General features: G+C 48.0%; 2 protein-coding genes, 1 long non-coding RNA gene and 1 pseudogene across 5 annotated transcripts in view; 2 read left to right on the top strand and 2 right to left on the bottom strand.

The window, feature by feature from the left end:
- Positions 1–7,705: 7,705 nt before the first annotated feature.
- LOC129043993 (uncharacterized) lies at positions 7,706–13,088 on the bottom strand. 3 transcript variants are annotated; one of them, XM_054501472.1, is made up of 3 exons: positions 12,979–13,088; positions 9,811–9,928; positions 7,706–8,114 (listed from the first exon to the last, which is right to left on the bottom strand). In XM_054501472.1, exons 2-3 carry the CDS (start codon positions 9,841–9,843, stop codon positions 7,908–7,910), a joined length of 240 nt encoding a protein of 79 aa, XP_054357447.1. In that variant the 5' UTR covers positions 9,844–9,928; positions 12,979–13,088; the 3' UTR covers positions 7,706–7,907. The 3 variants fall into 3 exon arrangements, with proteins under 3 accessions (XP_054357447.1, XP_054357446.1, XP_054357448.1); XM_054501471.1 differs by having other exon boundaries at positions 12,459–13,047; XM_054501473.2 differs by lacking the exons at positions 9,811–9,928; positions 12,979–13,088 and adding an exon at positions 8,357–8,641.
- Positions 13,089–13,218: 130 nt separating this feature from the next.
- LOC134737991 (tubulin alpha-3 chain) lies at positions 13,219–21,270 on the top strand. The gene is made up of 5 exons (XM_063650440.1): positions 13,219–13,326; positions 15,543–15,765; positions 16,697–16,845; positions 17,447–18,127; positions 20,888–21,270. Exons 1-5 carry the CDS (start codon positions 13,324–13,326, stop codon positions 21,182–21,184), a joined length of 1,353 nt encoding a protein of 450 aa, XP_063506510.1. The 5' UTR covers positions 13,219–13,323; the 3' UTR covers positions 21,185–21,270.
- A 7,720-nt stretch (positions 21,271–28,990) lies between these two features.
- Positions 28,991–40,213, top strand: LOC129044420 (sphingomyelin phosphodiesterase 4-like; annotated as a pseudogene).
- Positions 40,214–52,866: 12,653 nt separating this feature from the next.
- Positions 52,867–70,740, bottom strand: part of LOC134737992 (uncharacterized) — a 23,746-nt gene continuing 5,872 nt past the window's right edge. The window contains exons 2-12 of the long non-coding RNA XR_010123464.1: positions 70,393–70,521; positions 69,992–70,155; positions 69,119–69,278; positions 68,871–68,964; positions 67,756–67,847; positions 65,436–65,552; positions 65,287–65,352; positions 57,885–58,037; positions 54,807–54,947; positions 53,819–53,906; positions 52,867–53,366 (exon numbers count right to left, since the gene is read on the bottom strand). This is a non-coding gene — a long non-coding RNA (uncharacterized LOC134737992). The remainder of the gene's footprint in view (positions 53,367–53,818; positions 53,907–54,806; positions 54,948–57,884; positions 58,038–65,286; positions 65,353–65,435; positions 65,553–67,755; positions 67,848–68,870; positions 68,965–69,118; positions 69,279–69,991; positions 70,156–70,392; positions 70,522–70,740) is intronic.

A 70,740-nucleotide genomic window follows, 5' to 3' on the forward strand; every position in this document is an offset into this window, starting at 1 on the left:
TAATATTCATATCTATGGCGTGGGCATAAGCTTTTATTTTCTGTACTGAGGAACACGTGAAAACCTACTGCTCTCCTTTTGACATTTCTAATTTATCTTTTAACATCAAGATTTCTCTCTTCAGGACCAACTGGTGGCTTTCTGAATCATGCACCTCCTTCAGGTTTTTCACTGCTAGCACATGGGAGGCCTCATGTCTGACCAATTCCTCTTCATAAAATAAGGTGTTCATCTCAAGCTTGCATTTTATTTTCGAAATCTACTGCAGATGCTCTAAAGAGGCACCTGGTCCCGGGCCTCCTTGCTTCACCTGCAGAGGAAGGTTAACATAAAGTGATCAATCTGTGTGTCGTTGGGGTTCACACTTTCCTTTTATCCCTGGCAAGTACAGACACCTTTCCAAGGACTATTTGCATGCCGGACTACCCCGAATGATGTTGCTGACCTGGATAATGAGATCCAAACTCTAGGGGCTGCCTTGCAGGGAGATATGCCCAGATCTTCCGGGGACCCCAGAAGCTTTGTCCCACCCTCTGTTCATTCATCCATGCAACACTCTTTTGAGGGCTGACTCTGTGCCCAGCCCTCTTCTGGTGACTGGGGTGTCTGCTCTCATGGGTGGGGGTACTGACAGCTAACCAATAAAGGAGCAGATGAGACACAAACACAGGCTGAGTCATAAGGAATGGAGAGCATGCCTGATGGTTATGGACAGCATCTATGAGGTGGTCACCTATTAAGTGAGGTATCAGGCCAGGGGCAAAGAACAAGGCCTGGGTGAGGGGGTGAGGTGGGAATGTACTGAAGGTGCTCATGGCACAGAGAGAGGCCAGTGTGTCTGGAGTGGTGGTGAGGAAGGTGTGGGAGAGGTGCTTCCAGGCTGCTGGAGAGCTGTGGAGTGATGAGGGCCCTGGCTGTGAAAGTGACATGTTCTGACTTCAGCCTGCCAAGCTCACTCTGGCTGCCATGTGGAGAGGAGACTCAAGGGCCAAGAAAGGGGCATGGAGGCCCAGGCACCTGCATGTTGAGGTCCAGCCAAGCTGAGCTGCTGGTGGCTGGACCAGGCAGCAGCAAAGACAACAGAGAGGAACAGATATGTTGGGCACATGTGCTAGAGGAAGAGCTGACAGGTCACTGAGGCAGGAGGAAGAGGTGAGACCCATCACACCCTCCTCACACAGGAGGAGACACAGGCCACATTACACTGCCAGGAGACCCGTCCACTGATCCAGGCCATGCTACACTGCCAGAGACCCATCCACTGACCCAGGCCACGCTACAACTGCCAGGAGACCCATCCACTGACCCAGGCCACGCTACACTGCCAGAGACCCATCCACTGACCCAGGCCACGCTACAACTGCCAGGAGACCCATCCACTGACCCAGGCCACGCTACAACTGCCAGGAGACCCATCCACTGACCCAGGCCACGCTATACTGCCAGGAGACCCATCCACTGACCCAGGCCATGCTACACTGCCAGAGACCCATCCACTGACGCAGGCAATGCTACAACTGCCAGGAGACCCGTCCACTGATCCAGGCCACGCTACAACTGCCAGGAGACCCGTCCACCGACCCAGGCCACGCTACACTGCCAGGAGACCCGTCCACTGACCCAGGCCACGCTACACTGCCAGGAGACCCGTCCACTGACCCAGGCCACGCTACAACTGCCAGGAGACCCGTCCACTGATCCAGGCCATGCTACAACTGCCAGGAGACCCCTCCACTGACCCAGGCCACGCTACACTGCCAGAGACCCGTCCACTGACCCAGGCCACGCTACACTGCCAGAGACCCGTCCACCGACCCAGGCCACGCTACACTGCCAGTAGACCCGTCCACTGACCCAGGCCACGCTACACTGCCAGGAGACCCGTCCACTGACCCAGGCCACGCTATACTGCCAGGAGACCCGTCCACTGACCCAGGCCATGCTTACACTGCCAGAGACCCGTCCACTGACCCAGGCCACGCTACACTGCCAGGAGACCCGTCCACTGACCCAGGCCACGCTACAACTGCCAGGAGACCTGTCCACTGACCCAGGCCATGCTACACTGCCAGAGACCCGTCCATTGACCCAGGCCATGCCACACTGCCAGGAGACCCGTCCACTGACCCAGGCCATGCTTACACTGCCAGAGACCCGTCCACTGACCCAGGCCATGCTACACTGCCAGGAGACCCGTCCACTGACCCAGGCCATGCTTACACTGCCAGGAGACCCGTCCACTGACCCAGACCACGCTACACTGCCAGGAGACCTGCCCACTGACCCAGGTCACGCTATACTGCCAGAGACTTTTCCACTGACCCAGGCCACGCTACACTGCCAGAGACTTTTCCACTGACCCAGGCCACGCTACACTGCCAGAGACCTGTCCACTGACCCAGGACATGCTACACTGCCAGGAGACCCGTCCACTGACCCAGGCCAAGTTTACACTGCCAGAGACCCGTCCACTGACCCAGGCCATGCTTACACTGCCAGTAGACCCGTCCACTGACCCAGGCCACGCTACACTGCCAGAGACCCGTCCACTGACCCAGGCCACGCTACACTGCCAGGAGACCCGTCCACTGACCCAGGCCATGCTACAACTGCCAGGAGACCCGTCCACTGACCCAGGCCATGCTTACACTGCCAGAGACCCGTCCACTGACCCAGGCCACGCTACACTGCCAGGAGACCCGTCCACTGACCCAGGCCATGCTTACACTGCCAGTAGACCCGTCCACTGACCCAGGCCACGCTACACTGCCAGGAGACCTGCCCACTGACCCAGGCCACGCTACACTGCCAGAGACTTTTCCACTGACCCAGGCCACGCTACACTGCCAGAGACTTTTCCACTGACCCAGGCCACGCTACACTGCCAGAGACCTGTCCACTGACCCAGGCCACGCTACACTGCCAGGAGACCCGTCCACTGACCCAGGCCATGTTTACACTGCCAGAGACCCGTCCACTGACCCAGGCCATGCTTACACTGCCAGTAGACCCGTCCACCGACCCAGGCCACGCTACACTGCCAGAGACCTGTCCACCGACCCAGGCCACGCTACACTGCCAGGAGACCCGTCCACCGACCCAGGCCACGCTACACTGCCAGAGACCCGTCCACCGACCCAGGCCACGCTACACTGCCAGTAGACCCGTCCACTGACCCAGGCCACGCTACACTGCCAGGAGACCCGTCCACTGACCCAGGCCACGCTACACTGCCAGGAGACCCGTCCACTGACCCAGGCCATGCTACAACTGCCAGGAGACCCGTCCACTGACCCAGGCCACGCTACACTGCCAGAGACTTGTCCACTGACCCAGGCCACGCTACACTGCCAGGAGACCCGTCCACTGACCCAGGCCATGCTACACTGCCAGGAGACCCATCCACTGACCCAGGCCATGCTTACACTGCCAGAGACCCGTCCACTGACCCAGGCCACGCTACACTGCCAGTAGACTCATCCACTGACCCAGGCCACGCTACACTGACAGGAGACCCGTCTGCTGACCCAGGCCATGCTACACTGCCAGGAGACTCGTCCACTGACCTCTTGCCTAGGCTTAGCCACTGTGGCCTTCTGTGCTCAGTCCCTCCTTGGCCTCCACCGCACCCTCTGGTCCCAGCAGGGGCCCCAACGGATGGCCAGCCTGCCTTTTTTTTTGGTCAGCGGCAAGTCATGGGCTTTAAGGAGCTTTTCTAAAACTGAACTGCACTGAATTTAGGAAACCAGGATATGAAGAAGGATACGGATTGATTGGACTGAACCAGGATAGGAGTTGATTAGTTGTTGGTTTACTAGGACTTACCGTGAACTGCCTGAAACTTTTATATAGAAAAAAAAAAAAAAAACTTGGTGATATAATTTCAAATCTCATGTGAAACTGTTATCCCCAATGTGGGAGGAGGGACCTCGTGGGAGATGACTGGATTATGGGAGATTTACCGCTTGCTGTGTTTGTGATAGTGAGTGAGTTCACATGAGATCTGGTTGTTTGAAGGTGTGTAGCATCTCCCTGCTCTCTTCCTCCTGTTCTGTCTACGTAAGATGTGGCTGCATCCCCTTCCACCAGATTGCAAGTTTCTTGAGGCCTCCCCAGAAGCAGAAGCCTGTATAGCCTGCAAAAACTGTGAGCCAATTAAACCTCTTTTCTTTATAAATTACCCAGTCTCAGGTAATTCTTTTTTTTTTTCTTTTGTTTTTTGGGACGGAGTCTCACCCTGTCACCCAGGCTGGAGTTCAATGGCGCGATCTTGGCTTACTGCAACCTCCGCCTTCCAGGTTCAAGTGGTTCCCCTGCCTCAGCCTCCCGAGTAGCTGAGATTACAGGTGCCCACCACCATGCCCAGCTAATTTTTGATACTTTTAGTAGAGATGGGGTTTCACCATGTTGGTCACGCTGGTCTTGATCTCCTGACGTCAGGTGATCCACCTGCCTCAGCCTCCCAAAGTGCTGGGATTACAGCCATGAGCCACCACACCCGGCCTCAGGTAATTCTTTGTTTTTTTTTTTGAGATGGAGTCTTGCTCTGTCACCCAGGCTGGAGTGCAGTGTTGTGACTTTGCCTCACTGCAACCTTCACCTCCCGGGTTCAAGTAACTCTCCTGCCTCAGCCTCTTGAGTAGCTGGGATTACAGGCATGTGCCATCATGCCCGGCTAAGGTAAATCTTTATAACTGGGAGAGAATGGATTAATATACTTGGCTTTCAAACATGAAAGCAATCAAAAGGCAGAATCCCACCCCACCTCTCCACATCCCTGTCTTGTCTGGAACTGCCTTGGGTAATGCTCAGCCGGGACGAGCACATTACACAAGGTGATGTCCACATGATGGCATCAGCAAGGATGAGCTTTCTGTCTCGGTTAAGAGTAAAGACCCTAACCCAGAACCACCTCGAGGGCTTTGGGCTCACTTTCTGCTTGCTTGGTCCACACCGTGCTCACGAAGTTTGCACTCCTTTGAGGCCTCGGCAACAGGGTTCTAGAGCTGAGCTTCCAGCTACAAAAGGAAGATGCGCTTTTCATTAACACAAAGCAAGCATAGCCTCACCAGTTAGATCTTTACCCAACGGACCTCTAAGAGAACAAGACCTTTGTATATTTTTGCCTTCATCAAATCTTATCACAAATTAAAGTTTCAGAAATACACTTCAGGGCTCAGCTGAAATGGTCAGTTAGTAATAAAGCAAGTTCAAATTTTAATTTAAGTTGATACTTGAGATTAGATTTCAAGAAAGGAGACTGACTTGTGAAAACAAGTACTTCTGATATCTGCAAAACACTGATTCATTTTTTTAAATGCACAATTTCAAACACACACAGAAGAGAGAGTAATGAACCCCATGTGCCTGGCAGCCAGCTTTGACAGTGAGCAACTCAGCCAAGCCTGCTTCACCTCTGCCTACACCCAAACCATTAGAGATCAAATCGCAGGCAATGTTCATTGCATCCATATGTGGAATGGTAATCCTTAGTTAGGGGTTTCATTAACTCAAGTTGTAACTGGCTACAACAACAAATATATTTGTGTTCTAAAATAAACTGTCTAAAAAGAAAACAAATAGGTATTCTGTGGCTAAAAAGCAAAAAGCCCTGAACTTGAAAGGAACATGAGCATGTGCTTCCAGGCCTTCTCGTTCGTGGAATTCATTAAGTAGGTTTTAATAGAATTTTTTTGAGACAGAGTCTAACTCTGTCACCTAGGCTGGAGTACAGTGGTGTGATCTTGGCTCACTGCAACCTCCACCTCCCAGGCTCAAGTGATCCTCCCACTACAGACTCCTGAGTATCTTGTACCACAGGTGCACGCCACAACCCCAGCTATATATTTTTTCTTTCTTTCTTTCTTTTTTGAGACAGAGTCTCCCTCTGTGGCCCAAGCTAGAATGCTGTGGTGTGTCCTCGGCTCACTGAAACCTCTGCCTCTTGAGTTCAAGAGATTCTTTTGCCTCAGCTTCCTAAGTAGCTGGGACTACAGGCATGCACCACCGCAGGCTGGCTAAATTTGTTTTTAGTAGAGACAGGGTTTCACCATATTAGTCAGGCTGATCTCAATCTTCCAACCTCAGGTGATCCATCCACCTCAGGCTCCCAAAGTGCTGGAATTACAGGCATGAGCCCCCGCACCTGGCCACAGCCAGCTAGTTTTTTGTACTTTTAGTACAGATGGGGTTTCATTATGTTGCCCAGCCTGGTCTCAAACTCCTGATCTCAAGCGACCTGCCCACCTTGGCCTCCCAAAGTGCTGAGATTAGAGGTGTGAGCCACGGCTCCTGGCCTTTAATCAAATTTTAAACTGAGCATTGCTTAAAACATGTCATTCATCAACAGCAGAACATTCAGAATACCCAGGGCAGCAGTTCTCAAAGTGGGGGCTGACAACACTGGGATCCTGAGATGTCATTAGAGCATAAATACCCTCTACTTACTTAAAAGGGAGTTTTAAAAACTTAGTACCACAGGAACATCTTTGAATAATTAGCTTCTGTAGGAGCCAGGAATTCTTTATGTACTTCATCCAGAACAGTGTATCAAAACAGATTGAATGCAGAAACAGACATGAGGACCCAAGTGTTTTCTATTAAGCCAGATATTAAAGAAACATTAAAAATGGCTGGGCACAGTGGCTCACACCTATAATCCCAGGACTTTGGGAGGCTGAGGCGGGTGGATCATGAGGTCAGGAGGTCGAGACCATCCTGGCTAACACAGTGAAACCCCATCTCTACTAAAAATACAAAAAAAAAAAATTAGCCAGGCGTGGTGGTGGGCGCCTATAGTCCCAGCTACTCGGGAGGCTGAGGCAAGAGAATGGCATGAACCCGGGAGGTGGAGCTTGCAGTGAGCTGAGATTGCACCACTGCACTCCAGCCTGGGCAACAGAGTGAGACTCTGTCTCAAAAAAAAGAAACACTAAAAATATAAAAATGTCATTCATCTCACTAAATTTTTAAATAAATAGTTACTTTTCAGTACAAATGTTAAAATGTAATGGGTTTTCATTGTATTGAAAGAATTATCAGTTTTGATTTCTGCCATGGTGCATATTGAGAGCTGCAATCTATGTAAGTAAAAGCTCTTTGGGGTCCTTAATAATTTGTAAGAGTGTAAAGCAGTACTGAGGTCAAGATGCTTCAGAAGCACTGGTCTAAAGCAAGTGGGTTGAAATGTCCTAGGCAGATTTGCCTTTTTGCTGCCACCAGCCTTGTATGGACTGCAGGTGCTCTTACTCACTTAAGCCAGGCCACAGCACAGCAGAGCATAAATACCCTCTACTTACTTAAAAGGGAATTTTTTTCTTTTTGAGATGGAGTCTCGCTCTGTCGCCCAGGCTGGAGTGCAGTAGTGCGATCTCGGCTCACTGCAACCTTCACCTCCTGGGTTCAAGCAATTCTCCTGCCTCAGCCTCCCAAGTAGCTGGGACTACAGGTGCCCGCCACCACACTTGGCTAATTTTTTTGTGTGTTTTTTAGTAGAGATGATGTTTCACCGTTTTGCCCAGGCTGGTTTCGAACTCCTGAGTTCAGGCAATCCGCCCGCCTCAGCCTCCCAAAGTGCTAGGATTACAGGCGTGAGCCACTGCACCTGGCCAAAAGGGAATTTTTAAAACTTAGTACCACAGGAACCTCTTTTAATAATTTCACAGATAGCTATTGAAGGATAAGAACAAAATAAATGCTCAGCATATCAACTTACTTGGTTTCACAAAAACTTAAGATCCATTTTAAAGTAATTTACATAATGCAGCTCAAGTTTTCAAAGATGTTGTATTAAGGTCATACAATGTACCCCAAAACTTAAAGTATCATAATAAAAATTTTTAAAAAGTCCAATCAATACCATCGCTGAACCATCTAAACAGCTTCCTCTTTCTGAGCTTCTTGGATCTTCAGATCTCCTGCCACATCGTGTTGACTTTCTGCATGGCCACCTCCGTCTCCCCCTCCTTGTCCCACACCTTCTGCTTCTGGGAGCAGAGCTCTGCTACCAGCTCACTGAGCTCCAAGAAGTCCTGCAGGGCCAGCTTTTGCTGCTGATGGGCATCTTTGAGTTCTTTGGCCTGGGATTTCAATAACTCTGAGGCTTCAACCAATTGCTGAAAAAAAAATCACAATTATAGATGTTTTATGTTTGCTTAACAAAGGCCTGGAAGGTTTAGTCCCTTCACCATATTGCTTAAAAAAAATCACAATTATAGATGTTTTATGTTTGCTTAAAAAGGCCTGGAAGGTTTAGTCTTACACCATATTAAAGAGTTACAAGTGACAGCCAGTGCTGGTTACAGATTAAAGCCAAAGATCGGAGAAATCCCCTGTTTGGAAAAAGCCTTGTGCTCACCTCACCCCAGCCAAACATTCAATGAGAAGACCACCTGGGCTCAGGTGCTGAGCACCAACTCCACACCAAGCAAGACCCTGCAACTGCATTGAATAGCTTACAGCAGGACAGCTGGCTCTGTAACATCAACCTCTGCCTGATGTCATCTACACAACTGCAAAGGTGAATAAAGCATTTGGGCACTCAATCTAGTTACTTAAACATAAGCAGAAACAGGAATACACACACACACACACTTAAACATAAGCGGAAACAGAAATACACACACACACACACACACACACACACACAGAGTACTTAAGATTTAAATCAGGCCAGGCACGGTGGGTCATGCTTGTAATTCCAGCATTTTGGGAGGCTGAGGTGGGAGGCTCACTTGAGCCCAGGAGTTCAAGATCAATTTCTCGGCAAAATGGTGAGACTTCATCTCTTAAAAAAAATAAAAAAGAAAGAAAGAAAAGAAAATTAAGAAGAAAAATATTTAAATCAAAATCTCCCTGGGTGGAGAGCCACAGTGGGACTTGCCGTGAGGTCAGCTGCACTGACATCAACCTTACCACTTGCTACACTGATGACTCGGGCCTCCCTGCAGCCAATCTGCTCAATAATCTGGTTGTTTAGTCACTGTCACATCTGCTGGTCTAAGACTGGAAGTGAGTGAGGAAAGGCCTCCCCAGGCCTCTCTGCCTAGCTCAGAGTTATTGTGACTACATTAAGCAATGAGACGCCACCCAGCCCACGCAGCAGTCCCAGACGAGTCATGCAGGGGAATGACACCACAGATGATCTTAAGAAGCAATTTGGGTTTACAATCTGGCACATTTTAGAGGACAGATCACAAACTATAGGTCCAAGGACTTAAGTGTATAAATGAATGTATTTTTGAAAACAGAACCTAATTGTGCTATTACTATACTGGCATTTGAACATAAAGTTTCACATATCTTACTAAAAACCAAATTTATGAAGGAGTTATGGGGGAATTACCCACATTTTAACAAGTCTCTTTTGCAGCTCCCTGTCATCACAAAGATGCCCCTTCTAAGAGCAGGGGGTATGGTGGAGAGAGAAGGGAGTGTCACTGGTGTCAGGCGCAGCATGTCACTGCAGATAACACAGACATAGTTTCTCATTCAAAATTGGCAGGGGTGGGGGAGTTGCTGCTTATTTTGTGGGGTTGAACTGGAGATGACAGATGACTGTGAAGTGGGTGCCTGCTGCAGGCAGGGCTCTAACAGGCACCCATGACTGGGAGCCAAGCTTAGCCCACTGACACGAGCTATGCAGCAACTGGCTGGTCCCTAGAACCAGGCTTGGCCCTGGTGTCCTGCATGCAGCAGGGACAGTCCATGAGTGGGAGTCCCAGGGAGGTCTTTAGACATCTGTATGAACTCAACCTTACAAAACTTTGCAAAGTCTCGTAAGCTTTTCTCACCCAGAACTGAGCCACCTACCTTGCGCAGTTCCTCATTCTCCTGCCACACCATGCTGCCTCTCTGGCCCTGCCAGCTGCTGCGTAAAATCTTGGCAAAGTGTCCTTGTCCTCAAGTTGTCACTCAAGCCTGTTTGAATCTGAGCAAAAGAGGAAATAATTTGTGCTCCTTTCTGTGTAGTGACTATATGTAAACTTTGTTAGCTGACTTACTGCAAGTATTTAATAATTGAGAACACTTATTTTTAGTACTGTATACTAAATAAAATACACAAGGCAGCAATACTTAGAGGCCAGAAATACTGTTTACTACAAGTCAGTTATGGAATCATAACTTACAGTAAAAATGGGCACGTCCAAGACTCAATTTTTCTTTTGTCATTTACGGTAGAATATTTTGTTGCTAATTTTCTACACTATCTACTGGGAATATGTGTTACTTTTATAATCAGAAAAATAAACATTGCAGTCATGTGGCATATAATGATGTTTCAGACAACAGCAGACAGCATATACAACAGTGGTCCCATAAGATTATAATATCATATTTTTCATGTAGCTTTTCTGTGTTTAGATACAGAAATACTTACTGTATAGGTCTGCAGCCAAGGGGCAATATGCTGTACCATGTGGCCTAGGTGTGCAGTAGGCTGCTCCATGTAGGTTGGGCTAAGTACACTCTATGATGTTCTCACGTCAACGAAATTGCCTGATGATGGCTTTCTGAGAGCGTATCCCAGCCTCTGAGGGACACATGACTGTACTGAAGAGCACCGGGTGATACAGGCTACAGCTAAGTTCTCTGCATGATGTGGTTGGAGCCCTGAGGGAGGGGAGGGCTGTGGACTGAACTGTGTCCCCCCCCCCATTATTAGACACTGAAGCTCCGATCCCCAGTGTGACTGTATTTGGGGACGGGGCCTATAAGGAAATGATGAAGATTATGTGAGGTCATAAGGGTGGGCCCTGATCCGGTAGGATTCGTGTCCTTATAAGAGACCAGGGAGCTTGAGTGCTGCCTTCCCCCACCCTGTGGGAGGACATGGTGAGAAGGTGGCTGTGTGCAAGCCAGGACAAGACGCCTCTGGGACTTTTAGCCTCCAGAACTGTGAGAAAATAAAACTCTACTGTTTAAGCTACTCAGCCCATGGTATTTTTTTAGGGCACCTGGAGCCGACTAAGATGGAAGGATTCACCCTTCTGGGGAGAAGAGGCAGGGGGCCAGAGGCCTCCTCTGGTTTCCCTGGCTCTCCACAGAACTCCCTCCCTGCCCCTCCCCTTTGTGCCAAAACATCCTTCCAAGGGCAGACCTGATCGCACTGTTCAGAGGTCCCCAAAGCCCACAGAAAAGTCTCAGCTCCTGGACCTCATGAGTCCCATCCCACTGGGGGAGCTCCCTCTCTCTTCTGTGCTCTCCTCTCAGGAGGCAAAGTTAAGAGCCTGCTTGGCCACCCTCTAGGGAGATGCCACGATGGGGTGCTGCATCCTGGTGATGAGCTGGGGGTAAGCCAGCACGTCTCCTCCAGGCCTTTTGTCAGAACTGAATACACATTGTTAAGATGATCTTTAGAAATGGAAGAATCAAACTGGGAAGAATTACACGCCTGTAGTCCCAGCCTACAAGGAAGCCTGAGGCATGAGGATCACTTGGGCCCAGGGGTTTTGAGTCCAGCCTGGTTAACATGGTGAGAACCAGTGTCCAAAAAATAAATAAACAAACAATAAATACATAAGGAAGAATCAGGTGACTGTTCCAGACTCCTCCAAAATGGGCATTGTGTCCCTACTCCGCTCTTCCCAGGACAGGGCTGTGCCTTCCCCTTTCCTGGTGCCTGTAAACCCGGTCCTTCTCACTAAAGAAGAGAGAAAAAAAGTGTTCAAAGCACTTTGAGTTATGCGAGGTGTGCAGAATGTATCAGGCCCAGAGAGAGGAATATGGGACTTCAGTCACACACCTCATACCCATGCCCCAGCGACTATTTAAAGGCATTTTGTTCCTGATTAGCTTTATCTTCCTGTTACTGGAATTTGTGATACAAAAGATAATACAGAGCCAATAAATAGCTTATGTTATTTTAATATACATTCCTTTGGCCAGGCCAGCCAAGGTGGGAGGCCCCCTTCAGGCCAGGAGTTCAAGACCAGGCTGGGCAACACAGCAAAACTCTGTCTCTATTTTTAAAATTCTTGGTAAACAATTTAGAAACTGCCTCTTCTTTTCCTTTAAAAACCCATTTGTAATTGCTGCTAATTAGAGTGTATATCAAGGCAACTTGCATCTCCAGGGTTGCAGTTCTCAAACTTGGCCCAAATAACTGTATTTTTTTTTTTTTTTTTTGAGACGGAGTCTCCCTCTGTCACCCAGGCTGGAGTGCAGTGTGGCACAATCTCGGCTCACTGCAACCTCCACCTCCTGGATTCAAGGGATTCTTGTGCCTCAGCCTCCCAAGTAGCTGGGATTACAGGCACCCACCACCATGCCCGGCTAATTTTATTTTTATTTTTTGTAGAAACGGGGGCAGGGCGGGTCTCACCACGTTGCCCAGGCTGGTTGCAAACTCCTGACCTCAAGCAATCCTCCCGCGGAGGCCTCCCAAAGCACTGGAATTACAGGCCTGAGCCACTGCGCCCGGCCCAACCTCTCCGCCTCTCCACTTATATTAATTTTACCTCTGCTTCTTCTTTTCTTTTCTTTCTTTTTTTCTTTTTTTTGAGACGGAGTCTTGCCCAGGCTGCAGTGCGATCTTGGCTCACTGCAACCTCTGCCTCCCGGATTCAAGCAATTCCCCTGCCTCAGCCTCCTGAGTAGCTGGGATTACAGGCGCGCCCACCATGCCCGGCTAGTTTTTGTATTTTTAGTAGAGACGGGTTCACCATGTTGGCCAGGTTGGTCTTGAACTCCTGACCGCAGGTGATCTGCCCGCCTCTGCCTCCAAAGTGATGGGATTTCAGATCCTTTTTAGATCACAAAAGTGATCGAATCCCGCCACTTCCCGGGTGCTGGGTGGGAAGGTGGGGTGATTGCGGTGCTGCTGTGACTTAGGTAGATGCCCGGAAGGCCTCTCAAAGGCGGCCCCGTTTGCAAAGATCTGAATAAGGCACCTCCAGAGGAGCCGGCCTGGGGCAACCGGGGAGAAGGCAGCCGCACAAATTCGTGGTCAAGCCACTGCCAGGCTGGGAGCTTACTTACAAAGCAATGTTCCTCGACCCACAAGGGCGCAGTAGCTGCTCCAACACGGGTCAGAGGCCCCTCGGAATCGTCTCAGCCCACGCGCTGCCCTCTGACCCCACTGCCTTCCCGCCAATCCTGCATCCAGTCAGAGGGCGTCCCCACTACGTGTGTTGAGCAACGGCCAATTGAAACTGGGATCCGAGCCTTGGCCCACCTCCCAGGAGCTCCGGACCAATGGTGGCCTAGCACCAGCGGGCCAATCCCAGACAGCGCGTGGGGGGAGGTTGCAGTTGGACGTGCGCAGCTGCAGCGGCGGTTGAGGTCAAGTAGTAGCGTTAGGCTGCAGCAGCGGCGGAGTTCAACATGGTAAGGCCAGGTCACTCCCGCCCCGCAGACGCCCAGGCTGGGGGGTGGACGAAGTTGGCCTCTTGAGGTGGCTGGACGGAGGGATGCTGTTGCGGGCCAGGGAGCAGAGAGGAGGCCAGAGAAGGACGCAGGGCCCAGGGCGGGACACGAGGACACGGGATCGTCTACTGGGTCTGCGGGCTCCAGGGCAGGGATGGCAGCTTTTGTTTTAGACGAAGCTGCCGGCCTTGAGTCAGTGGACGGGGAGCATTGACCGTGTCCCATCCCCCAGGGAGCAAACAGTGGTGTCGCCTCATGAAGACAGGAGGGTGCTGCTCCCGCTTTCCGGTCTCCAAACGTCTCTGTGCTACTGGAAACCACTGAGAACCCCCAAGGAGCCTTGCTGATGGAGGCTGGGGCTGTGGACATTGCTCAGATCAGGAATTAAAGCTCAGACAGGAGGTAGAGGCGGGGGATCCCCTGAGGTCAGGGGCTCCGCACCAGCCTGGCCAATATGGCGAAAGCCCTTCTCTACTAAAAATAGAAAAATTCCCGGGGTGGAGGCGTGGATCTGTGGTTCCAGCTACTCGGGAGGCTGAGGTGAGAGGGTCAGCTGAACCCAGGACTTCGAGGCCGCAGTGAGTCATGATGGTGCCACTGCACTGCAGCTTGTGCGACAGAGACCTGGCCTCAAAAAAGAAAGAAAGAAAAAGCAACCATCGCATTCACGTAAAGAATAGATTTCCAAGTCCCAAGTCTGAATAGCTGTGGCCATGTGGTTTGTCAAGTATCTTTTTTTTTTTTTTGAGACAGCTCAACAACAGCTCTGTTGCCCAGGCTGGAGCACAGTTGCATGATCACGGCTCCCTGCAGCCTTGAACCCCTGGGCTCCAGCAATCCTCCTGCCTCAGCCTCCTGAGTAGCTGGGACTACAGGTATGCACCGCCACACCTGGCTAGTGTTTAAATTTTTTGGCCGGGCGCTGTGGCTCACGCCAGTAATCCCAGCACTTTGGGAGGCCGAGGTGGGCATATCACAAGGTCAGGAGATCAAGACCACCCTGGCTAACACGGTGAAACCCCGTCTCTACTAAAAATACAAAAAATTAGCTGGGCGTAGTGGCCTGTAGTCCCAGCTACCTTGGGAGGCTGAGGCAAGAGCATCGCTTGAACCTGGGAAACAGGGGCTGCAGTGAGCTGAGATTGTGCCACTGCACTCCAGCCTGGGCGACAGAGTGAGACTCTGTTTCAAAAGAAAAAAAAACAAACAAAAAATTTTTCATAGTTGCCCAGGCTTGTCTCAAACTGGTCCCAAACAATCTCTGCTCAGCCTCCCAAACTGCTGTAATTACATGCATGAGCCACCACATCCGGCTTGGCAGCGCTTGAAGAAACCACCAAAGGACAGTGCAGTGTCCCAGCACTGATGACATCTGGGAGCCATTATACTCCTAGGCTTCAAGGGGTGGAGGGGAGGGAGTGCTTACAAAAAATTGAGAGGGTAACTTTATGAAGAGGGCCACCTGCCAAAACTGTGGCCCTGATGGAGGGATTTGGATCACCCATGAAAGTTGAGCAGGAAGGGGCCAAGGGAAGAGTACCCTGACGCCATTCTCCTCCAGCCTTTTGGTCTCCTGCTGCTGCCTGTCACTGACCAAACCATCACGAAGCCAGAGGACAAGGAAGGCCTCTGGTGCCGTCCTCATGGGTCAGCCTCTGGGAGCACAGAGCAGGTGGTGAATGATGGAGGGTAGATCTCGGCGGGGGGGCGGGGGGGCGCGGGCAGAGAGAGGACACATACTGAACATCTGGGTTTGGACCACAGTGACCTGGGACCTACTGTCTTATTTCCTTACCCAACCCAATTACCTTATCCTTTGATCAGGACATAATCAAAAACTGCTGTGTATTCTTCAGAGCATTACTGTGACTGGCTATAATGTGGGGTTGATTACTGACCTTACATGGCTTCCACATTTTAAAATAATCAAATTTTTGTATAGTGGCAAACATTAGGTTCTAGGCCTACCTCTGGAACTTAGTAGCTAGGATGGTTTAGAGCAAGTAAGTTTTAATGGGGATAAACGGGTCAGTCACCTAACCCTCCTAGGAATTATCAATTGTGAAAGCACCAGATACTGAAGCACTATACAAATATTAAATTAGAATATCTTGCATGTCATATAGCTTCAAGTTGCCTTGAAATGAATGGGTCTACATTTATGTTGTGGTTCACAGCGCGAGTGTATCTCTATCCACGTGGGGCAGGCAGGTGTCCAGATCGGCAATGCCTGCTGGGAACTGTACTGCCTTGAACATGGAATTCAGCCCGATGGTCAGATGCCAAGTGATAAAACCATTGGTGGTGGGGATGACTCCTTCAACACGTTCTTCAGTGAGACTGGGGCTGGCAAGCACGTGCCCAGAGCAGTGTTTGTGGACCTGGAGCCCACTGTGGTCGGTAGGTGCTAGGGCCCTGGATGGCAGCTTTTCTAGGAGGGTGGGAGAGCATCGTTGGTAAGGCCCCATGTGGGCTCCTTTGAATCCTTCTGCAGAAGGTATGAGATAGAGAAGCATGTTCCCATGATGTTGTTAAGAGATAAACTGAAAGGTTCATGATTAAAGTGTCTGTGAGACTCCGCTCCTAATTTAGGAAAACCTGACCTACAGGGAAAAGCTGCTTTGCCGGCAGTAAGATGGGCTGTGGAGAGATTCCGTCGTGGCTGCCTCAGCCCTGTTCAGGTGGCCCTGCCTGCGGGGCACGACGGCATTGGTTCCATCCTGAATGCTGTGCACTCTCTTATACTGGTGCACGAGAGTCCTGACCTGCATCTTAGGCATAGAAGGTTAAGTACAGAACATGCATTTGCTTCTTCCAGATTAGAAGCCCAGGATAGTTTCCAAGAAGAGCTGCAAAGAGACAGCTCCTTTCAGTGGCCCCACATGAGATGACAGTGTCACCTGAAAGCCCGTGGGGCCCCAGCCACACAGGGTGCCCTGATGGGACTGCCCTGCAGAAGTCACATTGACCTGGCGACTTCCCAGTTTGTAAGAGTTTTTAACTTACAGCCTTTGATGTAGCTACATGTAGGAAAGAATTATGTACCTTTAGAATTACCTGTGTGGGGTTGCTAGAGCTTATTTCCCTTCCCTGGGAACTGGTCATGCTAACATTTATACTGCAAGCTGAGTTGGACTTCCCAGAGTCATAAATCGCAGTTTGGTTATCACACAGAGACATTTTCTACCAGACACTGCCACTGTTGACCTGCAACATGCAGGTCATGTACTTTGAACTGCATGTACTTTGTAGAAGTGAACAGTCCTGGAATGTGTCCATCTTGGTGAGTACAGGCCTTAAAGATTCACAGTACACACGGTCTCTTTTGTAGATGAAGTGCGGACAGGAACCTACAGGCAGCTCTTCCACCCAGAGCAGCTGATCACCGGGAAGGAAGATGCGGCCAATAATTACGCCAGAGGCCATTACACCATCGGCAAGGAGATCGTCGACCTGGTCCTGGACCGCATCCGCAAACTGGTAAGAAGAGAAGGCTTCATGTGACCATTGTCCTGCACAGGAGGGTAGATCTTGGGTTGTGATGGGGAGGTCATTTTGTCAAAACTTAGACCGGCACTTTGGCCGGGTCTGGTGGCTCACGCCTGTAATCCCAGCACTTTGGGAGGCCAAGGTGGGCAGTCACCTGAAGTCAAGAGTTTGAGACCAGCCTGGCCAACGTGGTGAAACCCTGTCTCTACTAAAAATACACAAATTAGTGAGGCGTGGTGGTGCCTGCCTGTAGTCCCAGCTACTCAGGAAGCTGAGGCAGGAGAATGGTTTGAGCCCAGGAGGCAGAGGCTGCACTGAGCGGAGCTCATGCCACTGCACTCCAGCCTGGGCAACAGAGTGAGACTCTATCTCAAAAAAAAAAAAAAAAAAAATGGTCTTAGTCTGAAGTATGCATGGGGATTTGTCTGTAGATCTTTGTCTGCTTTTCTTTGCTTCAGAGTGTACTGCGTGTTTATTATGGATGATTTGAATCCATATCAAGTCTTCAGAGGCAGAGAAGTGGCCCTGGCTTGGTGGAGGTTGGTGGTGTGGCATCCACGGGCATTGGCTCATGTTGTTTGGTTTCTTTCAGGCGGATCTGTGCACGGGGCTGCAGGGCTTCCTCATCTTCCACAGCTTTGGGGGCGGCACTGGCTCTGGGTTCGCATCTCTGCTCATGGAGCGGCTCTCAGTGGATTACGGCAAGAAGTCCAAGCTAGAGTTTGCCATTTACCCAGCCCCCCAGGTCTCCACAGCCGTGGTGGAGCCCTACAACTCCATCCTGACCACCCACACGACCCTGGAACATTCTGACTGTGCCTTCATGGTCGACAATGAAGCCATCTATGACATATGTCGGCGCAACCTGGACATCGAGCGTCCCACGTACACCAACCTCAATCGTCTGATTGGGCAGATCGTGTCCTCCATCACGGCCTCCCTGCGATTCGACGGGGCCCTGAATGTGGACTTGACGGAATTCCAGACCAACCTAGTGCCGTACCCCCGCATCCACTTCCCCCTGGCCACCTACGCCCCGGTCATCTCAGCCGAGAAGGCCTACCACGAGCAGCTGTCCGTGGCCGAGATCACCAATGCCTGCTTCGAGCCAGCCAATCAGATGGTCAAGTGTGACCCTCGCCACGGCAAGTACATGGCCTGCTGCATGTTGTACAGGGGGGATGTGGTCCCGAAAGATGTCAACGCGGCCATTGCCACCATCAAGACCAAGCGCACCATCCAGTTTGTGGATTGGTGCCCAACTGGATTTAAGGTATGACTGGGTGATGTGGAGGCCTTGTACCTTTCAGCAAGCAACAGACACACAGAGTAATGCTGCCCCTGAAGGCTCGCATCCTTTGAGGAGACTACCCTTGTTCCATGGGCTAGGCGCGTGGGCATCAATTAGTGAACCAGAGTGATCATTAATTCAGTGATGTCTTTTTTTTTTTTTTTTTTTTTGAGAAAGAGTCTAGCTTTGTCGCCCAGGCTGGAGTGCAGTGGTGTGATCTCAGCTCACTTCAATCTCCATCAGCTTCCCAAGCAGCTGGAACAACAGGCACCCACCACCATGCCTGGTTAATTTTTATGTTTTTAGTAGAAACAGGGTTTTGCCATGTTGGCCAGACTGGTCTTGAACTCCTGACCTGAGGTGATCCACCCACCTCGGCCATCCAAAGTGCTGGGGTTAGAGGCGTGAGCCACGGCACCTGGCCCAGTGATGTCTTTTGAACTGTCTTTCTGAGTCATTACACTATATATCTGTGATGAACTTTACTTACTTACTTTTTTGTTGTTATTGTTGAGAAGGCTGGAGTGCAGTGGTGTGATCTCGGCTCACTGCAACCTTTGCCTCCCAGGCTCAAGTGATTCTCTCACCTCAGCCTCCCGAGTAGCTGGGACCACAGACATGCACCACCACACCCCAGCTAATTTTTGTGTATTTAGTAAAGGGATTTCACCATGTTGGCCAGGCTGGTCTCAAATTCCTGGCCTTAAGTGATCTGCTCGCCTTAGCCTCCCAAAATGCTGGGATTACGGGCATGAGCCACTGTGCTCGACCCCATTTATTTACTTTTTTGAGACAGAATCCCACTCTGTCACCCAGGCTGGAGTGCAGTGTGGTGATCACAGCTCTCCACTAAAAATACAAAAATTTACCCATGCCTGTAATCCAGCACTTTGGGAGGCCAAGGCAGGCGGATCACCTGAGGTCAGGAGTTTGACACCAGCCTGGCCAACAGGCAAAACCCCGTCTCTACTAAAAATACAAAAATTAGCCGGGTGGTGGCAGGCACCTGTAATCCCAGCTACTCAGGAGGCTGAGGCAGGATAATCACTGGGATCCAGGAGGTGGAGGTTGCAGTGAGAAGATATCACCCCACTACACTGCAGCCTGGGTGACAGCACAAGACTCTGTCTCAAAAAAAAAAAAAAAAAAAAAGACAAGATCATACAAATTCTAGGCATTAGAGGTCACAAGACCTCTGTCACACCTACCCCACTCTGCTGTTGGATAGCAAAATCAATCTGCAAATGAAGGGGTGTGGTGGCTATGTTCGGACAAGAACTTACAAAATTAAGTGGCTAGTCCAGCAGCTGTGCTAACCCTTGAAGGAGAGGAAGAGACACCCACAGTAGGAAATCCCAGTCAGAGCTGACTGCAGTGGTCTCTCCCCACAGAGGCGGTGGGGATCTGAGTCAGAGGCAGCAGGGAAAGCACAGCACAAGGACGCACAGGCCCAACAGAGAAATGCCACAAGATTTAGTAACCAACTATTGATAAAGCTGAAAGAGGACAGCAAGGTTTCTTTTGTGTCAGTGGAAAGTGGGGACAGATTTTGTGTCTTGAGGCAAACCCAGGCCAAAATTACTAGGCTTCCCAGAAGAGAAATAAAGACGTTGCTGGTTTTTTGTGTATTTTTTTGTTGTTTGAGATGGAGTCTCGCTCTGTCACCCAGGCTGGAGTGCAGTGGCACAATCTCGGTTCACTGCAAGCTCCGCCTCCTGGGTTCACGCCATTCTCCCGCCTCAGCCTCCCAAGTAGCTGGGACTACAGGTGCCCGCCACCACGCCTAGCTAATTTTGTTTTTGTATTTTTAGTAGAGATGGGGTTTCACCATGTTAGCCAGGATGGTCTCGATCTCCTGACCTTGTGATCCGCCCACCTCAGCCTCCCAAAGGGTTGGGATTACAGTCGTGAGCCACCGCGCCCGGCCTTTTTTTTTTTTTGAGACAGGGTCTTGCGCTGTCACCCAGGCAGTGGTAGTGGTCAGATCTCAGCTCATTGGAACCTCTGCCCTCCAGGCTCAAGCGATCCCCCCACCTCAGCCTCCTGAGTAGCTGGGACCACAGGTGCACAACACCGTGCCCAGCTAATTTTTCGTATTTTTGGTAGAGACAGGGTCTTGCCATGTTGTCCAGGCTGGTCTTGAACTCTTGAGTTCAAGCAATCCACCTTGGCCTCCCAAAGAGCTGGGATAACAAGTGTGAGCCACTGTAACTGTTGCTGTTTTCATTCTTTTCATTCTTTTTTTAAATCAAACCCTTCATGAGACAGTGGAGAGAAGGATGTAGTGAAACAGTTTATAGTAATGCCCAAGTTAAAATAAAATATATACACCACCTACAAGATTCCCCAAAATGCCCATACAATTCCTACTAAGTTCAACCTACCTTTTCCACATGAATTCTACCACCCAGGAAAGGGGCACAAAAATCCTTTAGAAAATACCTTATTCTAAAATTAAAAAAAATAAACGCTGGGCATGCTGCCTCATGCCTGTAATCCTAGCACTTTGGGAGCCTGGGGTGGGTGGATCGATTGAGCCCAGGAGTTTGAGGTCAGCCTGGGAAACATATGTTGTCTGGAACTGTCACCCTGCCTGGCACAGAGAAGGGCTTAGTGACATTTGTGGGGTGAACTGAGAATTCTCCTGTTCACCTACAGGGTGTCTTCTGTTCGAGGAAAAGTAACCACCATTTCTAGGTTTGATATAAGCTTCACGGACTGTTTCTTCCTCTTCTCGGGCAGGTGGGCATTAACTACCAGCCCCCCACGGTGGTCCCCGGGGGAGACCTGGCCAAGGTGCAGCGGGCTGTGTGCATGCTGAGCAACACCACGGCCATCGCGGAGGCCTGGGCTCGCCTGGACCATAAGTTCGATCTCATGTATGCCAAGCGGGCCTTTGTGCACTGGTACGTGGGAGAAGGCATGGAGGAGGGGGAGTTCTCCGAGGCCCGCGAGGACCTGGCAGCTCTGGAGAAGGATTATGAAGAGGTGGGCGTGGATTCCGTGGAAGCTGAGGCTGAAGAAGGTGAAGAATACTGAGGGGCGGGTGTGGTGGGTTCTCCACTGCCACCCCCAGCATGGCTGCTTTCAAGTTCTTTGCAATTAAAGGTTCTGTATAAAACCAAGACCTCTGTATGTTGTGCTGCTTAGCTCTGCCTGCAGGAGCAAGTGGGACCCCCAGAGCCGGCATAGACAGTGGTGGGGTGCCAGCCTGCCCTGCTGGTGTGGGGTTGGGTGCAGCGGGACAGTACATACTTAAGGAGCTGCTACAGAAATAACTTGACATGGAGAAAACTGTTTCTTCAAAGCCAAGTGTTCAGTGTATAGATTTCGTAAATTCTAGGAAAGCAGAGTCAGGGTTTTCAATTGAATTTGCAATTTTGAGGGCTTCTCTATTGATGGGTGATGCTGGCTAAAAAGAAGAGTCTAGAAGTGGAGTGTTTAAATCTGAGGTCTGTGGATGGGGCTTGTCCATGAAATCCCTAAAGCTGCGGGTCAAATGTGTAAGGTCAGGACATTTTAGAAGGGGGAAAGAGTGTTACTGTGTTCTGCACAGCATTCGTGCCCACAGAAGGTCACAACACAGCCAGCCTTCCACAGTAACCTGGAAGACAGTGTTTGCCCTCTGTGCACACACACGGCCACTCTGCCTCAGCACTGTCAATCAATGGGCTTGGTAGAAAACCTCCCACCTTTCAGTTCAAGTGAAGCTTGCTGACGTCTTTATAAAAGACCTGGCAATCCAGATGCCTTTTCTCAGAACCCAAATCAGGTCCAGGAAGTTGCCCCATGGTGAAGGGACCTGGTTAGTTCAGCTGTGGCACAACGAGGAATGGCACAAAAATGTCATTCTAAGTCTGTGCCTTAATATAATAAAAACAAAAAGGTAGAGAACGTCTGATCTGGATGCTCTGCATCTCAGAAAGGTTTATCATCAACTGAAGGAGACAACACGTAGCCTTTGCTGGGGACAGTGATGTGACAAGTCTGTGCCCTATCCTAGGTGCTTCTGAGTGTAGGGCTCTTCCCACGCCCACCCACGTTGGGCAGCCTGGTAGTGCTGGGCAGGTGGGGCATCCTCTGGCTGGATCCTTTGTGGCCGCTGCGTTCCACCAGGGCCGATGTTCCCCTGAGGGCAGTGCTGCCTTTGTTTCTGTCTTTGTGAGGAGACACAAAGCACAATGATTAGGAATGGGCGAGCCCCGTAACTGCAGCATCTACTGCACTCATGCTCCTTGAGCAACATTGGTGTCTACACATTTCCATCAAAGCTGCTTCAGCTAGAGGCCCTGCATCAGCCCTGAGTCCTGAGGCCCAGAACCGCTAAAGACAGGTCATGTCCCAGAAGCCCTTGGCAGTGTGTGCAGGGGACCTTTTAGGATGTGTCCCAGGAGCAAAGCCATGCAGAGAGCACACTGCCAAGGGAACGTTTTGAAAGGACACACACCACAAGTCCATTTAGGGAAAGGTAGGCACGGCCTGTCCACACCTGGCCTGGACAGCAAACCTGGTCTGCCCTGATGGTGCCAGCAGTGGCAGCAGCAGCAGGGGCTCGCCGCCTCATCCTCTAGGTGTGTTCATGCTGGACTGTACATTTGAGCTGCTCCAGACAGTGACAGGCAGGAAGTACTGCAGTCACCAAGTCCTGGAATCGGGTTTCTGATTTTGATTTTGGAAGCTCTTGCATTGTTTCCTACTTACCCAAGTGTTCTGCAAACAGTGGCCAAGCCTCTTCCTCTTGAGTTTAGCTGCTGATTCCACAACTGGGTTCCTGTCACAGTCTGAATGCTTGAGACTTTCCTTCTGACCACCAGAGTCTCACTCAGATGAAGACCACGGGTTCAGAGTTTCTTTGATTTGTAATTTGCTTACTTTTCTCTTTTTTGTGAAGATAGCCAAGAAAGATCTGCAAGGACACTTGGGCCAGAGCTTTACTTTAATGGATTTCCCTGGGCTCAGGCTGTTGACAGCATTAGCAAGACTGACTGAGAGGACAGTCTTGCTCTCTTTCCCAGGCTAGAGTGCAGTGGCAAAATCTCAGCTCGCTGCAACCGCTGCCTTGGGTTCAAGTGATTCTCCTGGCTCAGCCTCCTGAGTAGCTGGGACTACAGGCACCTGTCACCACCCCCAGCTAATTTTTGTATTTTTAATAGAGACGGGGTTCCACCATGTTGGCCAGGCTGGTTTTGAACTCCTGACTTCAAGTGATCTGCCCACCTCAGCCTCCCAAAGTGCTGGAATTACAGGCTTGAGCCACTGCGCCTGGCCTAGCCATTATTTTTTTTTAAAGACAGGATCTTACTCTATCACACAGACTGGAGTGCAGTGGCACAATCATCACTGAAGCCATTCTCTCACCTCAGTGAGTACGGGCATGCATCACCACAGCCAGCTAACTTAAAAAAAACATTTTTTTTTTTTTTTCCGTAGAGATATAGGAGGGGGCCTCGCTGTGTTTTGCCTAGGCTGGTCTTGAACTCCTGGCCTCAGCAATCCTCCTGCCTCAGCTTCCCAAGTAGCTGGGATTACAGGTGCAAGCCACCACACCTAGCTAACTTTTTATTTTGAAATAATTTCAGGCTTACAGAAAAGTTTCCACAGATAATAAAAAGAACTTTCAGACCAAGCATGATGGCTCATGCCTGTAATCTCAACACTTGGGGAGGCCAAGGCAGGAAGATTTCTTGAGACCAGGAATTCGAGATCAGCGTGGGCAACATAGGGAGACCTTGTTCCTACGAAAAATAAAATTAGCCAAGCGTGGTGATGCACAATTATGCTCCCAGCTACTCAGGAGACTGAGGTGGGAGGATCACTTGTGCCCAGGAGTTCAAGGTTACAGTGAGCTATGATTGTGCCACTGCACTCTAGCCTGGGGTAACAGGATAAGATCTTGTCTCAACCAAAAAAAGAAAAAAAACAAAACAAAACACTTTCATAGATGCTTCACCCAGATTTCCAAATTGCTAACACTTTGCTGCATCTGTTTTATCCCATCTCTATTGTGTGTGTTTTTTTTCCCTAAGCCAATATGAGTAAGCTACAGGATACGACACCCCTTGACCTGTTAATATTTCAGTATATTTACTAGAAATGAATGCATTATCCTATATATTCACAGTGCTTATAACCACACCAGAAATTTAGTATTGCTACTAGGCCACACCTACTCATCAGAGCCCACTTGGGGTTCATTACTAGGTACTCCACTCATGCCCGTTACCCAGTTGGGGTCCGGCACAGCCTCACCGACTGTGTGCAGTGATGTTTCTAGTCCCCTTCAGTCAGAATCGTCCCTCGGCCTTTCTGTCTTCCCTGATCCTGACCCCTCCAAAGCATGTGGCCACCCTTTGGGCTGTCTGATATTTGCTGGGGCTTGCCTGGGGCCGCCCCTTGGGCTGTCTATCAGCTTGGGCTTTGTTGGCAATAGCACTGCAGCGGGACATCTGGTCCTTGCCAAGTGTCTCATCAGGAGGCCTGCAGTGCCCCTTTGCCCCATTGCTGGTGATGTTAGCTTTATCACTGGGCAAAAGAGTGTCGGCCTGGTTTGTCTCTGTAAAATAAATACTTTGTGCCCAGATTAAATAGTAATGAAGCCAGGCGTGGTGGCTCATGCCTGTAACGCCAGCATTTTGGGAGGCCAAGGCAGGGGAAGTCACTGGAGTTCAGGAGTGCAAGACCAGCCCGGACAACATAGCAAAACCTCATCTCTACCCAAAATTTACATCAGGCATGGTGGCATGCACTTGTAATTCCAGTTGCTTCGAAGGCTGAGGTGGGAGGATCACTTTCACCCTAGAGGTAGAGGTGGCAGTGAGCCAAGATCATGCCACTGTACTCCAGTCTGGGCTACAGAGCGAGATCTTATCTCAAAAAAAAATTAGTAATCAGTGCCTGGACAACACAACATGACTTTGTTTCTACTAAAAAGGAAAACGTTAGTCAGGCATGGCAGTGTGCACCTGTGGTCCCAGCCACTTGGGAGGCCTAAGTCTAGGAGGTTGAGGTTGCAGTGAGCTGTGATTGCATCATTGCATTCCAGCATGGGCAACAGAATAAGACCCTGTCAAAAAAAATGGTAATGACGATTTACCAGGAAGATGTATGGAGACTTTGTAATTATCACTACTATTAGCATCTACTGTTGATTCTCTCCTTTTTTCAAATTAATTTTATTTTGAGACAGGGTGTTGTTTTCTCACCCCAGGCTGGAGTGAGGTGGTGTGATCTTGGCTCACGGCAGTCTTAACCTCCTGGGCTCAAGTGATCCTCCCGCCTCAGCCCCCTAAGTATCTGGGACTACTAGCAGGCACCACCACACCTGGCTAATTTTTGTATTTTTGTAGAGACAGTGTTTTGCCATGTTGCCCAGGCTGGAAATTTCGTATTTAGAAACAGGGTCTTGCTCTGTCACCCCAGGCTGGAGTGAAGTTGGCATGATTATATGTCACTGTAGCCTCAACTCCTGGGCCCAAGCCATTCTCCCTCCTCAGCCTTCTAAGTACCTAGGACTACAGGCATACACCACCATGCCCAGTTATTTTATGTTTTAATGGTTTTCTAGAGACAGGGTCTCACTTTGTTGCCCAGGCTGGTCTCAAATACCTGGTCTGAAGAAATCCTCCTGCCTTGGTCTCCCAAAGTGCTGAGATTACAGGTATGCGCCCCCATGCGTGACCTCAGTGTTGATTCTGGACCAAATCAGCTCTTAATAGGGCAGTTGCCAAATGGTGGCTCTCTAACTTCATCCCTCCTACATTGATTAGTGTGTCTGTGGTCACTCTGTGGTAAGGAACACTCCTCTTTGCTATTTATTTATTCAGGGATATCAGTGTGGATCACGGGGCAAGGGGGAGCATTGTGCTATTGAACAAGTTGCAGTCAGTCCCTACTGCCATTGATTTTGATGTCCAGATTGCCCCTGGCTAGGCCAGCAGCAGCCTGTAACTTGGACTTGTTTCTGTGTCTCCCTCAGGACACCAGCCATGCCCTTTGCTTCCTACAGCCTCCACCACACTAGCCTCCTGAAGCGAAATATCTCTCATCAGACGTCTGTGAATGCAGACCCCACCTCCCATGAGATCTGGAGGTCAGAAACTCTGTCCCAGTGAGAGCTGGGCTGGTCTTAACTTCTGTTTCAAAAGAAACTGTTCAGCCAGTGGGCACGGTGGCTCACACCTGTAATCCCAGCACTTTGGGAGGCTGAGGTGGGTGGATCACCTGAGGTCAGGAGTTGGAGACCAGCCTGGTGAACATGGTAAAACCCTGTCTCTAGTAAAAATACAAAAACTAGCCAGGCATGCTGGCAGCCACCTGTAGTCCCAGCTACTCAGGAGGCTGAGGCAGGAGAATCACTTGAACTGGGAGGCAGAGGCTGCAGTGAGCTGAGATTGTGCCACTGCAAAAGAAAAGAAAAGAAAGAAGTGTTCAGCCACCTTCCACTATGTGCAGGAGAGTCCCAGAGACGGCCCCTCAGCCAGGGGCTAATTCTAAATTGTTGATATTTTCCTGCTATGACATTTAGAAAGCATAAAATAAATCATATGTCATTGACAGTGTTTTTCATCCCAGGATCCCCTGTCCATGGGAGTTGTTTCATTTTGCCCATGGTGATATAATTGTTGCAGAGTCTTTTAGTGTCCATCTCCTGTGTTGCTGGAGATGTTTCCTGTGATTACCACCATGTGGATATACAGCCCTGCCCCAGTAGCATTTTTATGACTGAGTGGTGAGGGGTCTGTGCAGCCTCCACAGGCCTTCAATTGATTCAGAGGATGTGAGTAGTAGATGACAGAGTCCCCTGTCTGCCCAGAGGGGCTGCAGCCTCTCAGGATGGTGTGGGCTGGCTCGCTTCCTGAGTGCTGGCCGTCTCTCAGGTCCTGGCTGTGTCTTCTAGGCACACCTTAGAAAGATTTGGCAGGTGCTTCTTCTTACACTGGACCCTAGGGCTGACCTGGTAGCCACAGCCTCACTGTTGACAGCCTGGCATGTAGATAAGATAGGATTATTTCTCCCACCTTGTACAGAACTCCTAGTATGTGGGGTGCTGTGCTTTTTGAAGCCTCCATGTCATTTCACAGCTTCCTCCAGGGGTGGAATGGTAGGAACCATCACTCTTGTTCAGAGGGGGCCATGGTGCCCAGATGGCTCTCGGGTGTGTGGACTGTGGGCTGTGCTGGCTGTGAAGTGGGCAGGAGACCATGACACAGGCTTACAGGGCAGAACTGGAAGGTTCTGTTGTTTTCCAGACCAAAGCATTAATTTTTTTTTTTTTTAGATGGAGTCTCTGTCACCCAGGCTGGAGTGCAATGGTGAGATCTCAGCTCACTGCAACCTCCACCTGGGTCAAGTAATTCTCCTGCCTCAGTCTCTCGAGTAGCTGGGATTACAGGCATCCACTGCCATGCCCAGCTAATTTTTGCATTTTTAGTAGAGATTGGGTTTCACCATGTTGGTTCAGGCTGATCTCGAACTCCTAACCTCAGGCAATCCGCCTGCCTCGGCCTCCCAAAGTGCTGGGATTACAGGTGTGAGCCATCACACCCGGCCCTTTTTGTTTAATTAAGAAAGAAATTTTAATTTTAAAATATACATACCATAAAATGTACTGTCTTAACCATTTCCAAGTGTACAGTCAGTAGTGTTAAGTACGTTCACGCTGCTGCGCATCCCATCTCCAGAATGCTTTTCACCTTGCAAAACTTGAAACTGAATCAGCTCTGGCATGGAGGCCTCACACCTGTAATCCCAGTACTTTGGGAGGCCAAGAAGGGAGGGATTGCTCAAGGCCAGAAGTTTGAGACCAGCCTGGCCAACATAATGAGACCCCATATCTTTTAACAACAACCAAAAAAGAAACCGAACCATTAAACAATTCCCCACCCAGCCCCGGGCAATCACTATTCTGCTTTCTGTTTCTACAGATTTGACTCCTAGATCTGCAGAAACACAGTACTGATTTGTGTGACTAGCATGCTTCACTTAGCAAAATGGACTCAAGATTAATCCATGTTACCAACTGTGTCAGAATGTCCTTCCTTTTTAAGACTGAATAGTGTTCCACTGTGTGGATGTACCACATTATGTGTATCCATTCATCTCCCAGTGGACACTTGAGTTGCTTCTGTTTTTCTTTTTTGTTTGAGACAGGGTCTCACTCTGTTGCCGAGGCTGGAGTGCAGTGGCACAATCTCAGCTCACTGCAGCCTCAAACTACTGGGAACAAGCGATCCTCCCACCTCAGACTCCCAAGTAGCTGAGACTACAGGTGTGTCCTACCACACCCAGCTAATTTTTGTATTTTTTGTAGAGACAGATTTCCACTATGTTGGCCAGGCTGATCTTGAACTCCTGGCCTCAAGTGATCCACCTGTCTCAGCCTCTCAAGGTGCTGGGACGACAGGCATGAGCCACGACATCCGCTGGTTGCTTTTTTATTCTATCAGTAGTATCTTTTGATACCTGAGTGATTTTGATGAAGTCTGCTTGTCTTTTTTTTTTCTTTTGTTGCCTGTGCTTTGGGTGTCATATTTAATTAATCACCACCAAATCCAGTGTTATGAAGCTATCTCCTGTGTTTTCTTCTGAGAGTTTATGGTTTTAGTTCTTGTCCTTGGGCTGCTTACCGACTTTCAGTTTTTGGTGATGGTGTGAAGGAAGGACCCAGCTTTACTGTTCTGCACGTGGCTATTCTGTGCTCCCAGTTCTCTTGTTGGGGGCACTGTCCTTTCCCCACTGAACGGTCGTGGCACCATTGTTGAGAATAATTTGACTAGCTAATGCTTTTTTGCAGGCTTTTGTTGAATAATTTGACTAGCTAATGCCTTTTTGCAGGCTTTTGTTGAAATGTGGCTTCACCAGTATTCCTTGGAGATGTGCCAAAAAATGCAGTCCCCGCATGCCAAGGTATGTTTCCACAGTTTTTGTTCCCACCTCCTGCTTCTGACCCTGCTCACCCTGCTGCTTCTTATCCTGAGTGAGATTGCACAGGCTGGATGGTGGGAATAGAGACTCACCACCCACCCCTCACTCAGAAGCCAAACAAGAGGTGGGCATAGTTCTCTAGTTCCCGGTGGAGGGCAGGGGGCGTGGCACCCTGATGTGTAGACACTTGAGGCCTGGTCTCTCTGGAGCCCCCTCCCTGGCAGGGGAACACATGAGGCTGTGGTGCTCTTGCTCTGGGTGTGGGGGAGCCGTGACATCTCTGGGAGCCCATTCTCGTCTGTCTCCTTGACCATCAGCAGCAACTTTGTGTTTTCCCATGAAGTGGTTGCCTGGGGCAGACGCCTGCCCACTATGGTGACCTGGAGCCTCCTTTGCCTGTCTCCCCTATTCCCCCACCTCCTCCAGAGCATGAACAAGCAGCCTTTCTCATGGTGGATGGGGCCTGGTGCCCTCCTGCATGTGGCCTGGCCTGCTTTTTCTCCCTCTGCCTCACCTCTCCCTGTTCGCTCTCTGGGAAGCATGCGACTCACAGATGCATGGAGGTGGCGGAGGCCCTGGGTCGCTCCTGTTGTTGCTGTCCATGGGGCTAACATCCCTCTGGACTGGTCAGAGTGAGAATGTGGTAGATCCCCAGTCGGTCACCCTCCATGGAGCAGCTTGACTCACGCACATCCAGGACTCTGGCTGAAGCAGCATCAGCCACGCAGTCTGGTGCCCACAGTGTCTGTGCATCATTGTGCTTTGGGGACTTTGGCTTTGTCACTAACAAAATTCTTGAGGGCTTCCTCCAGAATAAAGGCTCTGTGGTTGATGGAATTGAACTTCAGAAGAGCATCCTGTCACTTTTCCTCTGATTTTGGGGAAGAGCTGTGGGTCTGCTTCTGCCACGGTCTCTGCAGCCAGTTCTACGGAGCCAGGCTTTGCAGTGTGGAGGCTGTCTCAGAGCACAGGGTCCCCCAAATCCTCACCCTCAGTATCACATGGGAGAATGGGGAAAAGCTGAGGGCCCCATCTTCGTCCTCCTGAGTCACAAAGAGCCTGCAGTGCCCTTTCTGCTTCCAGAGCAGACTAGCTGCGTGTGCCTGGCCAGTGCCTGGGGGCCTGGTTGTTCCCAGGGCCCATTCCTCCCGCGGGGCTCCGGGACACTCAGTGTGCCTGCATGTGGTTCTGCCTGGCAGGGGCGGGGACTGCTACATTGTAGCAGTGTGTTCCTGTTGCTTCTTCTGTCTTCTGAGTGAGTGGAAACACATCTTTCAAAGGCTAGCCAGAAAGGCTCTTCTGGGCTGTCACCTGTGAAGATTGTGTCCTCACGGGCCAGAGGGAAGAACAGGTGGCTGTCCCTGTAGAGGGTAGGAGGTGCCTTTCCTTTCTTCCCCATATTCACTTACTCTTGAAAACTAGGTGGGTGGCAGTCAGAGAAAGGCAACTATGAATGTCTGTGTCCCCTAAGGACCCTTTCCCGGGTCTGTGCTGCACCTGCCATACAGAAATCCCTGCCCATTCCTGCTAGCCCTTATTTCTGGATGCACGGACTGAGATTCCTGGGGTCATCCTCCTCGCCCTGGTTGAGTCCAGGGTGTGTGCTTGCTCCCTGATGGCCCTGTGGGCAGGAAGGATGGCCACAGTGCTGCAGGCCGCTGTGTTTCTGCAAGTGTGGACGCACCACACAGGGGGAACTGTATGTCTGATTCCTGCCCGAGCCCCAGGTATGGCAGAGGAAGGCTGTGGAGAACACCTCCCTGCCCTGCTCTTTCCCACCCTACTCTGCTTGTCTTGATGTCTAATAGGTGTGTTCTGATCTCTCCTGATATGGACCCCAGTGGATGCACTGCTTGGACAGAAGGCATGGTGCTGTCAGGGCAGGATGTGTGCCAGGCTGGCTCTGGCTGTGCTAGACTGAAGAGGTGCTTTGGCAGGCCACAGTGCTGTGGGGCGTGTAGGTTGGAGGGTCCTGGATGGGAGCCAGCTGAGCGTCAGGCTCCTGCTACCTGTGGGTGTGTGTGGTTCTGGCCAGATCCTTGGGGGCTCCTGCCCTTGGAAGCCTGCCATATCTGGAGGATGAAGTTTCTGGTGCTGTAGGAGAGGATGCCTCCTAGAGTCAGAACTGATGTGCACACCTCAGCTGACCTCCAGACTGTAGCAGTGGAGGGCAGGGCCTTGTGTCCTAAGGAGACCTGTGCTCATCCTTACTTCTCAGACAGCCACTCATGGAGGGAACATTGATTGGGTTTTAGACACATAGGAACTGATCATGTCCTAAATTTCTCAAGACAACCCAGGGAAATCCAGTCTTTTCTGGGTGGAGTCCACCTCCTGGAATATGCCCCACTGGTTTTCTTTTCTGAGCCCCAGGATCTTGAGGTCTTGGTGGCTGGCAGCATGTGCCAGTGAGGGCCCAAGGCCCTTGACGACCTCTGATGTGCATGTGTGACATAGTGTGGCCTGAGTCACTGGGGAGAGTGGGTCCCATCTGGAAGGGCAGTGAGTTGGGCCCTTCTAATGAACTGGAGAGGCCTTTAGGCCCCAGCAACATTGAGTGGCCACCCAGGTGACCTGGAGGGTCTCTCTGCCCGGGCCTCCAAGGCTGATGAGTGTGTGGCCACAGCCCTGGCCTGGCTGTGGCGGGGGGGTCCTGCACTGACCCATGGCTGCTGGGACTGTGTTTGGATTGTCACTGACTGTAGTGTTTTTTTCTCCTCACTTCCAGCCTCATTCTCATTGCTTTCTCTCTCCACTTTGCCCTCCCATGTCTGGTCCCATCTCTCCCCTTCCCCACCCCAACCTCTTGTCCTTGCTCTTCTGTGTCTTCCTGCTTCTCTGTTGGTTCTCTCAGCTGGAGATTCTGCACTACTGTCTCCAGCACCCTTCACAGCCCCGCCCAACTTAGCCTCCAGGTTCTTCACAGCCTACCACGTACTGGCTGTGGTCCTCTGTTCCCTTACCCTTGCCCGGATTGCATGTCCGTGCCTGGCAAAGCAAGGGTCCAGCCACAGGTGACTCGAGAGTCTAGATCGAGGCAGAATGAAACTCCTGTATTGGGAAGAGGCGGGGGTCAGCGTCCAGCTTGGCCTGGCCCCTGGCTTTGCAGAGTAGCCTGGTGTGGGCAGGAGTGTGACTATGAGGCAGAATGAGGTGTATGGCCCTGGCTGGCCAGGCTCCCAGCCAGTGGAGGTGTCACAAGCTCTCTGGTGTTGGGGGCCCCGTGCTTGGCCCAGGTTTGAAGAGCTGGAGTCGTCAGGCCTCTGCAGTGGCCAGATTCACCCCAACTCTGCAGGGTTTGGCACTTGGGAAGATACAGAGGCCTGGGACTTCCGGGTGGTGTGGTTTCTGCCTTCTTCAGAAGTGTCTGTCTGGAGGTGCTGTGACCCAGAGCCTATGTGTGAGGCAGGGGGATGGGAAGAATCTGGGGCTTGACCCTATAGCCCACAGAGGCTGTCAGTCCTTGACAGCCCAGCCAGGGCCCAGCCTTCACCTGGGGAGCTCTGGCCACTCATACACACCTTCAGAAATGGATGAGTTTAAGTGGTGACCTCATAGAGGTTGTGGCTGTCTAGGCAGGAATGACAAGTGTGTGGATGGATTTGGGGTCAGTGAAGCAAAGTTCAGACCGTAGGGGACTTCAGGGATGGCAGAGTTAACAGATCCGTGAGAGCAGGGAGAGACAAGTGGTGCTCGCAGCCAGCCAGTAAGGAGCACACATGAATGGGAATTTGAGCACAAGATTAGAGAACGTGTTGGGCCCCGAGTGCTGGTGGGCTGGGATGGCAGTTGCAGCACATGGGGACACCCTATTCTGCAGGAGCCACGCAGACGAGGGACCAGGGGGCTAGGGCCAGGTGGGGAAGGCAGTGTCCAGGAAGTATCTGGCAAACCCTATGGTGGGAGGGGTGACTAGTGAGGCCCATGCGGGGTGAGCTGAGGTACTATAAGGCTGGGCCAAGTAGGAAACGTGGGGCTTTGCGGACACATCCTTAAGAAGCAAACAGGTGCAACTGTAACCGGGGACTCCATGTGGGAATGTGGCCCAGGATGGGTGCAAAGCTTGGGGAGAAGTTTGGCTCAGCAAACCTGTGGAAAAATAGCGTGAGAGGGTTCCATGTGACTGCTGGGGGCAGGGGCAGTGAGCCCTCCATACTCTTCTGAAGGACCAGGTGAGATGGGGTGAGTGCACCAGTCGGGGAAGGCGGGTTTCCAGTTCCCATGTGGAGGTCATCTGCTCCCCTGACTGTAAGGAGGATGTCATGACTCAGGATCCCAGGTCAGGATCAGAAGGATGGCCAGGGCTGAGACTGGAGAAGGACGCTGGACCCACCCTGCTGGTGCTCTTCTAGTCAGGCAGTATAGGTACAAGTATTACATCTCATACTTCTCTCCTTTCTTCTTTTTATTTTCCTTTCTTTTTTGAGATGGAGTCACCCTCTGTTGCCCAGGCTGGAGTGCAGTGACATGATCTCGGCTTACTGCAGCCTCCAACTCCTGGGTTCAAGCGATTCTCCTGCCTCGGCCTCCTTAGCAGCTGGGATTACAGGTGCATGCCACCATGCCCGGCTAATTTGTGTATTTTTAGTAGAGATAGGGTTTCACCATGTTGGCCAGGCTGGTCTCAAACTCCTAACCTCAAGTGATCTGCCTGCCTCAGCCTCCCAAAAGTGCTGGGATTACAGGCATGAGCCACCATGCCTAGTCCATCCTTCCAAAACAGCGCAAATTTATTGCCCAAAGACCTAACAGTATAGATAAATAGAAGTAAATAGCAGGGCATGGTGGCCCATGCCTGTAATCCCAGCATTCTGAGAGGGTGAGGCAGGCAGATTGCTTGAGCTCAGGAGTTTGAGACCAGCCTGGGCAACATGGCAAGACCCCTGTGTCTACAAAAAAAAAAAAAAAATACAAAAATTAACCAGGTGTGGTGGTATGTACCTGTGGTCCCAGGTACTCAGAAGGCTGAGGTGGAAGAATCCCTTGAGCCCAGGAGGCAGAGGCTATGGTGAGCCGAGATCACGCCACTGCATTCCAGCCTGGGTGACAGAGTGAGACCTTGTCTCAAGAAAGAAGAAAATACCCCTCACCCCATAGCTCGATCTTCAGACTCAGCCACTATCTGCGGGGTGTCACCTGGACCTGTGGGACATTTTTCTGACAGAGACTTGAGTGGATTGTGATGTGGGCAGTGACCCCTGCAAGATCTGCAGCATCCCAGGATATACCTGGAGGCCATGCCCTACACCAGCCTCAGCAGCACAGATGTGTTGAGGCCCAAAGGGCTGGGGGGCAAGCGTGGAGAGGCGAGCATGTCCACTCAGACTCACATCCCACCCTCAGTGCCCCCATTCCCCTGCCCTCATCCAGTGGATGCTCCCACCTGCCCTCCTAATGCTGAGCAACCAGAGGAAGCCCACAGCCAGCAAAAAGGCTTTCCTCTCTGGCTAGGTCTCCAGGATCCTGCTTGTGTGTTGCAGATCAAAAGTTTGGCTTATACACTTGACAGTGCTCTTGTCTTGGGGCTTTCCTGACCACAGGTCCATGGGCAACAGAGGAAGTGATGCCTGGAGCTTCTCCTGGGCTGAGCCCTAGTCAGGCTATGTCTGGGATGAGGAGCAGGTGGAAGGAATTGGGGAAGAAAGTGAAGCCATGGGGTTTTATTTTTTCAACAGGGCCTTACTATGTCACCCAGGCTGGAGTGCAGTGGCATGATCCTAGCTTACTGCACCCTCGAACTCCTGGGCTCAAGTGATCCTCCCACCCCTGCCTCCTGAGTCACTAAGACTATAGGTATGCACCACCACACCCAGCTAACTTTTAAAAATCTTTTGTGGAGACAGGGTCTCCCTGTGTTGCCCAGGCTAATCTCAAACTCCCGGCATTAGCGATCTTCCTGTCTTGGCCTCCCGAAGTGCTGGAATTCCAGGTCTGAGGCACCGCGCCTGGGTTCCGTGTGCTTTCTGCACACACTTGGGAGGCAGGTGGGAGACCCTGGGTCTAGAGCTTGGGGGTGACACTGGCCTTCTCCTGCCCTGAGGGTCAAGCAGTGCCCAAGGGCACAGCCTGGTGAGGTCTATCCTGTGCCACCCACTGCAGGTGCACAGCAGTGGGGAGGGGGAGGGGTCAGGGCTGGGAGACCCCCTGCAGATGTGTCTGCTTAGCGAGCCCTCCCCAGGGTGGGCTCTGTGGGTGTTAGGCCAAGTGCTTCCCTACCACGAGCTGGTTGCAGTTTAGACCAAGCAGTGCAAGGTACATCTGCTGGGTGCCAGGCACAGTGGTGTCCCAGGGCACGGTGGCCCCACTGCCGGCCTGGCTCATCTCATGCCTCCTGTGGGGAAGCAGAGCAAATGGCCCAGGGCAGGATGTGGTCAGACCTGGAGGCTGAGTGCCGTGGGCACCGCAGTCCTTCCCATCCCTGACCCTCTCTTCCTCCACCTAGCAGTGGTTCGGGCCCACTGAGGAGCATGTGCTGGTGGTGCACCTGCTGCTGAAGCATCTGCATGTCTTTGCCAAAAGCCTGAAGTCAGAGCAGGCCTCGCTCTCCTCCCACTCCCACTCCACCAGCCCCCTGGAGGAGTTGAAATAGTGGGTGGCCCTTGCGGCTTCTTGCAGCTGCTGTCTCCTCCTCTTACCCCTCTTCAGGCGTCACCCATAGCGACCTCACCCCAGGGCATGGTGGGGGACAGGGTGAGGGGAGTCCCTTCCTGCTCACATAGGATGTGAGGCCTCTGGAGGGCTAGGCAGCTGCTTTTTCACCCTGTCCAGATGGCCCGGCAGGGCTGCCAGCTGATCTCTGGCTCCCAGAGCCTCTCTCCAGACTGGCCAGAGAGGCCCTACCGTGCTGCCATCTCTTGTTCCTCCCCATCCCTGTCTGGAGAAGGGCTGGGGTGGCCCCGACTCCCACCCACCAGGGCCAGCAGAGTGGGCTATTTGTGTGAGACTGAGGTGGTGTGTGCATAAGTTGCACTGGCTTGGCCACCTGTGCTGTGTTTCTGGGATGTTCCCTGACCTCTCTGAACCTTGGTTTCTTCCTCTGAGGAATGGTGCTAAGGTCATCTCTTACCTCTCAGAGGTGCATGGTGCTCTCCCCCAGCAGATCCAACCCTTGTTGCTGAGCCCTGGGCTCATCTATGAGCAAGGCCTCCTTACCAGGCAAGCAGCAGGTGACCCTCCCTATTCTCTGCAGGGCCACCATCCTGAGGTTCATCCGGCAGAAACTCCTTCTTGCAGCGTTGCTTTGGCCACTGACCCCTGGACGCATTGTTCAGAGCTGTGAGTATCAGCCCTGTCACACGTGTGCCTGTGTCCGCTGTGTACCCTAACGAGGGAGGTCCCCTGGGGTGGATGAGGAGAACAAGTGTTGTCACGAGGCCTTGAAGAGGAGGGGGCTCTTGGAGGGCTACATGGTTCTGTTTCAGTTTCCAAAGCCAACCCTCAGGTACAGGAAAGCCCTGCCCTGTCCCACCTGTCTGCTGCCAAGCAGGTTCCTACCCTTACCCAGCCAGGGAGCACTGGACCCCCTGGGCTGGGAAAAGCGCACCCATGGCCTGGCTTCTGAAGGGCCAGCAAGAGAGCCAAACCTCACAGGGCTGTGTGAGTCTCCTGTGCCCTCTGGGGGAAGTGGGAAGAGTCAGTCCCACCCAGCTGCTGCCTGGGACCTGGACTCCAGGCCAATGGAGGAGTTGGCCCCCAGCCACTGGGCTCTCAGCTCACACCCCCTCCCACAGGTCCTAGAAATGTGGCTGAGCTACCTGCAGCCATGGTGGTATGCGCCTGACAAGCAGGCTCCAGGCAGTGACTCCCATTCCTGGTGTGTGTTGAAGAAACGGTGAGCCTCAGCTCCTCTCCTCACAGCCATGCCACTGGCTCCCCAGGATGGACGTTGCTGCAGTGGGTGGAGGCCAAGCCAGCGGCCTGTGCTGGGGTCAGTCTGGCCCTGATCCCAGTGGCCTCCTGGGCCCCTCTCCCAGGCCCTGCTTTGTGGAGCAGACCAGCCCTTCCTAGGCTCAACTTTGCCAGGCCCTAGAATTGGTTTCTCATGGAAGCAGTGGGTGTCCCATCCTGCCCTGTCCCCTCCACCTTCTGGCCCAGACAAATGCTCAATGACCCCCAAAGTATCCTTTGACCCCCAGCAGCACAGAGCAAAGCAGTGGCCACTTTCCCCTCATCTCCTGTGTGATCCTTGTGGCAGACCCCCAGGCTTCTGTGGCACCTGGCCTGGCCATCGACCTCTTCCCTTGTGCCCTTTCCCTTTGAATCCTCTGGGGGATCCTCCCTCACCCCCCTCTGGCTCTGAGCTGGCCTCTGCCAATGGTGGCCTCAGTCCTCTTGGAAAGGGACCTCAGCCTTGCTAAGGATGCAGTGTCCTCAGAGGGCCTGGGTCTCACCTGCCTCCGACCTGCCCTTTCTGCCCACCCGCGGCCCCATGAGCTATCATCTGACACCCTATCGCCTCGGCCAGGGAGAGTTTGGAAGCCCAGGGACAAGCAGGGGTCTTAGAGGCATGGACTAGTGCAGCCCCTCCCCCAGGGGGAGGACTGGCCCCGACCTGCCACCTCATTCCCCAGGGCGCCCTTTGTCCAGAAGAACCTGATGTACACCAAGCTCTTCGTGGGGTTCCTGAACCAGGAGCTCCCCACAGACTTGGTCAGCCCCAAGCATGCACTCATCATGTTCTGAATGGCCAAAGTCTTTGCCCAGCCCAACCTGGCCAAGATGATCCAAAAAGGTAAATCCTCAGCCTGGGCAAGCCTGGCAGATCCTGACCCAGCCAGACCGGGGCCAGGCCCTTTGCTGGTGGGTGGCAGCTCTGCAACAGACTCATGTGCTCAAAGTGGGCCCTGGCAAAGGGTGCTGTGGAGACTCCTGGGACACATCTGCAAGGTGAAGTGTGAGACCGGCTGGACCCCGCCTGCCCTGCAGCCACCAGGCACTGAGTGAGGGGCTGCAGATGTGCCCACAGAGGGGGGCTGCAGTCCAAGCTGCAGCCCCGTTTCTCCCTGGTGATTCCTGGTGGCTGTCTCAGGAGGCAAGCCTGGTCTCTGCTGTTTGTCCTGGCTGGGTTGGGCGTTGGCTTCTATCACTCCTCCTGGTGTTTGCCTCCTGCAAACACTGCTGGGGGGCTCTTTGTGAACCACCAGCTGCCCTGCCCACCCTCCCCATGTCAACCACCTATTGCACGGGAGATGCGGCCAGACAGGGCCTTAGGAGGACACCCTTCGGTCATGGCTCCCCAGACACCTCAGAAACACCCCAGAATTTCACAGGCAGTAGCCGGATACTCTACCCCTGGAAGTGGGCACCAGGTACATCTCCTGACTTCCAAGTAAGCAGCTGTTCCTGCAGCCAGAGCTTGTCACCGCCCCCGCAACAAGCACTGGCTCTTCAAGGTCCCCACATTCACCAGCAGCTTCCTGTCACAGTGGCCGCCAGCAGTCACTGATGCGTCCTTCAAGGTGAAGAGCCACGTCTACAGCCTGGAGGACCAGGACTGTAAACACACTCGAATGTTCGGGGGCAGAGGCCCGCATCCTGGTGAGTGGGTCACTGGCACCCATCCTCAGGGTCCCCGGAGCCGTGGGGCTGAGCAGAGCCTGGGGAGTGCTGTGTTCCAGCAGGAAGGAGGGAGGCTGGCATAGCGTTTAGGCCACATCTTCCCGTTTCAGTAAAGTCTGATTTTTTTCTGGTAACAAAGGCAGTGTTGGTTGGGAAATTTCACATTTACAAGATCATCCTTTAGTCTTTAAAAGCACTCTGGCAGACGCTGCTCCTTCTGGTGCTCAACCGTCCGGCTGTGCATCACTCTTGGGGTCCCTGGCTGGCCTGCCTCGGTGGCAGCACAGGCCCATCCTGCCAGTGACCTGCCCATGCCTCCCTCACAGGTCCCGCACCTTGCTCAGCTCATCATGCAGGCCAAGCACATGGCCAAGTCCATCTCGGACCAGTGCGTAGAGAGCCCCCCGGCTGCTCCTACCCAGCCAATGATCCAGACAAGATGGGGCAGGACAGTGTCTGGAAGACAGACAAGTACCTGAAGGAGGCCCTGGAGTATTTGCTCCAGATACTCCCTGTATGAACTATGGGGCCTGCCTCACGGCCATCAGGGTCCCTTTCCTCAAAGGATCCACTCCCCCTCAGCCTGTGGTCAGCCAAGTACCAGTCCCAGGCCCCACTCAGATGAAGCCAGTATTGTGGGAGGCAGGCCCACACCCTGAGCGTCATGTCTGTGTCTCCTTGTTGCCATTTCTAAGAGGCCGGTGGGGTGAAGACCAGTCCCCACCCTTCACTTTCATACTGAGAGAAGAGGCACTTCTCTCTGGCAACTCAGTGAAACACAGCTCAAGCAGTTCACACTCGCCTTGGGCACCACCCAGGATAAGAATGGAAAGCAGCAGCTCCTCGACTGCATCGTGGGTAAGGATGGACTCATCCTCATGCCCCTGGAGGTCTGTACCAGGTGAGAGGTACATGGGCTGGGCCCTGACCTGTCCCCAGCTCCCTCCTCCCCCGTGAACAGATGCAGCTCCACTCCTCAGAGTTGTGTGTGGGCCATTGTTTTCTGGCCTGTCCCTGTGGCCTGGGTTTATAGACCATCAATTGGCTGTGAAGGTTTGACATTGAGTACCAGGGGGACCCAGAGCTGCAGCCCATTTAGAGCTACAAATTGCCAGCTTGGTCTGTGTGCTCTTCTGGTGGTCGTCTGCCACCCACCGCAGAGTGGGCAGGAGGGCCAGCCTGACCTCTTCAGAGAGGGCTCTGGATGCCCCTGTGCACGGTGCAGTCCTGGGGTGGCCTGTGGTTCCACCACCCCATGCCCCCCTGCCGCTGTGCATCACTTTGCAGGACAGATGGCAGGCAGCTGTGTGTTCCTGGGATGACTTCCTGGGCAGCTTCCGTCTCTTTACCATGTCATGAGCCTGTGCTGGCCAGCAGGCACCTGCTAAGCCCCATGGGCAGAGGCAGACAGCCGGCCACGCCCATGGCCCCAGTCTCAGCCTGTGCTTCCTGGGTAGCTACCAGATTCTGCTTTGGCTGCTGCTGGCCTTCTTTGAGGCCTCTCTGTTCTGAGTTGGTCCCTCCCTGGCACTGCTGCTTGCCCTGGGCTATGTCCTCTTATGCCTCAGCTGTGAGGCCGCTGACTGAATGGGGAAGGTGCAGCAGCCCTGACTGTGTTGGCTGCTGTCTTCACAGCAGGCTGGGGGGATTTGCCACACAGCCCCACCCTTGTGCTTGGGAGGTGATGAGAGCACACCCCCCAATGACCCTGCCCCCGCACCTGTGAAAGCCCACCACACTTTGGCAGCGTGTTCATCTGCCAGTTGTGGAATGTCAACCTCCTGCAGGCCCAAGAAGTGAGGCCCTGGGTGGTGCGGGTGGCCCTGGGCAGCCTGGCACTGCTGTGGGCCCCACCATGCTGATGTCCTTGTCTTTCAGCTGCAGTACCTCAAGTCCCTCCTGGAAAAGGGCCAGAGGCCTCAGGCAGCCCCAGAGGAGGCTGGGTCTAGCTCTCCCAGGTGAGTGCCTGGTCACTCCCGCCCCATCCCTGGGGCCTGTTTGGGGCTCACTGCTGACTCTTCCTTCACCCAGGGACCAGGAAACCATGCAGTTCCCCAAGTTCTCCACCAAGAGCCTCTCCAAGAAATGGTGAGTCCCACTGGCATGCAGATAGGGGCAGCCCTGCAGCCTGGGCCCCAGAGAGGGAGTGGGGAAGGAGGGGTGGCAGTGCAGAAGCAAAGGAGGCTGTGGCCTCACTGGGTCCTGATGCACACTCCACTCCTGGGGATTCTTAAGGGGACAGTCCCTCTACCCGCCCCCAGCCTGCTTATGAGCCCCACTCCTGTGGCAGCACGTGCCACTCTGCCTGCACTGAAGCAGACCATGAAGAACAACTTTGCCAAGTGGCAGAAGAGGCTACAGGCACTGCAGAACTGGCACCTGCCCCGCTCAGTGCTTTAAGCCACCTGGATCTATGCCCGCAGCTGGTCAGTGCCAGGCATACCTACCTGCAGCTGGAGACTGACTCACTACACCATTTCCTGATAATTCCACTTTTTCTTTTTTCAGATGGAGTCTCACTCTGTTGCCCAGGCTGGAGTGCAGTGGTACAATCTCGGCTCTCTGCAAGCTCTGCCTCCCGGGTTCAAGCCATTCTCCTGCCGCAGCCTCCCAAGTAGCTGGGACTATAGGCGCCCACCACCACGCCCGGCTCATTTTTTTTGTATTTTCAGTAGAGACGGGGTTTCTCTGTGTTACCCAGGATAGTCTCGATCTCCTGACCTTGTGATCCACCTGCCTCTGCCTCCCAAAGTGCTGGGATTACAGGTGTGAGCCACCACCCCCAGCCAATTCCACTACTTTTCAACCCAGCTAAATTCCAAGATAGACGACACTCAAGATAGAAAAAGTACTTGATTTCCAATCTGGTAAGCTGTTTGTGTTCTAGTATTTTGCTATTTGATATTCACACAAAAGCACATGATGAAGTTAAGTACTGTCCTATCTGTTGAAGACTGAAAATAAAGCTGTTTTCTCTCTGGAGGCTCTTTTATAAGACCATTAACCCCATTCAAAAGGGTTCCACCCTCATGACCCAATCGCCTCTCCCAAAGGCCCACCTCCTAATACTATCCCATATGCAATTAGGTTTCAACATACGAATTTTGGGGAGGCACAGACATTCAGATCATAGCACCCCCATTCTTTGCAAATGTAATGAGGTGCTTATCTTTTTTTTAAAACCATTTTTAGATATTATGCAGAGTAAGGGACATTATTTCATGTGCTTGACCTATACACAAATTTTCAAAATATTTTTTGCTTGAAATTTACTTTATTCTTGTAGATATTAAAATATATATTCCATGGAAATCAATAGAAACTACAAACATTGAAAAATAAGGAACTGGTTTATATTGCCACCATTCAGAGATACCTAATGTTATTCATTTTGATTCATGCCTTTCTGTTTTTTCCCTTGTAGGCATATTCACAGTTTTACCAAAACTTGTTTGTTTTATATATTGTTTGGTAGTCCTTTATTTAACCTAACTTAACAATATATTGTGACAGCTTCCCATATTATTAGATGTGATTTTCCTATATATATTCCAGTGCATTTCAATTTGATAACTCAGAACGACTTGTGACTTTTATGTACTCAAACTGCAATTCTCATTAATGTGTAAAAAGCACATAGAATTAAAATCACATGTACTAGAATTTTGCATATAGAGAATTTGCAGGAGAGTAAGTATTATAATAGTAGAAATTAGTAGATGCTAAGTAGATAAAGAAACATTGCTAAGGTCTGTGCACTTCCTGTTGAGAAAACTGCCTAATGATTTATCTGTACATAAATGGAAAGTGTGCAGGTTTGTGCAGGTGTGCATGTGTGTGTGTTTGCAAATAAACTCCTTTTTAAGAACCTGCAAAAAAAAAAAAAAAAAAAAAGAAAATAAAGCTGTTTCTTTCCAAGTCGTGTGCCTTGTCCTCACTGGCTATCAGGCGTTTCTTCCCAGTCTCTGTTGCCTTCAGGGACCTTTCTGGGCTGCCAAGGAGTCTTGTTCATCCCAGGACCTGGCACTGCCCTGGCAGAGCTGCGCACACCTCCCTGGAGGTGGGAGGGCTTTTCTGGTCCCCTAGCTGGGCTGGAGCTGCCTTCCAAACACATGACCACTCTGGGTCTCCTGCCCAGACTGCACTTCCTGGGGACAAGACGCTGTCCTCTCCTGCCCTGACACAATACAACTGACAGGCCTCAGAAGACTGTCTCCAGAGTGCTGTGGTCACACCTGCACCACCCCTCCCACCACAGCACAGCTGTGTCCATTGTCTGGGAGTGGCCAGCTAGCTCAGTGCCACCCTCACCTGGCAGCACAGTCCTCCGAGGCCCACAGCCCCATTTCCTTGGCATTAATGTCAGCCTCTTCCTGCTTCAGGGAGCAGGAACTTTGCCAGGAAGCTGGAGGATGAGCCAGGCCAAGGAATGGGACACTGTGTCAGAAAAGGAGAGCTAAGGTCAGGGCTGACCAGGGCCAGACTGGACAGTGCCAGCCCCAAGGCTGACAGCATACTGACAGGACAGTGGGCCCAGGTTCATGGAGAAGGGTACACAGTGACAACTCCTGATGAACACAGGAATAATGAATTTATCATAACAATCACAAATGATGGGGTAGTGCACATAAAAAAGGGGGGATCCCTCATCACCAGAGGGCTGCAGGCTGTTGCCCAGAGTGGCAGGCAGCACAGGGAGGCGCTCACTGCATGGCCCCGCCAGCCGCCAGGCCCCCTCTCAGTGGTGCAGTGCATGGTATTTTGAGGACGCAGGTCCCGAGGGCCTTGCTCTTCATCCTTCACAGTGAGGACATGGTCCTCATGCGAGCAGCACAGGTGTGCCTGCTGTAGGATCCTTGACAGCCCTGCGCCCTGGGTGCCCCACAGTGCTCAGCAGGAATGCTGTGAGGGCTGAGGCCCAGTTGGTGGTGGGAAGCTGGCAGCACCCCCAAGCCAGCCCTCCCTCTGAAGGGCAGCCTGTGTCCTAGACTGGGGCTTCTCCAGGAGTGTGCCCCACTTGTCCAAAGCAGCTCAGCCTGAACCCAAAACTGTGACCAAAGAATTACGTGTCCTGTGTTGTCCTATAGAAGTGAGTAGGGGTGTGTCGAGCACACACAAGACACTCTAACAACACCCTGAGTGCACCCTCACATAGCTGAGATGGACTCGGACCATGGACAGGCTGCAGCAAGAGGAGCCCAAGGATCCTGACTAAGAATTCCTAAGCCTAGCTGTGGAAGGTGACTGCATCCACCTTTAAACATGGGGCTTGTAACTCAGCTCACACCCAACCAATCAGGTAGTAGAGGGCTCACTAAAATACAAATTAAGCTAAAGCAGGAGGTAAAGAAATAGTCAGATCATATACCACCTGAAAGCGCAGTGGAAGGGACAATGATCGGGATATAAACCCAGACATTCGAGCAGGGAGTGGCAACCCCCTTTGGGTCCCCTCCCTTTGTATGGGAGCTGTTTTCACTCTATTAAATATTGCAACTTAAAAAAAAAAGGCAACCCAAGGATCTGGATTCCTGGAGGAAGTCACATGGAGGACTCCTCTAACAAGATGGCCAATGCCTCATAGATAACCTGCTCCACTGCCTCTGTTCCGGTTCTGTCCAAGTGCGGGATTTCATTAATCAGGGACCGGGCAGCCCCAGCAGTGCCCGCTACCCAAGGAAATCATGCTGTCCTGACCTGATCATCAAGGAAGGACAGACCCGTCATCCATCACCTTTACTTGTTCCATTAAAAATACATTATGTAATAGGTTGGCTGAGATACAATTCACCCATTTAAAGCATTACATTCAGTGGTTTTTGGTACCACATTCTGAATTGTGCAGTATTATCAAAATCAGTTTTAGAACATTTTCTTTTTTTCTTTTTTTTTGAGATAGAGTCTCCCTCTGTCACCCAGGCTAGAGTGCAGTGGCATGATCTCAGGTCACTGCGACCTCTGCCTCTCAGGTTCAAGCGATTCTCCTGCCTCAGCCTCCTGAGTAGCTGGGACTACAGATGTGCACCATGACACCTGACTAATTTTTGTATTTTTGGAAGAGGCGGGATTTCACTATATTGGCCAGACTGGTCTCAAACTCCTGACCTCAAGCAATCCACCTGTCAAAGCCTCCCAAAGTGCTGGGATTACAGACGTTGAGCCACCGTGCACAGACCAATTTCAGGACATTTTTGTCACTCCAAATTAAAACTCCATTTCCCCCACAGCATCCTTGACCCTTGACAATCACTTATCAACTTTTTATCTGCAGTAGGCTAAATAACAGTCCATAAAGACATCAGGTCCTATTCCCTGAAACCTGTAAATGTTACCTTATGTGGGAAAAGTTTCTTTGCAGATGTGATGAAGTTACAGATCTTGAGATGGAGGTTAATCCTGGGTTATACAGGTGGGCCGTAAGTGCAATTGCATGTATCCTCATAAGAGGGAGGCAGAAATTCACACACACACAGGAGAAGGCGATGTGAAGATGGAACATAAAGAGAATTTATTTACTCTGTGATGTTGGCCTTGAAGACTGGAATGATACAGCCACAAGCCAAGGAGTACCAGCAGTGACCAGAAGCTGAAAGATGTGAGGAACAGGTTCCTCTCCTATAGCCTCCCTGCTGCCACTGTGATTTTTGCTCGTGGTACTGACTTTGAACTTCTGGTCTTGAGAATTGTGAGAAATTAAATTTCTGTTCTTTTAAGCCACCAAGTTTGTAGTAACTTGTTATAGCAGCCACAGGAAACATGAATTTCATTACCAGGAGTGGGGTGCCTAAAAATGTGGCAGTGGCTTTGGAATTGGATAATGAGGTCAATGGTAGAATTGTGAGAAGCATGATAGAAAAGGCCTAGGTTGCCTTCAACAAGTAGAAATGTGGATGTTCAAGACTCTGTTACCAAGACTCTGCCTTAAAGGAAATGAGGAACTTGATACACAAAGTCTGTGTTATCTTCAAGAATACATACATTATCATAAACACAATGTTGGTAGACACATGAATAGTAAAGGTAATGCTAAGGGCACAAGGAACATGTTACTGGAAACTAGACTGAAGATGATCTTTGTTATATAATGGCAAAAATTTAGTTGGATTGTGTCCTGTAGCTATTTGGAAGGCAGAATCATAAGCAATGAGCTTGCACATTTAGCTGAGCAGACTTCCAATCAAAGCATTCAAGACTCAGCTTGGCTTTTTTCCTGCTTATAGTAAATGCAAGAGGAAAGAGATAAATTGAGGGAATAATAAAAAATATAAATAATTTAAAAGTACAAAAAAATAGATAAACTGAGGGAAGAATTGTTATGCCAAAAGGAACCTAGACTTGATGATTTGGGGAATTCTCAGGCTATTTAGATTGGAAAAAACCAAAAAGCTAAAACTAGGAGGTTCACTGTTAGGAAATCGTGTTCTGTTGAGAATGCCAAGGGTGTGGCATGTCTTGCAAATTTCCCTAGTGCCAAAGAGATTACACATGGGACTCATAAATCCCCTCAATCACCTCATGGAAGTGAGAAAGAGATGAAATTATCTAAGAAAGATCTGTGGAAAAATCTTATCTAATGCCATGAATTCCATCATATATGCAGAAATTCCACAAGGATTTTAGAATGTTCTACCAGCATAAACACTGCCAGCTTGGACTAGAAAGTTTAGGGACTAGACAAAATCAAATAACTCTCAAAATTATAGAGGCGGGAAACAGGCTGATAAAACTACTCAACCTCAAACATGTGCTACCCTTTAAGAAAAGCAAAGATGAGCATGAGGGCAGAGCCATGGGATCAGAAGCCAAAGTCATGGACACAGAGATGGAGCCTCCAACTTTATGATATCTTGTTATGTGCAGCCATGGGAAACTAATATACTCTCTCTACAGATCTACCTATTCTTTGGAGTTTTTTAGAGCCTTGCTCTGTTTCCAGGCTGGAGTGCAGTGGTGTGATCTTGGCTCACTGCAACCTCTGCCTCCTGAGTTCAAGTGTTATTTTGCCTCAGCGTCCCGAGTAGCTGGGACTACAGCCGTGCACCACCATGCTGGGCTAATTTTTGTTATTTTTAGAGTTTCACCATATTGGCCAGTCTGGTCTCAAACTCCTGACCTCGTGATCTGCCCACCTCAGCCTCCCAAAGTGCTGGGATTACAGGTGTGAGCCACTGCACCCGGCCTCTTTGGACATTTTATCAAAAGGCAATATGTAGTCTTTTGTGACTGCTTCATTTCATTTAATGTTTTTAAGTTTCATCCATGTTGTAGCATTTACCAGCTCTTCATTCCTTCATGTGGCCATATGATATTCCATAGCATATTCCATGTTCAGTTCATCCATTCGTCAGCTGTTAGACATGTGGGTTGTTTCCACTTTTGGCTATTACAAATGACGTTATGATGCTACAACAATCTGTGTATATGTTTTTGTGTGGACGTGTTTTCTTTTCTCTTGAGTATATACCTAAGAGTGGAACTTCTGGGTCATATGGTTAACTTTACATTTAATTATTTGAAGAATTGTCATACTGTTTTCTAAAGCAGCTGTACCATTTCACATTCTCTCCACCAATGTATGAGAATTCCAGGTTCTCTGCTAGCTGTGGTGGTTCACACCTGTACTCCCAACACTTTGGATCACCCGAGGTCAGGAGTTCCAGACCAGCCTGGCCAACATGAGACCCTGGTCTCTATGAAAAATACAAAATTAGCCAGCTGTGGTGCTGTGTCTGTAGTCCCAGCTACTTAGGAGGCTGAGGCAGGGGAGTCACTTGAAGCTGGGAGGTGGAGGCTGCAGTGAGCCAAGATTGGGCCACCGCACTCCAGCTTGGGCAACAGAGAGAGGCTCCATCACAAGAAAAAAAAGAATTCCAATTTCTCTACATCTTTGTCAACACTTATTTTTGTCTGTCTTTTTTTTAAATCACAGCCGTTATGATAGGTATGAAGTGGCATCTCATTGTGGTTATTTGCAATCCCCTAATGACTAGTGATGCTGAGCATCTTTTCATGTGCTTCTTGGCCATCTCTATCTCTTCTTTGGATATGTTAATTCCAGTACTTTGCCCATTTTTGAGTTGCACATTTTTTGGTGTTGTTGAGTCGTAGGAATCCTTCATGTATTCTTGATTTTAAACTCTTACCTGATATGTAATTTGCAAATACGTTCTTCTTTTTCCCTCTTTTGACAATGTCCTATGATGTACAAGTTTTTAATTTTGATGAAGTCAAAGTCATGTACGTTTTTTGTTGCTTGTGCCTTTTTGGCATCATATCTAAAAAAACTGTTGTTGCCTAATCCAAAGTCATGAAGATGTATGCCTCTACTTTCTTCTAACATATTTAGTTTCAGTTTATAAATTTTATTTTTGACCCACTTTGAGTTAATTTTATGAAAAAAAAATACAAAAGTTAAAAATAATTAGCCAGGCTTTGTGGTGTGCACCTATAGTCCTAGCTACTCAGGAGGCCAGGGTGGAAAGATCACTTGAATCCAGAAGTTTGAGGCTGCAGTGAGCTATGATCACACCACTGCACTCCAGCCCAGGCAATAGAGCAACACCCTAACCACACACACACACAAAGCTGAAGGTAGCAAAGTATCTCCATTCATCAGAGGCATGTGGGCATCTTTGTCCTCTCTTGCTAACCTGGGGAATGCAGTTGGGCCTGACTATCTGTTTTGCCCCTTGATTCTAGCTGGTTGGTTGCTCAGCCCAGGCCCTCCTCTCTGATGAATCCCAAAGTGGCTCCCCAGTTCTGATGCCCTCTCAGCTTCCCTAGTCCCTGAGTTTCACCATAGCTCCCTAGTCAGGGCTCAGCTCTGTACCAGCAGTTTCTAAACTGCAAACCAGAAACATGCACTAGTTTTCCATAATACTATGTTGAGTGCAAAATAGGTGACAGGTATTTAGCTTCTAATGGCTAAGTAAGCAAATGGCCAGAAATACATCCAATTCCAGTAAACGTTTCTCCACACTGCCCCTGTAGGTGCTGACACAGAGGTGCCAGTACCCGTCTTCTCATTCAGTGGGTGCGAAATCTTCCTGAACTTTCCTTCAGGAGGCTGGCTGGAGTGTTTGGAGATGCCATCCTCACTATCACCTACCACCCCCAGGCACAGCTATTTTTGTATCCCTCAGCCTCCCGTAGACAGAGTAGTCCCACCAGTAGAAATTAAGGTGTTAAGAAATTAAAGTGGGTGTCGGGTAACTTTTGCTTTGACAGATGGGAGTCAGCAAGAGATGTCAGTAATAGTGTGGGCTCTGACATCAGCCAAGTGACATCCTGAGCATAACAATTAGTATCATGCTTCGGTTTTTCCTTGGCCATAAACTGGAATGAGTGGTACTGTAGCCGAGTAGGGATCAAATGAGTTCGCACACGCATGAAGCATGCAGAACAGGGCCTTGCAGGCAGACATCACTGTAGAGTGCACAAATGGGGCCCGGCTGTGAGACCCAGAGCCAGGCAATGACAGGATATGGAGGGCTTTAACTTGGGGTGCTGACACCCACACTGAAGGCATGAGCTCATCCCAGACCATTTAGTGAATTCTTTAGACAAGTACATGCAAGGCTTTCCTTGCCCTGGGGTATACACTTGATAGCCTTAGGTGCCCGTTAGTGGGGCACCTAAGGCTTTTTTTTTTGGTTTCTTTTGGGATGGGCACCTCTGGACTCGGAAGCCTGCCAGGATTGCAATGGAGGGTCATCCTCCTCCTCCATGTCCCCACAACCTCCCAGACTTTCTTGGGGTCTGGAAACACAGAGAAATTACTCCTTCCTATCCTGTTCCCCGCTCATGGGTCCCACGTTTTACATTCCTTCACGGTTGCTCCAATAGGGTCTCAGGCAGCAGGGACAGGTAACAAGTGTGCCTGGGCTGCATCTGACCTGGAGTCCTACCACAGTCCACCTGCTGAGACAGCCCTCACAGCACTAGCTGGCATTGCCTCCATGTGGAGCTTGAGCACTAAGTATAAAGATGGCCACTAGGCAATAATATCCAAGTAAAGATGTCTGTCTCTTTAAAAATAATGCAGAAAATTTCCAACAAAATTCTTATACATATTTGTCTTCCAACTAAAGCTTCTTCTTGGAGTTAGGAATTTAGAACCAGCTTGATAAAAGGAAATAGACTACAATCATTAAGGCACAGTGTGTGGGCTGCAGTAATTCAGGGTTCAAGGCAGAACAAGCTGTCATGGGGAGGGGCAGGTGTTCTGCTTGATGCCTCCTTCAGGAGGGGCAGGTGTTCTTCTGGACGCCTCCTTCGGAAGGGGCAGGTGTTCTGCTGGACGCCTCCTTTGGGAGGGGCAGGTGTTCTGCTGGCTGCCTCCTTTGGGAGGGAAAGCTTAATCCTCAGGCAGTGGGAAGGTGTCTGTGGTAGCTAGTCTCCATGATGCTCCCAAAATAATCAACGGTCTGCCTACCTATAGGCTGCTGCTCTTATCAAATGGTGGAGGTGATTTACCCTCCCCTGAATCTGCACTGGCCTTCGGACTTATTGTTTTCAAGTGATGTTCTAGGGGCTGTGAGGACTGGCAGCTGCCACTTCTTCCTCCTCTTGGAAGCCAGCTGCCATAATGTAGGGAAGTCCAGCTATGCTGCTAAAGATACCACGGTGGAGGCCAAGTCAGGAAAGCTGATGTGCAGCCACCAGAGTGAAGTCTTTATGGCCCTCCGGCCTGGCTGGGCTGCAGGGAGAAAGCAGCCACATGAGAAGTCACAAGCGAGACTGGGAGAACGGACCAGCCAGGCAATTCCAGCTGCCCCAACTCCTGACCTACAGATGCAGGAGAAATAGTAACTTGCTGCTTTAGCCCCTAAGTTGTGGGGTGGTTTGTTATGAACTAATAATGCTGAACGAGTAAGTCTGCCTTTCAATCTGAGATAGTTTAATAAGCCCTTATAAAAGCTCATTTAATTTTAAGAAACTACAAACTAACAAAAACAAAAAGTTTTTAAAAGACAGAATCAGGCTTGGTCGGGCATGGTGGCTCAAGCCAGTAATCCCAGTACTTTGGGAGGTCAAGGCAGGCAGATCAATTGAAGCCAGGAGTTCCAGATCAGCCTGGCCAACATGGTGAAACCTCGTCTTTACTAATAATACAAAAATTAGCCGAGTGTGGTGGCAGGCAACTGTAGTCCCAGCTACTTGAGAGGCTGAGGCAGGAGAATTGCTTGAACCTGGGAGGTGGAGGTTGCAGTGAGCAGAGATCCCACCACTGCCCTCCAGCCTAGGTATCAGAGCGAGACTCCATCTCAAAAAACAAACAAACAAACAAACAAACAAACAGAGTCAGGGTCTCACTGTGTTGCCCAGGCTGGTCTTGAACTCATAGGCTCAAGCAATCCACCAGCCTTGGCCTCCTAAAGTTCTGGGATTACAGGCATCAGCCACTGGGCCTGGCCAAAAATTGACAAATTTTTAAATTAGAAATCCCCCAAAATAGGCTGGGTGCAGTGACTCACACCTGTAATCCCAGCACTTGGGGAGGTCAGAGAGGGTGGGTTGTTTGAGCCAGGTGGTCAAAACCAGCCTGGCCAACATGGCAAAACCCCATCTCTACTAAAAATACAAAAATTACCCAGATGTGGTGCTGCAGGCCTGTAATCCCAGCCATCCGGGAGGCTGAGGCAGGAGAATCGCTTGAACCTGGGAGACAGAGGTTGCAGTAAACTGAGATCACACCACTGAACTCCAGCCTGGGCAACAGAGCTACTCTGTCTCATTAAAGAAAACATTCCCCCAAATATTTGCAAACTGTGTATCTCACAAGAGACTTACATCCAAATGCATAAAGAACTATTACAATCCAACAATAAAAAGACTAACAACACAATTTAAAAATGAACAGAGGATCTGAATAGATATGCTTCAAAGAAAATACGCAAATGGCCAAAAAGCACAGGAACAGATGCTCCACGTGGTTAGTCACTAGTCAAATGCAAATCTAAGCAATGAGACACGAATTCAAAGGCTATAGTTAAACAGTAACAAGTACCGGAAAGGATGAGGGGAAACTGGAATGTCATTTAAGCTGCTGGGGAGAATTTAAAATAGTGCAGTTGCTTTGGGAAACACCTGACAATTCCTCAAAAGGTTAAATACAGAGGTACCATATGACCCGGCAACACTACCGCTAGGTATATACCCAAGAGAAGTGAAAACACAGCCCCCATCAAATATTGTTTTACCTATTCATGATAACCAAGAAGTAGAAACAATCCATATATCCACCAACTAATGAACGGCTATGAAAAATGTGATATAGCCATTTATACATGGATTATTTGACAATAAAAAGGAATGAAGTACATACCAAACACTGTTCATGGACCTTAAACTTTAAAAATATTATGCTAAGTGAAATAAGCCAGCTGCAAAATAAAACATGTATTGTACAATTGTATTTATACAGAAAATTCAGAATAGGCAAATCCACGGCAGTGCAAAGTATAACTGGTGGCTGAGGGTTGAAGGAAAGAAGAGCGTGTGACTGCTAACAGGTATAAAGTTCCTTTAAAAAATGCAGACTGGGCCAGGTGTGGTGGCTCATGCCTGTAATCCCAACACTTTGGGAGGCTCAGGAGGGCAGATCACCTGAGGTCAGGAGTTTGAGACCAGCCTGGCCAACATGGTAAAACCCTATCTTCACTAAAAATACAAAAATTAGCCAGATGTGGTGGAGTGCACCTGTAATCCCAGCTACCCAGGAGGCTGAGGCAGGACAACTGCTTGAACCTGGGAGGCAGAGGCTGCAGTGAGCCAAGATGGTGCCACTGCACTCCAGCCTGGGCAACAGAGCAAGACTCAGTTAAAAAAAAAAAAAGCAAACTGGGCATGGTGGCTCACACTTGTAATCTCAGCACTTTGGGAGGCAGGAGGGTAGCTTGAGATTAGAAATTTAAGACCAACCAGGGTGACACAGTGGGACTCTGTACCTATAAAAAATAAAAAAATAGCCCGGTGTGGTGGCACACACCAGTAGTCCCAGCTACTCAGAAGGCTGAGGAAGGAGGATCACTTAAGCCCAGGAGGTTGAGGCTGCAGTGGCCTGGGTTCATGCCACTGCACTCCACCCTGGGTGACAGAGACACTGTCTCAAAAAACAAAATAAGTTCTAAAATTAGGCCGGGCTTGGTGGCTCACACCTGTGACCCCAGCACTTTGGGAGGCCTAGGCAAGAGGATTGCATGAGGCCAGCAGTTTGAGAACAGCCTGGGCAACACAGTGAAGGTGCACCTGTTTATTCATTTATTTATTAATGAAAGTTCAAAACTTAGATTTTGGTGATGGCTGCACAACTCTGTGAATATCACAGAGACTACTGACATGTAAACCTGAAAGGGTGAATTGGATAAAGCTCTTACAGAAAAAGCTTATCACATGCATGCACAGACAGAGCCTACTCCACCCACCTCAACCCCTGTGCTCTTGCAGCTCTGTCTCACATACACACGTGCACATAAGTGCATGTGTGTTTTGTTCATTTCTAGTAAAACAGTTCTGTCCCAGGGGCACTCACAGATGAAAGGAGGTGGTCACATCAGGCTCTCAGTGTGTTGCTGGCCCAGGGAGAGAGCTCATGTGGTGGAAACCCTTCTCCTCTACTCCACTGGGATGAATTCTTCTAGATAAGCATCACCTTCTTCATTTAGCAAAAGGGGACAGGGATGCTTCTGGCCCACGCCTCAGGGCTCTGTGGGGCTTAGGTAAAGACCCCTAGGAGAGACTATAAGGACAAACCAGATTCTTGCTTGTGGCACTGATCCCTTCCACAGGAGCAGCTGGGGTCTAACTGAGCTCTCTGTAGGATTCATGGGGGCTGACCACAGATGGAAGGTGCTGGCAGTGAGCTCTGGGGCCAGAGGCTGGGCCTGCATCCCGTGTCCTCCTTATACCGTGGACACACAGGAGGATCCAGAGTGCTGCAGGCAAAGCCAACTGTGCCTGTGATCAATGAGCAAGTACCCCACCCTGACTACCTGTGATCAATCAATGAGCAAGCACCCCACCCCGACTCCCTGTGATCAATAAACCACTCCTCCCAGACTCCCTGTGATCAATCAATGAGCAACCATGACACCCCGACTCCCTAGGATCCCCCACAGAGGGGTTCCAGAGTCTGTGACACTGTCCTTTCCCAGCCTCTCTGCCAGAGGGGCTCACCCACTAGGGCCTTACCCAGGACTTGGCCTTCAGGAACACATGGCTCTCCATATCCCTGCTGGATTTACTATGCGTCACGCCAGCTTTCATCATGGCATCCTCGCTGAAACACAAAAGGAGAGGTTTGCACACACCACTGAGTCCAATGCTGTGGGACCTTGGGCAACAGGCCTTGCAGTGGTGCTGTCCCCAGCACGCCAGCCTGGCTGAGGTCCAGGAGAGGCAAGAAGGAAGGTGCACACAATAGACAGCAATGACAGGCCGCTGAGTCAGGGAGAAAGTGAGCAGGGTGATGAGAAAGAAGGGACAGGAAAGATGGTCACCACGGAGCAAAGAAAAACCCCTGGCATGAGGCAGTGGGGGACTAGCCCCTAGGGATGGCTCACAACCCATTCAAGTTGAAGGAAGTACGTGTTACACTACTGGGCAGCAGCTGGCCTCTAGTTCCTAGTTCCCGCTCTCTGAGTGGCCTGCACCAACTCTGCCAGCATGGTAGGACCCAGATTCCTCCTCTGTAAAATGAAGGGGCCACATGAAGTCATCACTCAGTCCCTCCTAAGGCAATGGTCTGTCCCTGTGTGGGACAATGCAGGTTTCATATGAGGGATCAAACAGACAAGTCCCAACTTCAACAACTTCTAGCTGGGTAGGAGAGGAGAAGGACCACATAAATGTAATCGATATCTTTAAAAACACATTTACCAACAATTCTGTACTAAGAGATGGAATCCCGGGAAAAGCTTCTCATCACACTGCTGCTCCGCAAGGACAGAGAGCCATGTGCGTCAGTTAAGCTGGAGCCCCCTTGATTGCAGCACACGCTGCCCCCACATTCACACAGGGCAAGACAGGAACAGGTGTGCACCTGTTAGGAAGGCCTGGCCTGTGGCTCCCGGGGACTGGCTGCCCTGGTCTGTTCATGGCCTGCCTTCTTCCCAGTAGGAGGGGTCTCTTCCCTGCCTGGCCTCCCTGCAATAGCCTTGAGGTGGTGGGATGACCTCACCTTTGCGCTCAGTGATGATTTGACGGACTCCAAGTCTCTCGCAGACATAACGGAAGGCTTGATTCCCAGGGTTACACCACTGATCGATATAATCATTTGAGCACGTCCATAACATGTTGTTCACAGAGTCCTAGCACGTGCCTGTAAAAACAGCATACTTTATTTAACTATCATGCCACCAGCTACCTGTACACACATTCCACACAAGCACTGCTCAAAAATACAAGGGCAAGGGTGCTCTCTAATGTTGAAACCCACATCCTTACTCCCATATATTTACATGGCAGAACACTAGGTTGGGACTTGGCAAGAAGCCAAGATTTTTAAATTTTTGCTTACCTCCTGTGTGAGAAGGAATAAGTCTCACAGAATAAACAGTAACTGATTTATGTGTGGCCTAATTCCAAAAGGGATTTAAGTGGCTTACATTAAAAATCCAGGTAAAAGGGGACCAATTAACATTAATACACAATAAAAAGCCCTAGTAACTGAGCCCAACACTTAGATACAAGCTTCCCACCAGCCAGGGCAAATAGAAAATCCAATGTATTACATAATGTTCCCTTTCTCACAATAACAAGTGTACCAGTTCCTCACAGGAAATAAACATTTCTATAGCATTAACCTTGATAATTTGTTATAGGCATCATCACACAACCTAATGAACAGTATCTTCAATTGCAGTTTATTCAGAATGATTTTGCATATAGAAATTTCTCATACTGATTACCAAATTTAAATAGCACAAAAAATTCTTTCTGGCTGCGTGCAATGGCTCCTGCCTGTGATCTCAGCACTCTGGGAGGCTAAGGCGAGAGGACTGCTTGAACCCAGGGGTTTGAGACGAGGCTGGGGGACATAGTGAGACCTTGGCTCTACAAAATGTAAAATTAACTGGGCATGTTGGTGTGTGCCTATAGTTCCAACTACTCAGGTGGCTGAGGTGGGAGCCCTGGAGGTGGAGGCTGCTGTGAGCCAAGATCATGCCACTTCACTCCAGCCTAGGTGACAGAAGAGATTCTGTCTTAAACAAAACTTCTTTCTTTTCAAGGAAACTAGAATGCCATAGAGAACTGGCAAGATACTTCAGGGAAAATTTGCTAAAATTTTAAATTTTCCAAAGAAATGCGTTTATTTCTTATTCAATCCTGGTACAAGAGCACTACAGCCCAGTGAGCTCCCAGCAGCAATGGGGTCTGCACGACTTGTAAACTGATCACCCAAAATATGATACACCAAGCCAGAGGCTAGGACGTTGGAAACAAACATTAAGCTGTTTCATGAGCCTGGAGATTATTTTCAAAGTTTTTAAGTTTTAGGCTCTTAACAAGACTTTTTAACAATCACACCCTTTTGTCATTGTTGTGTATTGGTGGCAATTAGTGGTAAAGAGATGGAAAATAAACACGTAAGACCACAGAAAGAAAACTGTCACCACACATCTTCCTAAATTTAATACCGAACCAGAATTTGCAAAGTGTTTCTAAAATGGCAACTTTTGCATGAAGGCTTTTCCCGATATACATTAATTATCAAAAGGATAACTTAAGAGGGGTTACAATCATTAACAATGCAAGGTAAAAATGTTTACAGGAAACACTTTGTAGTTAGCGCTCAATACAGTTTGGTGTACACCCAAACATAGCTCAGCTGCAATCCTTCCAAATACTAGCTCTAAAACCTGGAGACACCTTGGCCTTTTCCCTTACCACAGGACAGTGCAGTGACAGCATGGACTTTAGGATTCAGAGGTTGAATTCCAGCTCTAACACTTTTGGGTGGCCCTGGCAAAGTCATGGAATATCTGTTACCTCATTGTAGAGTGGAAATAATAAAACTACATACCTACCTTATACAGTTATTGTGAAGAGTAAATGAGTTAAATATGTCAAGGATCCACACCAGCATATATATATGTGTGTGTCTGTGTATATATATATAGTGTGTGTATATATATGTGTGTGTATATATATGTGTGTGTATATATACACACACACACATACACTAATCGTGATCATTGATTTTATTTTCTTCACCACTTTCAAACAGAACTTTAGTGCTGTGTCTCTTGAGTTTGTTTCTCTCAAGTAGCTGGGACTGCTGGTGTGCCACCATGCCTGGCTAATTTTTGTATTTTTAATAGAGATGGTTTTGCCATGTTGACCAGGGTGGTATCTAACTCTTGACCTTAGGTGATCCATCCACCTTGGCCTCCCAAAGTGCTGGGATTACACAAGTGAGCCACCATGCCCAGCGTGAGGAACATTTTTTGATTCTATACATTATTCCATTTAACTGTGTACCCACTCTGAAGCCAAAAATACACTGCTTTAATTACTATAGTATGCCTCCTTATAAAAATATATGTACATTTAAAAATATTGTTTCTATACATTTTTTCTGTATTGTATGCTTAGTATTTTGTATGTGTGTCCTAAAATGAGGTGTTTTACATGCTTATTTTAATAGCTTTGAAAATCTATCATAGTGATTAGAGTTCTTGCTGTCATCGGTAAATAACATGGGAAAATACTGTTTTCTAAAATTTTGTTGAACTGATTAGTGTCTCGACTACTTTTACAGGATGATTCTTTTCAAAACTATACTATTATGTCAATCACAAAAATTGTATTTTTAAATCTTCCTACCCTATATTGATAATTGGTGTTTTTGGTTGTCAGAGAATTATTGCAAACATTTTTTTTTTTTTAGATAGTCTCTCTTTGTCACCTAGGCTGGAGTGCAATAGAGCGATCTCAACCCACTGCAACCTCTGCTTCCTGGATTCAAGTGCTTCTCCTGCCTCAGCCTCCCGAGTAGCTGGTATTACAGGCACCCAGGTAATTTTTCTATTTTTGTAGAGATGAGGTTTCACCATGTTGGCCAGGCTGGTCTTGAACTTCTGATGTCAGGTGGTTCACCCACCTTGGCCTTCCAAAATGCTGGGACTACAGGCATGCACCACCACACCTGGCCACAAACAACTGTTTAACAAAGTAAGTTTAAAATAATAGGCAAGCCTTAAATTTCAGAATTTGAGATAAATCAAGGAATGAGCCACAAGTAAAAATCACTTACTTTTCAAAGATCACAAACCATTTGTTCCACCAAAAGGAGAGCGAGTGGTAGAGCTGCTTGATCCCCCTGGAGAAGACACCAGTATCACCAAGCTGGTGCCACAGGTATGTGTCTTCTGCAGCATTTTTAGAGGCAGCCCACAGCTAGTATTTGCTGGAGAAAGGAATGAAAATACTAAGTCTAAATATTTGACACAGAAATTCATTTGATTACCAAAACAGATTAGGGTATAAATGAGGGAGCCCCAAACTGAAACTAAGATAAATCCCAATTATGAAAACAGAGCAAGAAGTAATAGCTAAGGAAAAAAAAATACTTATCTTCTGACTCCACAGCCTGACCCCAGTTATGTGCTCTATTATTATAAGGCCTCCTATGATATGGTCTGACATTTCTTGAGAGTGTTCCCAATCCTCAATACGGCCTCATGCCTCTACAAATTATTCCAAAAAAATTTCTCACGTGGACTAAATCTCAAAATAAGAGAAGAAATCCTATTTGTGTTTCCCCTAAAAAAACTGATATAGTTGAATACACTTATCTGAAATGCTTGGGACCAGAAGTGTTTGGATTTCAGATTTTTTCAGATTTTGAAATATTTGCATTACACTTAAGAGTTGAGCATTCCTAATTGAAAAATCAAAAATCCACAATACTCCAATGAACATTTCCTTTATTTTTATTTTTACTTATTACACCTGAGATTAGTGAGATTATTTCCTTTGAGCATCACATCAGCATTCAAAAAGTTTCAGATTTCAGAGCACTTTGGATTTTTAGATTTGGGATGAACCACCTGTATTCCAATCAAGATCTTGGGCTTTTATTTTCCATCTTATACAGCATAAATTCTTGACAGGTTTGTGATACTACACTCATAACAAACAACTTCCAACATAAAATCAGCCAAAAATTTCACCCTAATAAAAGCTTTCAAATATTACAAAACAATTTTATACCTGCGTAACTTATTGTAACCCTTTATATGTATTTTATTTTTCCTTTTATAAAGAGTCAATGACATAAACTATCATTAGGAAAATAATTATTGTTTCTAGTGAGGAGATGCAAAATGTACTTTAATCTCCCTCGCTGGCATATCTGAAACACGGAGTTTATGGATTTTCCATATACAAGCCCAGTGAGAACTGATGATGTCAACAGAAAATCACAGTGGTTCACTTAGAAAGCTGTCAGGCTATAAAATATAACTTAATGGCAGGGCACGGTGGCTCATGCCTATAATCCCAGCACTTTGGGAAGCCAAGGTGGGCAGATCACGAGGTCAGGAGTTCAAGACCAGCCTGGCCAACATGGTGAAACCCCATCTCCACTAAAAACACAAAAATTAGCCGGCTGTGGCAGTGTATGCCTGTAATCCCAGCTATTTGGGAGGCTGAGGCAGGAGAATCACCTGAACCCAGAAGGCAGAGGTTGCAGTGAGCCGAAATCAACATCATGCCACTGCACTCCAGCCTGAGTGACAGAATGAGATTCCATCTTGAGAAGAAAAAAAAAGTAGCCTAGATAGATGAAAATTCATTTTTAAATGGTTTAGATTAGAAAAGTAAAAATGAATCTGTCTGGTATTTGTTTTGAATGCCTGTGCTTCTAAAAACCTTCATTTTCATTAAACTGTAAGCCCCAAGAAGTATATTCTTCATTCAGGAACATAAATCCAAGAGGATAAATTTCCACTGGTAACAAACCCAAAAAGGGGAATAACTGAAAAATTAGGAACTTTGTTAGCATAACATTTTCACCAAGATGTTTTTAACACATACACTCTTATTAACATGGTCATAGGTAGTAATTTATAATGGAATAAAAACTTATAGACCTCCTGAATGTTCACCTAATTTTCAAAACTTTACTCAGTTCATAACTGGTGAATTTCAATGTAGTGACATCATGTTAAATGAATACACAGAGAATGCATATAAAAGTACAATCCTTACTTGGGCCCTGCAGTTCGGGACCAGCCTGGGTAACATAGCAAGACCTTGTCTCTCAAAAAAAAAAAAACACTGAAATCACATGTTTAAAATATTCAAACCAACTTCTACCAAGTTATAAATGTACCTTTGCCTTCTGATGGCTTTTTTTTAATACTGCACACATTTTCAACAAGCATTCCTTCAGTATTTCCATTGTTTAGGGTAAGATTTAATTTTCTCCCATGGGACAAGCCCAGATCAAGCCTTCAAACTTATGACAACGTTTATTCAGGTAAAACAAACAAATAAATTGTCCTCTAAAAAGCTCAAATTATCCACTTACACAAGTTATAACAACTATTAACAATTTTATCATTTCTATTTGATACAATAGAGGCCTATGAAAATAAAATACTGTCCTTAAATTCTAGTGTGGACTAATAAGTATTTCATTTGGTGTGAGTATTTAACTTGGTAGTCGCACAACGAATTAATCATATTTTCACTTTCTAGCATTTCCAACTATAAAATTAAAGCATAAAATTACACTGAATTCATTAAATGCGTATTAACTCAGATGCATTTTTCTACATATGGCATCTTTTTCTAGCCTTACCTTTTTACTACAGCTTATGGTTTGTTACAAATCCAGATATTTGGTATGCTATCTGTAAACTCTTATGGAATGATGATTTTTAATCTTTTGGGTAATCACAGATGGCTTTGAAAATCTCATGAAAGTTATGACGAGATACAGATCAAATGGTATTTGAAACTTTGAGGGAGTATGTTTAATAACCCCTTAAAGGTTTATGCTGGTTAAGAACTCCTCCTACTTTAAAAGCACAGTGGGCCGGGCACAGTGGCTCATGCCTGTAATCCCAGCACTTTGGGAGGCCGAGGCAGGTGGGTCACCAGTTCAGGAATTTGAGACCAGCCTGGCCAACATGGTGAAACCCCGTATCTCCTAAGATACACCAAATTAGCCAGGCGTGGTGGTGAGCGCCTGTAATCCCAGCTACTCTGGAAGTTTAGGCAGGAGAATTGCTTGAACCTGGGAGGCAGAAGTTGCAGTGAGCCGAGATCACACCATTGCACTCCAGCCTGGGTGACAGGGCCAGACTCTATCTCAAAAAAAAAAAAAAAAAAAAAAGGACAGAACAGCATACATACTATACTACCTTTTATTAAGGTAGAAATTATGAACATATATAATGTAATTACATTTGCATAAAGAAACCCTGGAAGAATAAGTGAAAACTAGTAAATATGGTTACTTCTGGGGGATACGGTGGGGGCAGAATATAGAATTCATCAACATGGTGGGAATAACACTTCCCTGCATATACCTTTGTACACTGTTTTGACTTTAAAACTCTGTACAGCTATTTTAGAACATTAAATTACAAAAACAATGGTAAATTCTAAAAAAATATGTACCATAGAAAGCTTTTACTTGCTTGGTCAAGACTGTATTTAGCAAAGATGATGCTAAATATCAGGTTTTCACATTCACAAAGCATATGAAAAACATGAAATCAACTAATTTATACTAACAGTGATGATGATAAAGTGTTTACAGTTAAAGATGGGGCTGTTTTGCATTCTTACAGGTTCATGCAAATTTATGTCCATAGCCTACAACATGTATTGGCTGGAATAAAAATCTGGACAATGACTGGAAAAAAAATAAGGTCAAGTATGCATAGGTAAGGGCTTTGTAAAGCACAGAGTAAGTGCTCAATGAAACATGGATGAACAGAGCTATACAGAGGAACAGGTCTGGGAAACTCAGAGCAACATAGCTGCTTGTTACTGTTTCAGAGTGTTGGAGATGGTGGAACCAGTCCAGGCAGTTAGCGTTGCTGATAGGGAGGCTCTATATCAAGAAAGTCTACTTAGAAGCATCTCATTAATATTTTCTGCAGACTTGCCCTCTTTTCTCATTAGTATTGAACGTTCTGAACTGGGTTGGCTACAAATACACCGTTTTCAACCTAATATATAAAAAAGGGAGATCCCAAAATGATTTATCTGTTTCCATTTAGTTAGCAAATTTCTACTTGAGGATATTATTGTTAGTAGCTGCTCAAAAATATTTCAAAAAACTACACCTGAGTAGACATACACCTTAAAACTACAATGTGCTATAGAAACTACTACAAACAAATGAGATTATGCTAAGTTTGAGAGCTTTCATTTTTCCTAACAGCTCAGATTCTAAATGTAATGAGCCACATTTAATAGGTCTATGAAAAATTGTTAATTACAATTCCTTATACTGGATTCCACAGGCAGTGCTTACTAATTACATGCCCCTGACAGGTCAAAGTGAAATGCGAGGAAAACAAATCAGTCTTTGATTTCCTGTTAAGGACAAATATGAGAATGATGTCTTCTCAAAATACCATCAGTGACTAAAATCCAAACTCTCTATAAACAGCAGTTAACACTAGCACCAGCTTGGGCCCTGGCAGAGCAAGCCTGGACAAAGGCAGACTTTGCTAAAAATACATGTCAACTTCAACTGGATCTTTGCTGGTGCTTAGCAGTTTCTTCATTCTTCACTTGGTTAGGCCCCAGAAAAATCTTTGGAGTGGTAACTCCAAAATTCCTGCAACAATTTTTAGCTTAACTTTCAGCAGACCACCTGGCTTTTTTTTCCACCTGGCTTGCTGTATTGCTACAAAGATCCAGACCACTTACCATAAGCTTCTCCCACTCACGTCTCTTCCAACTCTAGAATCTTGGAACTCAGCCTCATTTAGTCTTTCCTTCCTCTTAATTCAGAAAAAGAAGGATTTCACCTTATATTAAGATTAGCCCTTCCACTTCTGCCTCAAATCCTGTGCTCTCTTCCGCCCTTCATCATTAGTGTCTCCCTCTCTATTAATTTCCTTCTGTTTTCAAACATTCACAAGTCTTAAACAACACCTTGGTGGCCCATTAAAATATCATCCCTTTTGTCACATCTCATGGCCACTTTCTAGATCCAGGAACCAGGTTCCCACCAGCCAAGACAGGCAGGACTGGCCTGCAGCTATGGGGTGTCTGGAGATTAAGAGAGAATGGAATGCAAAGTGACAAGTCTTCAGCAGCAAAGAGAAAGTAAAGGAGGAGTCCACGGAGAAGGGACAAGAGAAGGTGAGTAAATTCAGGAGCACAGCCAGGAAAGATTTCCAAAGGTGGGGGTGCACATAGTGGGGGAGTCTTTTATGGCATATTCACAAACGTTAAAGGAAAAGTTTGTTAGAGTCCAAAAATGCCATTAATATTTCCTCATCCCCTGCTTAACCCTTTGCATTTGGTGGTCCCCGAATTCAGCACCCTCTAATGAGTGCACAATCTTAATGGTCCACCAGTAACTAAGATCAAAACCAGTGACCCTTTCCTTGACTTCCTTGCAGGTCACACCATCACTGCCATCCTTCTTGGGATTCTGATTCTTCAGTCTTGGTGGCAGAACACAATCCTCATTTGTTTCTTTTTTTAGACAGAGCCTTCCTCTCCCACCAAGGCTAGAGTGTAGTGGCATGATCACCGCTTGCTGCAGCCTCAACTTCCCCAGGCTCAGATGATCCTCCCACCTCAGCCTCCCAAGTAGCTGGAACCACAGGCACGCACCACTATGCCCCAGTAATTTTTGTATTAGTATTTTCTGTAGAGACAGGGTTTTGCCATGTTGCCCAGGATGATCTTGAACTTCTGGGCTCAAGCAATCTGCCTGCCTTGGCCTCTCATAATGCTGGCATTACAGGCATGAGTCACTGTGCCCAGCCTTGTTTCTTTTTAACACGAACACTTACCTCTGTGTAAAGTGCTTATTGTGCTGGTGGGTGAAGCCAGCAAGGTCCCTGTCCTTCTTCCTGTCTCTCTCTTTGCTGCTCAACATCTTCACTTGCTTAAATGAGACCTTGCCCAAGGTTAGACTTAGCTTCTGTTGTCCAAGACTTCTACCTGCAACACTCTATCCCTACATCTTCGAAAGGTGGGATCTTTCCTATCATTCAGGTGTCATTTCAACATCACCTACTCATAGAGGCCTTCCCTGGTTGCCAATCTAAGAAAGAATCTTCCCCAGCACCCACAAGCCAGAGTACATCAGACTTTTATTATCTGAACAGCACTTACCACTCTCAGAAAGTATTTTACTCATGAGGTCATGATTGTTTGCCCTTCTACCTCCCCATGCCTGACTGAATGCCAACTCCCTGAGAACAGGGATCCGCCTGCCTTCTTCGCCATAACATTCCCAGCACTTATGAGGTATTCAATGAATACTTGATGGCTTGCTGAATACACAGATCAGGGCCCTTCCTCAAATCCAACTCCGCCTCTCTATGGCGACTCCCACATTTCTATTTACTGACCTATCTTTGCTGCTAAGAGCTAGTCCCACTTTTCTAACTACGCCTCACCCTACCCACCAACATTTCTACTTGAACAGCCTTCTGTCACCTAAAACTCAACACGTCCCCCTCTTACTTGTCTTACCTCAACCCTCCTGCTAGGTTAACCTTTAGCAAATACACCTCCATTTATGTCGGACAATTCTAAATATACCTCTTTAAAGGCATCCAAGATAAAAATCAATCACTTTAAGCTTGGCATTCAGAAGCATTATCTAATCCGGTCCTCTGAGAAAATCAATGGACACCTTAAAGTCAAACACAATGCTGTATTATTGTAATTGCGTACTTTGAAAAGACTGCAAACAAAAACTGATAAAGCACCTGTGTGACATAAGTAGGGCTGAGGTTTGCTCCAAAATGGTAAATCTGCTGGGAATCCCTACTTCAGCAAAGATCCTCTTCAGGGAAAGAAGCCGCTGATTCAGGAAGGAGAGGAAGAGCTGGGAGGAGTGAGAAGCAGCCCAGAGTCTCATCACAAGGGGCTTCCTTCCTGCCAACCACTCTGGTCCAAGTCATATCATCTCAAGACAGATGATTGGACCAGCCTCCCAACCTGTCTCCCCACTTCCCTGGGCACCCCAATGGTTTACTCTCTGTGTGGCCAGTTTGTTAGCAGAAAATGACTATTATTATACATATAAAATTGAATGTCATGGGGAGTTTAGTTTGCTTTGGTCACTACTGTATTCCCAGTGTCAAGAAGACTATATAGTACGTGTTCAAAAAATATTTGTGACATGAATAAATGTATCCACAAAAACATAAACCACAACAATCAAACTGTCAGTTTATTATTTATTAATATGCATTTGCCACTTGTTCATTCACTATGTCATTTGCTACAAGTGGAAACAGGGAAAAATGTATGCAACACAGCCTTAAAAAAGGAACATTTTATGCATTAACTTTGAGTTGAGTGATGCAGCACCTCAAAGCCCAGGTCCAAGACAATCCTGTTACAAAACCACTGCTGTCATGTCAGTTTGGAATTGTGTACCACTAGCAATATAATAATATATCCTGTTAAATCTAAGCAAGGCAAGTTTTTGTTACCTTGAAATAAATCGTTGATATAAAAGAAGAGCTGTGCTAGACGATCAAAAAGAAGTGGTTTCACCTCTGGGAATTAAAAAAATATGTATCAAAATCCTTTCAATCATAGTACATTGAATTAAATGACTCCAAATTTTCATGACACATACCAGAGAAGCTACTTAAAAGAATCCAGCTCACAAGCTGAAGGATCTGTGACCAACAATAGAGGCCATCCCAGAAGGAAGGCTCTTAAACAGGAATGCTTCACAGGAATGAAACCCCTCCTGTAACACAAGTGAATGGTAAATTCTTATATGGAACTCTTCAGTCAAAAATTATGCTCTAAAAAACCAGTTTATTTTGTGCTCTATAGTTGCTTCACTCTTAGACTAATTTTTTGTCATCAATATAAACAGCCTTAGGTTAAATGCCAGACTTCCTCAGAAAAAGGATAAGATGATTAGTATTAGAATGCATTGCCATCTTTATCAATATAGTTCTCAAATACCAAAAAACTTCATCAATTGGAAAGAAAGCTAAAAGTTACAGAATTTTTAAAATAAAATTTATTATCTTGGGGTACATGCAGTAATGTCAACAGTGAAAATGTGTACAATGTTACGTAATACAGCTAGAATTTCATTAGAGGCCATAGGCCAAATCCCAACTCTGAGCAGCTCCATCTTTAGAGGCTCAAATGTCTAGGCTGCTTATATTTCCACCAGAGTGAGGACCTGGGGCTTCCCTTTTTTCCTTTCTCACCCAAGCCTTATATAGTGACATGCACCAGGACTCTGTCCTAAGACCTGATTTCATGACATGAATCCTCTGGACAGTCTCATCCACATCATAGCTAAAACCATCGCTTTTAACATGAGGGGTCCTAAATCTGTATCTCTAGCCCAAATCTCATTCCTGAGCTTTAGACTCATTATTTTACTGGGTACTGGATATGACCGCTTTGATGTCCCATAGGCATCTCTTAAGTGAAACATCTTTCCTTCCAAGTCTGCTCCTCCTGTATTTCTTTTCTCAGTGAATGCCATCCATCTTCCCAAGTAGGAAACATAAATGTCAACCTAAATTGCTATCCTCACTACCATCATCTGCACCCAGCTTCCAATTAAATGGTTTCTCACCAAATCCCTAAAACTTGGGCTGGGTGTGGTGGCTCACGCCTGTAATCTTGGCACTTTTGGAAGCCATGGCAGAAGGAATGCTTAAGCCCAGGAGTATGAGACCAGCCTGGGCAACATGGTAAACCCCCATTTTTACAAAAAACAAAACAAAAACAAAAAAACAAAAAACTAAACAACAAAAATCAAAACAAAAAACATAAAAAAACAAACAAAAAAACTCTACAAAAAACAAAAAGACTAGCCAGGAGTGGTGGTGCACACCTGTAGTCCTAGCTACTAGATTGAACGGGGAGGAATGATTGAGCCCAGGAGGTCAGGGCTGCAGTAAGCCATGATTGTGCCAGTGCACTCCAGCCTGGGTAACAGAGTGAGACCTTGTCTCAAAAAAAAAAAAAAAAAACCAAAAAAAAAACCCCAAAGAATTATTCCACAAACATTTATCAATCAAGCTGAACATCTAAACATGAAGAAGAGTTAGATATGGTTTCTGCCTGCTGAGAGCTCATCATGTGTGGAAAAATGGATGCTGAAAGTGTCACGACAGAGGTAAGCACAGGGAGCCATGGGAGCACATAGAACAAGGAGCTAACCCACACTGGGCAGTAAGTGAAGGCTTCTTGATGGTGCTGATACCTGAGTCGCAGCTTAAAATACAACTCAGGGTTACCCAGACCAATCAGTCCATTGGCTGGAATATATTTGACACACAATAAATGTTTGTTGATTATAAGAATATTAGTGACCCTATGAAATTTACATTACTGGCTAATCCAATTAACTGAATATATTTAATTACATCTTCAGTTTGTTCTCTTAAATTACAGGCTTTTCTCTTTTATTTGCATAATGTAACATATTCTTTCTTCAAATCCAACAGTGCAAAGATTAAAGTTCAACTCAGCTCTATTTATAATGAGTTTCAAATTCAACAAATATTATTTACAAAAGGTGTCAGGTATTAAAAAAAGGTTTTTTATTTTTGTTTTTGAGACAGGATCTCACTCTGTCACCCAGGCTGCAGTGCAGTGGCATAATTACAGGTCACTGCATCCTCGACCTCCTGAGCTCAAGTGATCCTCCTACCTCATCCTCCTGAGTAGCTGGGACTACAGATGCATGCCACCGTGCGTGGCTAATTTTTGTATTCCTTGTAGATGTGGGGTTTTGCTATGTTGCCCAAGCTAGTCTTGAACTCCTGGGCTCAAGTGATCCACCCGCCTTGGCCTCCGAAGTGCTGAGATTACAGGTGTGAACTACCACACCTGGCCAAGAAAAAGGTTTTCAATGGGTATCGAAATAAATGTTAGTAAAGAGTGGTGAAGTGTGGAAGCAGCAAGTGAAATCTTACTTGTAAGAAGGACTCTGCCCTGGTGATAGTATCCAGGAAGTTGGTAAATTCTTTTCCATGTTCATAATTATTCACCTTGTACCAAATACATTCTAGAGCAGAAACAGTAAATATAAGCATCTAGCTGTACCACAATAAAAAAGTGCACAGAACATAATTATCACTAAAGTGACAAATAAGTGACAAAGTAAAAAAGCCATTAGTCTTATACATCCTAGCTAACTCATGAGGTAGACTACAACAGATACATTCAACAACTTGGTAATACAGGGAAAAGCTTACAGTGAAAACATAAATGGAGAAAATTCACATATAATGAATAAGGTAAGCTTTATATCACATAGTACTCCAAGAAAGTATAAACATATGAATTGAAAGTTTTAGAATACCCTAAACTTCAATTAGGGTAGGCTGGGTATAATGTAAAAATGATAGAAATTTATTAAGTGGAAATCTAATTAACTATCATATTCTGTTTAAAAGATTCAGAGTAGAAGGAGGAGAATTGGCCTGGAACCAACTAAAAGCAATTTTAACCACTAGAAAAATCAGGAGTAGCTTATCCAGTAATGAAACACTCAGTTTGGTCAAAAGAAATATCATTTCCCCGCCACCCCCCACCAGTGGAGGAATGAAATGCTTAGGCTTTACTATGGCCTGGATGAAAGGCTTCTCACTGCCCTTTCCTTTAATTCTATAATTAAGAAACTTTCTAATGACAAATTTGGTTCCCATATATGCTGACAGCAGACAGGAGATATTCTAGTCGGCAGATATGAGCATTTTGCTTAACAGAAATAATTAACTTAATAATTAGCTGACAATCTGGCTTACATTAGTCTCCTCTGAGTTTCATTACCATTAACGGGATGACTCTGGGGGCCTCACATTAAGTTTCTGGACATACAAAGATGAAGAATCCTTGGATTGCGATAGTCATCAAAGTAGAGGCACCCAGTGAGTCTTGGTGGCATCCATCCAGCAGTGTTTCCTGAACGGCACCCAGTGAGTCTTGGTGGTCACCCATCCAGCAGTGTTTCCTGAACAAAATCCCTCTCCCTTCCTACTGCCTTGAAATTACAACAGAAACATTCATGCTCTAAATATATGATTACCACAGACAGATAGTCATCAAAGTAGAGGCACCCAGTGAGTCTTGGTGGCATCCAGCAGTGCTTCCTTAACAAAATCCGTCTCTCTTCTTACTGCCTTGAAATTACAACAGAAACATTCATGCTCTAAATATATGATTACCACAGACATAATTACAGCATAGGAAGGCTCTTCTTGTCTAGAATTTGGCACCCTTACAAAAGAAACCCATTTGTAAACTAATCCTGTCCCATCCTCACGCAACTCTTACCTTCTTGTAATGTTTGACTCAACCACTAATAAGACCTCAGCAAGACTGGCTCATCTGTTACACAGTTAATGTAGTGAAGCAGCAGAGAGTTGTTTAGCACTGAGCCCGCATCTGAGAAGGCAGCTGCCAATGACAGAACAACTGATCAGCAGTTAAGTATCTGAAAAGTGAATAAGGAAATCATCATACAGAAAATATATAACAAAAATAGGCTGGGCATGGTGGCTCATGCCTATCATTACAACACTTTGGGAGGCTGAGGCAGGAGGATCACTTAAGCCCAGGAGTTTGAGACCAGCCTGGGCAACTATTTTATATATATATATTTTTTTTTAGACAGTCTCACTCTGTCAACCAGGCTGGAGAGCAGTGGTGAGATCTTGGCTCATCGCAACCTCTGCCTCCCAGGTTTGGGCAATTCTCGTGCCTCAGCCTCTGAGTAGCTGGGACTACAGGCGTGCACAACCATGCCCAGCTAATTTTTGTATTTTTGGGTAGAGATGTGATTTCACCATGTTGACCAGGCTGGTCTCAAACTTCTGATCTCAAGTGATCCACCTGCCTTGGCCTCCCAGTTAGGATTTATCAGTGTGAGCCACCATGCCCAGCCTGATACAAATTTTTTTAAAAATTAGCCAGGCGTGGTGGTGCACATCTATAGTCCCAGCTACTTGGAAGGCTGTGGTGGAAGGATCACATAAGCCCAGGAGTTCATGGCAGCAGTGAGCTATGAATGTGCCACGGCCTGGGTGACAGAGTTAAGACTCTGTCTCAAAAAAAAAAAAAAAAAAAAAAAAAAAAAACGAAAAACAAAAGGCCATGAAGGAAGTTCAAATAGAAAAATGCAAACAAGCATATGGTCCAGTCACATACCTCTAAGAAATGGATGTTCTGTAAAAGTTGGGGGAAGCTTTGAAGCTGTTCTAATGGAAATGATCCACTTCTATTCAATCAGAAAGACTCATCTCTTTTTCTCCACATTCTTTAGGGTAGCTACTAGAATCGAGCACTAGTATAACTGAGAGAGAATTCCACTTCTAAAAAAAAGGTAATAAAACAATCTATTGTTGGACTAAACAGACTTACGCACCACAAATATAAAAGCAGCTATTAAGGTGTTTCAATTAAAGGAATCTGAATATGGTTTACATAGAATCCTTCCTGGGTAACTGACATGTATTTAAATATTTATAATCTCCTCTAAGATCTGAATGGTTATTATTCGGATTTAACAAAAGAAAGCCATGCAAGTTGTTCGGGCTTTAGATACTTACTCTTTTTAGAGGACAAATATTAGCTGGACCTAACATCAACTTCAGAGGTTCTGGAGAAGTTCCCTGGTTTCTTTGCTTCACAGCAAGCTGAGCCATCTTCCATAGATTCTTTGAATTCTTCAAATAGATCTATAAATTTGGATATAAAGTACAAGAGAGTAGGTATCCATAAATTGGAGCAACATAAAAGTCTAAAACTCCTCTCTAATTGAAAGTATAATATGAAATCCTGGACATTTTACTGAGTGAATGGAGAGATCTAATCCATCTGGCAAGTCAGTTAAGAGAGCTTCTGCCATTTTTCTTGACATGTTATACTGTAATAAACTGACATGCAATACTGTAAAG

Source organism: Pongo pygmaeus, chromosome 13, assembly GCF_028885625.2.
Source record: "Pongo pygmaeus isolate AG05252 chromosome 13, NHGRI_mPonPyg2-v2.0_pri, whole genome shotgun sequence".
NCBI classification, from domain to species: domain Eukaryota; kingdom Metazoa; phylum Chordata; class Mammalia; order Primates; family Hominidae; genus Pongo; species Pongo pygmaeus.

Excerpts from the sequence above, each read along its gene's own strand:
- LOC134737991 (XM_063650440.1), top strand. Across the intron at positions 16,846-17,446 it reads TGGACCGCATCCGCAAACTG|GCGGATCTGTGCACGGGGCT; the intron begins GTAAGAAGAGAA and ends GGTTTCTTTCAG. Across the intron at positions 18,128-20,887 it reads GGTGCCCAACTGGATTTAAG|GTGGGCATTAACTACCAGCC; the intron begins GTATGACTGGGT and ends CTTCTCGGGCAG.
- LOC129043993 (XM_054501472.1), bottom strand. The coding sequence starts at position 9,843 with ATGGTGTGGCAGGAGAATGAGGAACTGCGCAAG. Across the intron at positions 8,115-9,810 it reads AGAATGAGGAACTGCGCAAG|CAATTGGTTGAAGCCTCAGA; the intron begins GTAGGTGGCTCA and ends TTTTTTTTTCAG.